We start from the raw sequence: 70933 nt of genomic DNA on the forward strand, positions 1-70933 counted from the left end.
GTGCTCCAAATCCGACGACACTTCGGGGTTTTGTCGAGGACAACATGGTGAACAAGAATCCCAAGGAAGCCCCATGAAAATCACAACTTGACTTCAAACCCGAACTCACAAAATGGTCAGAAATGGGTTCAAATAAGGGGGAAAGGTAGAACACGACGGGGCCTACGATAAACGTTAAGGCGGAAGACTTTTTACAAAGGCATGCAAGTGGAGAAGAAGAAAGAAAGGTGGCAGCCCAAGGGGCTGCCATGGCTGCCAGCCATGAAGGAGAAGAATGCTGAAAAGTTAACTTTTTAAATTAGGGCAACCTATTTATAGAAATCTCAAAAAGTGCTCCGAAAGGGCCCCGCCGGGTCCGGAAAAGTGAAATTTGAGTAGACGCACTCAAACAGCAAAACTCCGTGAACGAAAAAGAACTGAAATGAGAAAATATGAACAATGGAAGAAACGGCGTCGAAAACTAAATTCCGAGAAGAGAGATATGCCCCGAATAAGTTCGGCGGCAACCGGGACCAGAAACCCTAAAACTGGAGAAAAACGACCAGAAGAAAATTCTAAGAGTACACGACTCGACAAAAAGTGAAAATGAATCCCGTACGAGGATTCAGGCTCAAAATAAGGCATTTAGTAATAACTTTCATTAATTGCACAATGGCCCCTCCAAAAAGTGAAAACTGCACTAATGGCTCAGAATGAAAATATCTTCCAAAAATATTTTCTTAAAAACCCCTGAAATAAAATATCTTTAAAAGATATTTATGAAAAACACTCCAAGAAAAGAAGAAGATTCTGAAAAATTATACATCCATGCCCCTATGAACACCGGGAGCAACCAGAGTACTTTACTAGTACTTTACTGCAAAAGTAAAGATACGTATTTTGTGAAAACCACTTAGAATAAAGATACGTGAAGTCAAAAACCAACTCTGAATAGAAAAGTGAGGTTACGAGAACAAAGTGACAAACGAGGAAAAGACAAAATAGGGAAAAGGACGAAAAGTGAATAGTATTGAAAAACGAAAAATGTGGAAATGACTCGGTCCTTAAAGGAAGTTGTCAATCTAAACGAAAGAGTCTCGGAAACTATTTCCAAGCACTCGAGATGACACCTAATGACGAGAAACAGAACTTAGAAAAGAAAATTAAACGGAAAAAATTTATCCGTAAAATTTCAGAAAAATGAAATGAAGAAAATGACCGGGTCATTACAGTGTACCATCCAGATCTTGGAGGACATGCTTCGGGCCTGTGTACTTGACTTAGGTGGTAATTAGGAGGATCGCCTTCCACTTATTGAGTTTGCCTATAACAACAGTTATCAGATGAGTATTCAGATGACTCCATTTGAGGCGTTGTATGATAGACCTTGTAGATCTTCTATTTGTTGGATTAGGGTGGGTGAGACAGGCGCCTTAGGACCCGATATTGTACTCGAGACTACTGAGAAGATTAAGCTAATCATGCAGAGATTATTTACAGCTCAGAGCCGATAGAAGAATTATGCGGATAGGCGAAGACGGCCGCTATCCTTTGAGGTGGGAGACCACGTTTTTCTTCGGGTTTGTCCTCGGAATGGGTTGACAAGGTTCGGAAAGAGTGGTAAGTTTTCTCTACGATTCATTGGACCTTTTAAGATCTTGGACCGTGTAGGAGAGGTTGCCTACAGACTAGCATTGCCACCACAGATGGACATGGTCCATAATGTTTTTCATGTATCGATGATACGGAAGTACGAACCGGATTCATCTCACATTTTGAGTTGGGTTGAGGTTGACATTGATGAGGATGTTTCCTACGAAGAGTGTGATGACCTTGTAGGCAAGTGTGCCATGGGCGGGTGCAGGAGACACTGTCAGGCTACCACACTGGCGAGCTAAGGGTGCACAAGTCCCACATCTCCTGGGTAGTGCTTATATGTAAGTGCAACATCTCCAATTGGTACAAGGCCTTTTGGGGTGAAGCCTAAGAGCAAAACCGTGAGGGCTCAGGCCTAAAGCGGACAATATCATACCATGTGGTGGAGTGGGTCGTTACAAATGGTATCAGAGCCTGACCCAACCGGAAGTGTGCCGACGGGGACGTCGAGCCTCCAAGGGGGGTAGATTGTGATGACCTTGTGGGTGGGTGTGCCGTGGGCGGGTGTAAGAGACACTGTCAGGCTACCACACTGGCGAGCTATGGGTGCACAAGTCCCACATCGCCTGGGTAGAGGAAAGGTGAAGTGCTTATATGTAAGTGCAACATCTCCAATTGGTACAAGGCCTTTTGGGGTGAAGCCCAAGAGCAAAATCGTGCGGGCTCAGGCCCAAAGCGGACAATATCATACCATGTGGTGGAGCGGGTCGTTACAAAAAGGGACCAGTTTAGATCCTTGACACACAATAGAAGGTGTTGTGGAAAAAGACGATATCATTGGTAAAGGTTTTTTTGGAGGCATCACGGAGTTGAGGAGGCTACTTAGGAGCTCGAACAGGAGGTTCACTCCAAGTATCCAGAGTTATTTTCTCCCTCATGTATGGCTTGATTTACAGGACGAAATCTTTTAAAGTTGGAAAAAATGTAATATTTTTTATTTTGATATATATATATATATATATATATATATATATATATATATATTGTGGAGAGAAAAATTAAAGAAAAGTCAAAATTTGGAAATTTTGTGGTAGAGGGACCCATCACCACTATCTTTTGGATCTTTGACCAAGAGGCCATCATCTCTTGGCCTCTCATTCTCTCTATCTCCCGGCCCTTTCTCTGTTCTTTCTCTTTTCTTTTTCTTTTCTTTGCTAAATTTCAAAATTTGATTATTTCCTCATCTCTTGGAGTTTTTGGGAGCCGTTTGCGGCAAAACGAAAAGCACGACGAGATCTACGTCTGAGTACAGACAATTTCAGCTTTTGGCCTCCCCTATGATTTCGAATTTGAGACCTATTTTGAGGGTTTTTCTACAAATTTGAGGTAGGGGTGTTTTAATGCATGAATTCGTGTATTTTTGTGAGTTTTCTAGCTTAAAGTGATGCCTAGTATGTTTAATTAGTGCTAATTTTTGCAAAGAGTTGTTTTAAATGATAAACATGGAATGTATGTGACTACTTGTTAATCGTTTTAAGGTGATTTAGCATGCTTATATACTTATATGAAATTGAATCCATATTTTACATGCTAGTTATGCAAAGTTAATATTAAATGAGAGTTCCATCATGTAGTTTATAAATTTGCCTTTGTAAAGTATGTGTGAAGGTTATATGGTTGGGTTGATAAATTGAAGTACAAACATTTATGCATTCATTGGGAAAGAGAAAGGGGAAAAATATTTTTAGAACAAACGAAATTGTTTTGGGGAAAATATTTTCTAAAAGTGTTGCGAAAACCGGACTCCTAGGAGGCGCCTAGTGGTCCGTGATGTTGGTGTAGTCTAGAAGGGAATGTAGTTGAGTTAACTAGGCCGGATGCGACGCCTTGGAGGTGCCTTGTGATCATGGATAGTTAACTAACCTTCTTTTCGTGACACCTCGGAGGTGCATTGGGTCGAATTACACTAACGGTTTGGTTGTTGAAATAGAATTGTTTCGGAAACGGGGAGCGACATTTGTATAACATTGCATTTCATGACATTGTAGGAAATTTGTGATTGGTTGACATTTGCTACACACTTGTTGTTGTGGTTGAGAATATGTATTCCCCATGGTATGCTTCCATTTCTTTTTGCCCATTCTTTGCGTGAAATTCATGGGGATATAAGAAGTGTGTCTTAGACGCTTCCTACTGAGCTTATGCTCACCCCATTATTTTTTAACATTTTTTAGGATACGGAAAAATGTGGCAGACGACGATTCACCACAAATTTAGATGAGATTGACGATCTATTTTATTTTGCTATCTTTTGTATTAGAACTCTAATATTTTGTAAATATAATCTTAACTATTTTGTAAAACTTTAGTCTCATTAGTATAATGTTGTAAGCTATGGACTTTTAAATTTTAGCTACATTTTATGGACTGTAACTTGATGTAACTTAGGTGTGTTCCTTGTTTGGATGAGACGGAGGAACGAGATTTTTTTTATATGTATGTAAACATTTTGGGAATGTGATATAATATTTGTGTTGTGCATTAGGACATGAAAGATTAGTTTTAAGGCCTAGTGAGGCCATTGCATTTTTATGTATTTCAACAGGTTGTAGAGGGACTTTTTCTGCGAAGGTCATGCTGAAATTATATATATTTTATTATTATTATTTTGGTATCTTTTTGGGTCGTTACACTTAAACCGTTGTAGGATTACAAAGATTTTTGACTTATTATTATTATTATTATTTGACAAAAAGGGAATAATATAATCAAACCATTATTACAATGTATTAAATTCCGAGTTTGAGGATAAAATTATTCACGTGGAGACTCTAAGGGATGAGCATGGAAAATAAGGAGAGTAAATTACACTCACCTTTCATCTAGTTACAATTCACTTATTATTTTAGATAGTTATAATTATCTCCTTTTTAAAGCATCAACCCTTTTTGGGGGAGAAGGGTGGATTGTTAGTATGACGATTTGGAAGATATAATTCGGGGACATGTATGATTAGGTTCCATTTGTATAGTTGGTGGAATTTGGCATATCTTAACCAAACCCTTTGCATCGGCTCGACGCACACTTACCTGGTTGGGAGAGGCCAAATACCAAATCCGCTTCTATATAACCCCACGAAGTAGAAGAAGCCCTTGCGAAGGTCAAAGAAAGAACTTGTTCCTCCTCCATAAGGAATTCTTCCAATAATTCGAGCCTAATCTTTCCAAAGAAACATGTACAATACTTTTGTGTTTATGAGCTAAAGTTCGTCCACTAGCGAAACCCAATTTCCGCGAGCAAGGGAGCCCAATCACGTTACAATGGGTTCGTGGTAATTGGGCGGGCCCACAATGACTCGTAGGCTGACTTGATGAATAGCGCGAGTTTGAGCCCGATCGCGGTAATTTTTTTTTTTCTTTGCAAAAACAACGTCGTTTTAGGCCGAACGGGTCTTCTTTTTTTTAAAAAAAAAAAAAAAAAAAATTAGGCTACAACGGTCAGGAAGGCACAGTTTGGCAGCATGATTTTTTGGGGAAAAAAAAAAAAAAAAAAACCCAAAAATGGGTTATTTTGAGCTCATTTTTTTTTAAAAAAAATAAAATAAAATTCATTAAAAAAATATTTTGTAGGCACTGTTTGTTCAATTTTTTTTTATTTGGGCCAAAAATTAATTAAAAAATCTATTCTTTTCCCTTAAAATTTGATTTTTTTTTCTTTTTTTTTTGCTTTAATTTTTAAAAATCTGCCACAAATAGTACATTTGGCCGGTAAGGCACTGTTTGGCTGACACAAAAAGTGCCTTAACAGCTATAATTTTTATAAAAAAAATTCAATTTTTAATAACTTTTTTTTAAAAAAAATCCATTTATATTATATAAATACCCCAATTCCTATCATTCACCTCACATTTAACCCAATCTCTATTCTCTACCATTCAAGTTACTTCATCTTCTATATTCTCAAACTTGGCTATTATTTTCAAACTCAATCCAATTTCATGGATCCTCGATCAAGTAACTCCCAACCTTCCACACAACAACCGATTATCTAAAATCCGAATTGGTCTACTGCCGAAAATGAAGTTTTATGTTGGGCGTGGATGTCCATTACCTCTGATGCAATTACGGGGCAAATAAAAGTAAGAAAAAGTTATTGGAGCGAATCCTCAAAAGTTATGTACAACTTATTGGTATTTCATCTTCGTGAAATACAGGAGCTTTTATGTATCATTAGTCCACCACCCAAAAACAAATCAACAAAAATTCTAGGTGCATGATTAATATCGAAATGAATCCCCCCAGTTACTTCAGTATTGATGATATGGTAAGTTATTTATTGTTTTAAATATAACTCGTAAATATTTTAAACATTCGGCTTTTATTATTAATTTTTTCATGCGGATGACAGAAATTAGAGAAGTGTTTTGTAGTCAAACAGGCGGTGAATTTGAGTTAAAAAGTTGCTGGCATATCGTGAAGCATAACATCAATCCTAACTTTTAATTTATATAATGGATGATGTATTGTTTAAATTTATAATATTAATCCTATTTTTTTTAATCCATATAATTGATAATATATTGTTTAAAGTTATAACATCAATCATATATTTTTTAATTCATATAATGGATATTATATTGTTTAAAGTTATAATATCAATCATAACGTACATTTTAAAATTCATATAATAGATAATGTATTGTTTAAACTTATAATATCAATCCTAACTTTTTAATAATTTGCAAAGATATTATTTGATTGAAAAATATTGTTGTTAGGAATATAGTCGTTAGTAAAAAGTTTTTATTTTTATTTTTAATTTAATTATTTTTTTTAGATCGAAAATTCGGAGAGTCTGATGGAGTGCCTTTTTCTTAAGAGCCAAAGTTGCTGGCGTGGCTCTTAAAAAGTTGGAAGAAAATTGGATAGAAGAGAAAAGAAGAAGGGATAAATGAGATATCCTAGGAAGTGATTGTGTACTTCTCTTTTTATTTGGTTAGAATGAAGAAAAAATAATGAAATAATACCTTATTTTGTCTGTTAGGAGAGAAAAGAAGAGTGTGTTAATTATAAGAGAAATTTTATAATTTAAATTTTTTAATAATAACTTTGCCTTTCTTCCTTCCCGTATTATGTTCATATTTGGAGAGATAAATATTTGTGAAGGAAGAATGATGACTCATCCATCATTTTTTTTTTCTTATGCCCTTACTTCATTTCCACCAAACGATTGATTTCACTCTTCCCATCTTTCGTCCACCTTTTTTCCTTCTTTCTTACCAAACCTAGCATTAGTAAAACTAAATCAGTTTGTTACACTTGTAACCAAAGGAGAAAAAATTATAATTATTAAAAAAATACAGGATAAGTAAGTGAAATAAAACCAAAGTAGAGGAGGAGTAAGTGTAATTTACCCAAATAAGTGTTGATATGCAAAAATGAAAGGGCTACGATGCAAAATTAACAAACCACAGGGAAAAGAGATTGGAATCAAGATCAAACCTTTCCGCAGTCGCAATTCTGTTCCCTGTTATACCGTCTCTCTCTCCAAAAATTCTCTATCTAGGGTTTCTTCAAATATAGCATATATGTACATATAAATCATACTTTCACATATATACATATATATATTCGAGGGTTTCAATCTTGCAGTTGGTCGATCGAAAAGGAATGGATCTAGAGGTTGTGGGCCGCCACGCCCTCCTCTTCGACGATGACTCGACGGCGGCGTTTGTGAACTCCGGTGATGCCCTCGTCGAATGGAATTCTCTCGTCATCGATCGCTACGACGTGCGCCACCTCCTCTCCGGGCCTCCGCCGCCACGGAGGCGGCGCAATCTCCATCAGACACACTCAACTTCGTCTCCTACTTCCGTCACTTCTCTTGAATCGGAGCTGGATCGTGAACGATACCTTGATCTACCAGCACCGTCCGACGAACAAGGTAAATCATCAGCCTCTATAAGATTTTTGTGTGCTTTAGGAGGAGTAGCTTGGGTTTACTTTTTGAAATAAAAATATGAAGTATTTATGATTTGGTAATTAGTTGAAAGTTTCAATTTTAGTGGCGATTAAGAATGTAACTGGAAGGTCTGGTATTATATTAAAATAGAGGGATGCAAGGATCTTAGAGTCCATCTGGCTGTGATTATGAATAATGTTTTGGTGAATTCCCGTTCTTGTAAGCTTGGGTCTAGAATGCCTTATTCAGCCGTGCATTATTTTCTCACATGTTGCTAGGCTTCACCTAAAGATTTGGGCCTCAAGCTTATGTGAGCTCAAGGTTTGTAATTAAAACACTTTGTTTATTGCTATCTGTTCTTATTAAAAGGAGGGTTTTTTCTGGCAAATTTCTGTGATTTTAAGACACATAATGATCAAGTCATATATGTTCTATCTAGCTCTCTGGCAGAAACGGTTAGATGACATGATGATGTTATTCATTGGCATTTAATGGGGCTTCGTTAACTTTTTAGAAACATTAACAGTTAATATGCATTGGCAACTACAAAAAAATATAAGATACTTTGGCAGCTGAATTCCATATGAAATGGTGTGTCAGTGTGAAAATGGTATTTTGAGGTAAGAGTTGTCTTTGGAGGAAAATTTTCCATTTTGAAGTCTCCTTTTAAATAATGGGAGCTCAGGTTTTAGTTTGCGTCAATTATAAGGATATCTAGTTTCCGAAAATTGCATCTCCAAGAGACTAGTAAGATTATTCAACTTTATTCTTACATATTCCTATTATTTTCTTATTGTCTTCTATGGTAGTTCTTTTAAGGGTAAAGTGCAAAAAAAAAACCTTGAAGTATGCCTCATTTGCACATAACCCCTGAACTACAATAAACCCCCTTGAACTATTGAATTGTTGCAAATTGCCCAGTCCGGTCAGATGCCGTTGCCAGAAGTGTAGAAAGACAATTTTACCCTTAAATCAAAACTACACTGTTTTGAGAATTAATTACTCTAAGTAGATGATATCAGCTTAGCAATATAATTAATCAATCATAGAGTGACAACACACAACCTTATCATAGTTGTACAAGTCAAATAACTCCATATCATCACCACAGTAAACCCATTCAGAAAGCCAAACAACTCCATCTCTATCACCATCGCCATCGCCTCTGCCACTGAGAACCCATTCGTTGGACGATCGAAACCAACTCCTTCACCTTCCTCCCCTCAGCACACCCCGATGAATTGTCATAAGATTAGACTACCTCGCTCACCATCAATCTTTGCAGCAAAAAGACACTAGTGACAGAGCACTTCCTTTTCAAACCAGATAAAAAAAAAAAAAAAAAAAAAATTCGCCACTCTTCAACATGAATAAATTTTAGTATCCTCCATGTCTAAACACAGTCCACTTGGTGATGATTTCATCGCTATTGGTGTTGTAGGTGTACTGACCCAGATTGATCGGTGTTGGTGTTGTAAAAGAACTCTCTTTGGTTAATAGCAGAGACAAAAAATAAATAAATAAATAAAAATAATAGCAGAAGAAACAACATTTTTCTCTCTCTAAAAGAAGTTTACACAGAGCCTCTCACAATCTCCGCCTAGATCGCCGTCGTCCCTATGAGGCAATTGATGGTGGCGAAGCTGAGTCGCTGCGTGTTCTTGAAGGGTATGTGGTGGGAGTTTATGTTTAATCTTGGGCCGTTCAATGTGAAAGAGCATGTGCTTATCACTATATTTGCAAACTCTGGTGCGGGAACTGTTTATGCCATTCACGTGGTTATGCTCTCTCCGACTTCCAAGTTTGGTCAATCACCACCACTGCACTTCCACCACCGAAATGGAATCACCCAATGGAACCACAATCTTGGAAACTCAAGTAATTAATCACAAACCACACCAACCATCCATACATTATAAACCCAACTGAACCCCACAACCCCACTGCCGCCAACACCATCATCGCCACCAACCCACCACCGAATTAAACCACCCAATCGAACCACGATCTTGGAAACTCAGATAATTCATACTCAACCACATAACCGAGTCCAACATCCATACATAATGAACCCAATTGAACCCCCCACCACCCCCCAACTTCTGCCACCTCAACGTCAGCCTGGTCCACATGCCACCACCTCAACATCCACGGAGAGGTATGAAGTTGATTTGTTAAAGACATGTTCAACCCATTTCAATTTGGATTTTAAAAAAAATTGGGTTAGGGTTCGATCATGTGTTTGAGATGATCTGAGAAAGAGACATTGTTTGGTGGTAAGGGTTAAGATATGTTCACAAGAGGGGCATTATAATATTTTTATATTCATAAGGACATTATGGTCAATTAATTTTATATTGTCTATCATGTGACAATCACGTGTTCATTTACCGGTAATATATGAATGGAAGATGGCTGGACTGGGCAATTTGCAACTAAAGTGGTTAGTTTAGGGGGTTTTCTGCCACTTTAGTAGTTCAAGGAGGTTTCTTGCTAATTGAGGCATAGTTGAAGGGGTTTTTTTTGCACTTTACCCTTCTTTTAATTGTTATGCACCTAATCTTAAATTTATACAATCATGGGTAAATTCGTCATTTCAAATCTTTGTTCCAATATACAGAATTTGATGAGGGTGCGAAACCGGTTGATGGTGGTGGTTATCATAGTGTTGCCTTTTCGTATGGAAACACTGGGAATTCAACTGATCAAAAGAATGCTGATGCTGGGTTAGGAGATTCTGGTTTCCATCCACCTTTCGCTGTGCCTGATAGCTTACTCCAAAGCCTGGTAAGTACATGATGTCCAATTCCTTACCTTGTGCATAATAATTTCCATTGCATATTGTTTTTTGTTTGCTAACCGTGATTATCTGTCGTGGCCAAATGAAAATGTGTGAAGTGTATATATTATTCTAAGCCTTATAATGTCTAAGTTTTCAGATGCTCGCAGCAGTGATGGAGTTCCTGTTACCTTAGGTTGCCATTCACAGGCACCTTGTTTCGATTTTGATGTCATGTCCTGGGGGCAGTGCAGGTGGGATAGGATAATAAGATTTTCATTATTTTAACAGGAATATTCATCATAACTACTTGAGAGTTCGATGACATATCTTCATAAAGTTCAGTTTCTTGATCATTATGGTAATCCAAATATATTTGATATTTATTGGGTTTAACTCGGATTTAGTATTATTCTTATATTTATATGTTTGGTTTTTGGCTATTTGGAAATTTCACTTTTTTGAGAAAGAGGCCTTTTTTCTTGTCTGTTTTTCAGCCTCCAACAGAGAAGCTACATCAGATAATTGCAAGGACTGCTACGTTTGTCAGCAAACATGGTGGGCAGTCGGAAATTGTTCTGAGGGTTAAACAGGGAGACAACCCGACGTTTGGGTTCTTGATGCCTGACCATCACCTTCATGCGTACTTTAGGTTTCTTGTTGATAACCAAGAACTCTTGCAGTCTGACATTGATGGAAAACTGCAAAATGAGAAAGCCGATACTGAGCACAATCAGACAGATGATGCTGGAGGTGGAGCGTTGTCCTTGCTTGGTTCTGTGTATGGATATGGGGAAGATGAGGATGGCGGTGAGGAAGGCCAGAAATCTAAAGAAAACATATCCGGGGAAACCTTTGATGCTGTTAGTGTAGCAGTTTCTCATGGTTCAGATGAAACAAACTTTTCAGCGAATGCAGCTGGAAAAGATGAGTCAGCTTCCAAGCTTCAACTTCATTCTAAAGAAAAGCTTTTTGCATTGACAAAGAATTCCTTTATCAGTGCACCTAAGGCTGGAACTACATGTACCACGAAAAAAGGTGACATTCTTGGTTCGCTTTGTGCTGCTATAGATAAGTCGCAAGCTTCTGCCATACCGACCATTCCTAAGGTTGAACAATTGGTTTTGGAGCCTTCAGCGGATTTAAAAAGATTGATTGATAAGATAGTTGAATTCATTCTGAAAAATGGGAAGCGGTTTGAGGCGGTACTTATGGAACAGGACAGTGAACATGGAAGATTTCCATTCCTTCTGCCTTCTAATAAGTATCATCCGTACTATCTAAAAGTTCTCCAGAAAGCCCAAGAGGTGATTTTCTCTATAATCTTGTATTACTTTTTGGTAATTATTGGTCACTATCTTCTTGATGTTCTTGTTGTCAAGAAATGGGATGTTAACCTCAACGGTTTGGCATATGCTTTAAAGAAGGAAGACCATTGTGTGATAGTGTTTTAGTATAAATGCTTATAGAAGTCATGGTATTCTTCTACTAAGCATAAATTCTGGCTCTCAAGCTGCACTATGCTATATCGATTGATTATGTACTTTTAATTGCTTTGTAGATTGTAAGTTGTGTCATTGTGTTGGATGTTGACACGGGAATTTATTTTTATTCATAACAATATTTACAACCTGTTTGGACATTTTGTTGCCATATCACTAAATCCAAAAGCTTAGATTCACGCTCTTAAGTTTCCAATGCTCGATTTTTACCTAATTTAAGAGTTCTTATGTTAGTCTCATCATATCATGTCCTGATAGTCAACTGGTTCATGGATATTTTTTTCCTTCCCCTGTTACTTTATTTTGTGTATATGTTAGCATCAACCATATTGCATTAGTGATTTTTGGTCTAATGAAGATTCCTGGTGGCATTTTTAATGTTACACATCTCTAAAGCACAGTCACAACCCCAGGATGTGCCTTCCCCGTATCAAACATGTGTCCAACACAAACACGCGTGTTCAAGGGCCAGATAGCGGATAGCGTCCAACGACTCCAACGCTCCTTGTTCTGGAGTTTGGTTTAAATTTTTTTTGGCTGGACACGGTGGGGACAAAGCTTGGACACGTAAAGGATACATCTATGACACATTTGGGACGCAATAGTGTATTTTTCGGAATTATCTTTTTAAAAGAGGAGCAAAAATAACGTAATTTCATGACTAGAAAGAAATTACAATCATATGAAAAGCCAATTTTTATTAATCTACAGACATCGAAAAATGGGACTAAATTACAAATATATGAAATTTTGCTACTTGTCCCTTTCCTTTATCTTTTTATTTCCTATTTTTTCGTAACATTATATGAGTGCACTATTCTTTTATAAATAATAAATGTACTAACCTTTTTAAAAGGTTTTTCAAAATATTTTGCATTATTTTGGAAGTTCCTCACGCATTTCTTTTCAAGTTTTACGTTATTTTGCGTCAACTGATTTTTTCCCCCCTAGTTTATGTAGTCAAATTTAACTGTATACTGGTGTTATTCACAGCTTTATTTATTGTAATATTTTACTCTATCCTATTTAACAATACATATAACACATATTTTACGTATTAGATTTGGTGAGCTGCATAATTTTTCTTATTCCTTATCTGTTGTTGATATCTTTCTCTACTTTGTTTACAGTCAAAATTAACTAGCTTATTTTCCAAGAATGATGACTTGGTAGCGCATGGGCCAGACAGGAAAACTTCTCAATCCGAGGAAAGTGATTCTTTACCTTCAGGATCTGGTTTTGATGTGCCATATGATTCTGACAGGAAAGAGAAGTTTAAGATGGTAATTGGGAAGCCAAAGAAGGATGGACAGGATCCACCTTCCAAAGCTACTCAGCAACAATTTGGAGTTCAAATAGATGCAGCTTCAGCTGCAGCTATTCTTCAGGCTGCAACAAAAGGCATTAGGTATCCAAATTTGGGAATTCTTTCAAGCACATATGGTGAGGGTGGGCGGGTCTCAAGCTCTGGCAGTCAACTTTTACCTCGACCCGAGTGCGTTGTCGAAAAATCTGATCAGAATGGTGACCACAGTTTTTCTGCACCTGTTACTCGTGATATTGCAAAGACTGCTTCTCTTGAAGCTGTTTGTGAGGCCGACTCCTCTGAAGCAAACCTGAATAGAGAGCAGAAGCTGAAGGCTGAGAGGTTGAAACGGGCAAAGATGTTTGCAGCCATGTGGAAAACTGGAGCAGAACCATTAAAAACTTTACCACTGCGGGGCATTTCAGTAGAACCACAAGAATCAGGAGTTTCTGGTTCTGGTGCTGAGGTTGTTAACCTCGAGATCAAAGAAAGAGAAGGCAGCTCGGTTCCCTTAGATGTTGATGCTGAAGACAAAATTGAGAAGCCTGAAAGGAAATATTCTGATGACGAGTACAATGAACGGAGATTAAAGAGGAAGTACAGAATGAGATCTCAGAGAGATGATGATGATGATGATGTTGAAGATGAGGATGAAGAGGGAAATGATGAAAAGCGCTCAGTGAAGAAGCATCGGTCTCATCATTCTTCTCATAAAGATTACAAAAAAGAAGTATTTGAGAAGGAAATTGATCACAAGCACTCCAGGAAAAAGCACCGTTCTCATCATTCCTCGTGTGAAGATGAAGAGGAAAGGGATCACAAGCAGTCAAGGAAAAAACACCGGTCTGATCGTTATTCGTGTGAAGAAGAAGAAGAAATGGATCTAGACTATTCTAGGAAGAAGCAACCGTCTTATCGATCTTCACATGAAGAAGCTGACAGAGAAGAGGAAGAAGAAATAGATGGTAAACACTCAAGGAAGAAGCACAGGTCTCACCGTTCTTCACACCACAGTAGAGACAGGCACAAGCACAGAAGACGACATTCTTCTTCAAAGGAAATAGAATCTCGACAGCGGCACAAGCATGATAGCTCTTCTGATGATGAGCAGCGCCAGAAACGTAGTGGATCTAATAAGCACAAAAACAAATCTCTTTCAGACAAAGAAGAGTTGGAGGAAGGGGAGATCAGTTCCAAAATTTCAGACAATGGTGCTATTAGAGAAGGATCTTTGGACTCGTCGAATTCATGTCGTACTGTGAGGGTGCCATCTCAGCCCTCTGAAGCTACTGAGGTTTCTGATGATCTCAGGGCTAAAATTCGAGCAATGTTGATGGCGACCTTGTAAGAAGTACCATATTTTTAGTCTCTTGTATTGTAATAATTATTTGAACTCTGGCAAATTAATTTGTTCGGGTGTTGAGATTTATTCCTTTCAAATCCCTTGTAGGCTCCTTTTGGTTCGTCCCATATAGGGAAAGGAAAAGGAAAAGATAAAAGGAAATGGCAAGGGGAAATAATCATTCTTAGTTTGAATGGCATAAATTATCTGCACTTTTTTTTTTTTTTTTTTTTTTCTTCAATAAATGTTATTTTGCACAATGTTACCACCTTATACTCGAACACAATTTAACAGAAACAAGAGCGTTAAACGCTATTAAATATATTTAGATAATTCAAATGCAATAGCTATTAAAACCTACAGGAAACATGACTGTACAAGCATCTATCAATGACCATTCCATTCAAAGCTTTAAAAGATATAGCTGCGGAGAACAAAATATCCCTATGCACATATTTTTCACTAGTCATGAAAACTGCAAACAACAAAACCTTGAATGTCAATACCTTCTTTAGCAAACAACAAAACTTAGAAAACTGCCAACGCCTCTTGTCAGTGGGCAAATAATGCAGCAATAACTATACTAAAAACCAGACAATAATATTGTCCTCAAGCTCAGGACGGATCTAGAAATTTATATGAGGGGTAACAAATTTACATAGAAGGGTTTTTTCATAATTTCAGTCAAGGGCGGATTTAGGATTTCTCGTTGGGATGGGCTAATATTAAACATAAATTTAATAACAAAATTTAATAAGGAAAATAATAATAATAATATAATATAGATAAATATTTAAATTCAAAGATTACAAAATATCTATCTAAATTGTGTTTGCTGATTCTTTAAAGACTCGATTTGTCAATAATAGACTCCAAGTCAATTTTCCGAACAAGCTCCCCGTTCAAGATTGATGGTCATGCAGTCAGCAAGAAATTCATCTTCAATCCTGCTACGCATCGCTGTTTTAACACATTTCATGCTTGGGTGGGAGGCTGAGGTAGGCTAATACTATATATATATATATTGGGATGGGCTAATATTAGTATAGTAAAAATTCTTTTCTTTTTTTTTTTTGGGGGTGGTCTACAGCCTACCTTTGCCCACCCCTCTGTCCGCCTTTGATTTCAGTGGGGGCAATTTCAAAACTTTATGGGTATAAATGTAAAAAAGTATAAATTTAAGGATATAAAATGCAATAATATAAAATTTCAATGGGGGCGGATGCCCCCATCGAGGCCTTCACAAATCCGTGCCTGTTCAAGCTCATCAATATTCATCAGAAATATTTATGAAAAAAAAATTGTTCATTAGAAATTAAGAATAGCTGTCATATTGTGAGCAAAAAATCCGCGAATCCGTGAATCCAATCCGATTCATACGGATTAGATCAGATTGTCAGTCTCACGGATCAGTGGCGCATTCAAAAAAATTGAATCCGTAGTCCCACGGATCGGTGGCGGATTAGGCTGTCAAAAATCCGATCCAGTCCGTGAATTCGATCCGTAGCCAATCCATTATATATATATATATAATATTAATATTATAGTAATATCTTTACTCTTTGGTAACTAGCATATATATATGAACTCCTAACATACTGTTCTTTCTCGGTTTTTTAGTTTTAGGAAAATGATAAGGGGGCCGAAGGGTAACCCTTAAAAAACGATCGAATCTAACGTGGCTTGGCACGTCAGATTCTCTAAAATTTCTCTAAAACTACTTACGCATGAAAAGTAAAAAAGCCATCACGTGCTTAGCTCACCCCTAAAATAAATTGAAAAAAAAAAAAAATTTTGTTTGAGAAGGTAATGTAGCGATAAACACTGTGAAGATGATAGAAAGAAGGTGGGTATATACAAATAGAAATATATATACACACAAAATTATATATATGTTAGTAATAGATTATAAATATTTAAAGATTTTTTTCTACAAATTTCTCAATAGATTTAGGTATTACTCAATGATCTAATTTTAAGAATTACATAATCATCTTATATTCGAATCACGCACAAAAATTCGGGAGTATTTACAACATCACTATTTGATTCGGGATTGGCTCTTTCTCTCTATCTAGGGTTTTGAATAAGTTTTCTTCTCCAGCAGCAATTCAATTGGTACAGTGGTTTAATTTGATATATTTTGTCAGTGTAAATTCTAAAATATATCAATTATGAAAAAAAATATTCTAAAAGATACTACATAACAAAATAAAGATAAGTCGATTCCTTAAAAAAAAAAAAAAAAAAAGGGATAAGTTTTCTCTAATTCTGCAGACTACGGAGCTTTTCGGTATTCCTTTTACACGATCACCTTCCCACCCACCCTTTTTTTTTTTACCTACACGTGATGGACTCTTTTGCTCTCTTACACAAAAAAAAGTGAGAATTTGACGTGGCGTCAGATTCAGTGATTAATTCGGAGGATACCTTTCGGTTCCTCTATCACTACTCTTACTTTTATAATATTTATTACTCAATCAATAGCAGTGGAACACATACTTTTCATTTAATCAAAACCTAAACCTAGCCAAAGATGAAAGAACTCAAAGTACTAAAGAAGAGCATAGAGAAAAGCAGTTGCCTCACCTATTATGCATTTAAATTTATCTATGTTCTGTTATACTGCTTTGTAAATGGATATGAAATTGGTGCAAATAGACTATTTTGAAAAATTCAGTCCACGGATTGAATCCGATTCGATCCGTTATTTCATGAATCCGATCTGATTTGATCCGTTGGCTAACGGATTGGTGGCGGATTCAAAATCTCCCAATCCGTTGCGAGCGAATCGGATTAGAATTAATGCCTAATCCGATCAGATCCGATCCGTGGCCACCCCTAACCATACATAACATTGTTACATGAAATTCTTACAATCAAAATAAATAAATGAAAATTGTAATGATAAGAATGTGAAAAGAGGACACTTCTACACTTTGAAAGGCAAGAATATTAAATGAATTAGTGATTCGTTAATTTTAGTGACAGGTTAATTTAAGAAAGAATAACTCAATCTGAGAAAAAGTGTAGCAATACGATATATGGCAATTTCAACATTCAGGAGCAATGTATTTCAGGTATGAAGTTTTTGGTTAATTTAATCAGCAACAACGTAAAAGATCTAGGAACCAACCACCACACATGCGTGTACATAACTTTGTCAAAGAGTTAATCAAGCTTTTAACTCTAATATAGTACTACGTTTGCAATGCAAAAGACTACAGTGATCAATTTTATATGAGCAACATATTTCCTCTTTGTTCCACCTTAAGCGTATTTAAGTTTTTAATTCACGGATTACCAAAACAATCATCTTTCGCATTACAAGAAATATGAACAAGCAATCTTTTAATCCGGACAAACCAAGAATATTAAAATTCTAAATATTAGTTTATGAATTAACAATGGTAGCTTTGTAGTTTTTAAGATTATATTTTCAGAAAATTCAATAAAACATCTTTAATTTTTTCAGCAAATTTATAGAATATAGATAGTACATACGCTGAAAAAAAATAAAAATAATAACAAAAACAAAACAGTCATTTATAGCAGCAAATCCAAGGACCAACTAAGGGACTGTTAACACCAAAAAGAGAGTTGGAGCCAAAAAAAAAATTCACAAGAGGATATAAAAAAGTCCAGCCGCACACAGGCTTTTTAACATTCAGCAAGTTCATCAATGTGACTGCAAACATTAATTACGCCAGGAACTCTCAATTTTAACTATTATATAATCCTTCCAATTAGTTAAATTGTTTTTATTATCTAGGCTGTAATTGGTCAGGACCGTGATTACTAAAAATCTATTACTAGTTACTACTATTACAAATGCAGATAAGTGATTTTTCTATTGTTTGGACAGTTAAATGAAATTACAGTTATTCTATTTCCTATTATCCGGTAAATTAATCTGGACAAGCTCCGACAACCGAATTATCATCAAATTAAAAAGATAAAAAAAACATGAATACAACTTAATTCCTTTTACTCTGAGGTATATATGAGACAATGCTTTCCTCTCTTCCTTTACCTTTTTCTTTTTATTTTTTTCCCTAACATGCGCGCACCACATTCATGCACTTAGCTAGGTAGTAACTGAAAGAGATAACAAGGGTTAGTTTCAAGTATCTGACCACAGTTTTTTGAAAAGTGTGTGCGATTGTGTGTGTGTGTGTGTATGGTTGCCTCATGAATCATGATCTCTTGAATCTCCCCTGTATATGGATGAAAGCTAACAAAGATATACATTAAAAAAACCAGTGGGCGGGCTAGAGGGACCCAAAGAACTAATCCAACTATATTCCTTACCCAAACGATGCAAAAAGGCCATGAAAGGTGTTTGGCGGTGAAGAAAAAAAAAAAGCAGCTTTAAATTCATTGGCTTTGCTTGCAGGTGACGTATGTTCAGAGCTCGCTCCATGAAGCCTCATCACCCCCACCTCTTCTCTCTCCAACTTTAACACCAATAAACTTTTTGTGTGGAGATAGGATTAGGATATATATGCATATATATATAGTTGTGTTCTCTTTCTTTACAGATAACCCACCTGTGAGTAGGAATTAGTATCTCTTTTTCTTTGTAGTGTCATGTTGCTACTCGTTAACTTTGCTTTCATCCCTCCCACTCTATGTTGTCAAATTAATTTAAATTATAGTATATATTTAGTGTAATGGTATAATATTTTATATCATTAATTAATTAAATGAAATGACCAAGGTATTACTGTTAGTATGTTACATTAAAAACTGATTAAAATAAAATTTTATTAGCTTTATACTTGATATTGGTTTTGTATTTGCACTAAGGGTACAACAACTTGAATACAGTCCCATTTTTACGAGTTTGGACAATCATTTTATTAATTAGGGTTGGGTCTGAGTTAAAAAAATTTAACCAGAACTTCATTAAGGAAGGTCAAAGTAATAAATATTGAATGATTTATTTATATGTGATTTTTTCAAACTTCAAGGGAGGTCAATGTAATTTATCATTGTTTAAATCTTAATATATTGTATGTTAACATTTTGGAGAATTAATTTCTTAAAAATTTGTTTGTAATTTTTTTTTCAAAAATTTGCATTAATTTATAAAATATAAAGTTTGTGTTTGGTAGTAATTTAATCTGAAACTAAATTAATATCACGTTAAAATTTCAATTAGGAGATTAACCATGTAGTCAAGTTCAAAAAAAACTCATATTGTATGCACATGCCTAAAGTTTAAATTTGCACAAATAGGTTTCTCTTGAGTCTTGACCCATTTAAGATAGAGTTTGTCTAAATTGTCCTTATATACACATTTTCTAAATTATTAAAAAATATATTTTTTATGAAATAACGAAAATGATCACAAAGTGAAATGACCTCATTTAACACAGGGTGTGATATTCACTCTAAACATACTATATACATTCATACACTTTATCCTAAGAACTATTGTTATTTTGAATTCGAACACTCATTTTTTGCTATGTAAAGAATTATATATATATATATATATATATATTTATCTCTATTTGATTTGTAAAAGAAATAGGTATATTAAAACTTTCTAAATTATGAGTAGTATTAAGTTCTAGAAAATATATAACTCTCAACTCACAAAGAGATAATACATTGTTAGGAAAAATATATAGAGACAAATTTTTTATTATTATTTTTGGAAATGTGGAAGAAAAATCCTTTAAAATGGGCACATAATACTCTTATAGTATGAGATTAGTAGCATACACACTCCGTTGGGTATTTTCAGAAGAGTAAAAAGACAAAACAGACATTATAACATTACTTTATGTTAGATTTTTATTTTATGAAATAAAAGGGTATATATTAAAGATATCATCCGCACTTGACCCATTAACCATGCGTATAAATAATTCAAATTAATTCAACTTTTTAATCTGAAATCTTAATTTGAGTTACAAAAGTGAGTTTAAATAAAAAAATGAGTTGGAATTGAATTAAATAATTAAGGCTGAAAGTAGAATTAAGAATGAGTTAGAATTAAACTCTTCATACGAAGGAATGGACCTGAGTTTTACCCCCAAACCACCCAATCTAAATTTGCACATATATCGTGAATCCTAAGAATAGTTTATGGAAACTTAAATCATTAGGAATCACAAAAGAAAAACAGGAAGTAATTACCTTTTGTTTTCTTACCAAACGATGCCAAACTTATGGAATTAAAAAGTGTCACAATCATATATTCTAATGTCACATGGCTTTCAAAATACTCTGTACCTCCAAAACTCCAACTCACGAACCCCCAGTAACTAATTCAACAAGTTAAAACCTTTGAAATAGTGTTTTCTTGCAATAACAAAAAACGCGCCGCAATACAACGACCGTGAGAACCCGCAAATATCACAATGACGATTGACGGCACGTGCTCACGTGTCCTCATGTGAACGGCTTTATTCACATCCAAGAAACCGCCGCCCAGAGTCGGCCAAAGCTGTCAACCCTTCCCTTCCTTTGCCACGTGGTTCACTCACAACTCAAGCAATCCCCCCTCTCTACCCATATTTTAGAGAGAGAAACCCCCATAGTTAAAGTTAGAGAGAGAAACAACTAGCTTAGCTTAGAGGGCCGTCATTGGACAGCAACAATAGCAAGAAAGATTCTTTGCATAAAGACACCCAATAGAGCCATAACACCCACCCAAAAGCATATGACACACTATTTGCACAACATAGACGGACTTGGACCATATAAATATACACCCAGCACAAACCAACTCTTACCAAAAAAAAAACAAACCCAAAAAAAAAAAAAACTTCTCCTCTTCTCCTCTCCTCTGTGCCATCTCTCCAATGGAGTGGACCAGAGGATCCGTCATCGGCCGCGGCGCCTCGGCCACCGTCTCTCTAGCTACCACCGTCTCCGGTGATCTATTCGCGGTCAAGTCCACTAACCTTTCTTGTTCGAGCTCCTTGCAATTGGAAAATCATTTTCTTTCTCAACTAAACTCTCCTTACATAGTTAAGTACATGGGCTTCGACATTACATGCGAAAGCAACCAGCCCATGTACAATCTTTTCATGGAGTACGCACCCGGCGGCACACTTTTCGATGCAATCAAGAGGCATGGAGGCTCTCTGGATGAACCCATGATCCGATTTTATACAAGTCATGTAGTGCAAGGTTTGGATTACCTTCATTTGAATGGATTGGTTCATTGTGACATCAAGGGTCAAAATATTTTGATTGGCAAAGATGGTGCCAAGATTGGTGATTTGGGTTGTGCTAGGTTCGTGGAAGATGGGGGTGTTGCTAAGGGGATGTTTGCCGGTACACCGGTGTTTATGGCGCCCGAGGTTGCTCGCGGCGAAGAACAGGGGTTCCCAGCTGATGTATGGGCTCTCGGGTGCACAATTATTGAGATGGCTACAGGGTCTAACCCCTGGCCGGAGGTGAATGATCCGGTGTCGGCACTTTATCGAATTGGGTTTTCCGGCGACGTGCCGGAGTTTCCGAGGTGGTTGTCAGAGGATGCAAAGGATTTCTTGAGCAAGTGTTTGAAGATAGATTCGAAAGAAAGGTGGACTGCTAAACAACTTCTTCAACACCCATTTCTACACGATTTGGAAATGAGTTCTGAGAAATTAAGAGAATTTAATAAGAATTCTCCGATTGATGTACTTGATCAATGCTTCTGGGATTCTCTGGAGCTGTTGGAAGACTCGGAACCTCACCGGAATCTTACCCACATGGGTTCCTCTTCCAATCTTCCTGCGGAGAGAATCAGGCGTCTGATTGGTGGTACTTCTTCATTAGGTTCAAATCTACCCAATTGGAGTTGGGACGAAGATTGGATTACAGTCAGAAGCAATCAGATTGAGGAAAACATCAAATTTTCCGAGGAGAATCGCAATATGAATACAGATGATAGAGAGTTAATGAATACAGAATTGTTCATGTCTTCAATTGTACTCGTAGAAGAGGTTGATTATTCAATAGTTGTTGAGGATTTGTTACTAGAATGCTACATTTTCAGGATTAGTACTATTGATGGTCTTAGTGATAGGATAGATTTTGTGATGTCCTGTGAAAGTACTAAAACATGTTTTTGTGTAATGTCTTCTAAATTTAGGAAATTAATGAAATTTTATTGTTCATTTCATGCTATCGCTAAAATATGTTTTTGTGTGATGAATTCTAAATTTAGGAAATTAATGAAAATTTATTGTTTAACTCATTCTCTCTCTTTCTCTCCGAGGCTGTGTCTCTGTGTGCTCTGTTCTGTTCTGTTCTGTTACAGAGGGGCATGACTTTGGACAGAGTCAAGTCTATCTAACAAGTAAAACTATCCTAATTTTTGTGTTCATACTTTTGTGTGTGAACACAAGGGACTTTAGATGTGGAATTGGTAAAGTCAATCCTTTTGGGCTCTCTTCATTGATTAACTTGTTGGTTGATAGATTGAAATAGGGTCAACAAACTCCGGTCTTTCTTTTTTCTTAAAGAAACAGTTTGTTTTGGCCACGTACTATTTAAGGTTGACATTGTAGTATCTCTCTCTAGACAACCACTAGTTAGGTCACTTCCAATTGCCCAATTTGAGATGAGGGAGTACACCTATTTGGAATGTGGGCAGGTTCTTTAGATCCTACCAACCAAAACAGCTAATTTTGAGGAAATATGTACACTAAAGACGTGTTTAGAAATATCAAATTGATGTCTTGAAACTAGAATCAAAAAATTTAAGTTCAAATTTTTAACTCAATTTTCCCTAATTTTAATTTTAAAACATAAGATGATTCAATTATATATCTTGGTGATAAAAAAAATGATAAACTTGTTATCTCTAGTGACCATGGTGATAGAGTCACCATACTTTGTAGAAGTATAATCAGATTCACATTCTTAAGAACCAAGTTTAGTGGTTTAAAAGGTTAGTGCACCCTCATTTTAGCACCATCTTGTGGGAATCCCATGTATTTTCCAGTCATAAGTTCAAAAATTGTATGATGCATGGTAGATTTCAATCTCTTATTTGACCAAATATTTTCTTTCACACTTAGTGGGCAAATAGGTTATTATTCTCTTTTTTAATCTCCTCTTCTTATGTCATGTATGATGCTGGGATGATGTATGTCTTATGTTGGTCGTGCACGATGATGGTGTAATGATGTCTGGTTGAGATGAGTGGGAAAACCCTGTAAAAAAAAATTTGGCCAACTCATATGTCCATGTGAAAATTTGAATTCTCACCTTTTGTGAAACAAAAATTCTACTTGATTTAATTAACATTTATAAAAAATTCTGTTTTCAGATAATTACAAAAGAAAAAAATAATTTTTTGTTATCTGAATTTAAGAAATGTTTTCAGAGTATTTTCATTGTTCTTCTCATTTTATATACTTAAGGAAATATCAAATATTTTTAAATGTAAATAATCTCTTAAATCTTCTATTATATATAATATATATATTTTATTGCCATACTAGTTTGATTTTTGTATCTTTTATTATTAAATTGGCCTCTTCAAGTGAAAAATCCTAGGTCTGCCCCTTGATCATGTAATTGTTGCTTCTATGTAAGGAGATCATTATTCATTGTTACACGATGGTAGCAATATAACATTGTAAGTCCTCAGAATGAGAAACACAGGATATTCCATTTCTGTTGAATATATAAATCAATGTATGCAAAATTCTCTTGTAATTCTTGAAGAGAGTGAAGGACGATATTTTCAAAAATTAGTAAATCATGAAGAAGGAAGCAAATTTTATCTAAATTGCAGAAGACTATGCAGTCAATTCATATATAGGCCTTTTGGATCACACAATCATAATAAACAAAACAAATCCATGAAAAACATGCAAGTTTATTTATTTATTTATTTTGCCTTAAATTAATTGACCTGCGAGGTAACGGTCCACCAGGGAAATTATGACCAGAAGGAGATTGTTTCTCTTCTAATCTGGAAGCTTATAATGACTTTGAACAAAGTCTATCCAACAAGTCAACCTCTCTTGTCTTTTTGTGTTGACTTTGTGTTTGTGTATGAACATTGGAGACTTTGGGTGTAGTGGAGAACTAGAAGGGTCAATATTTTTGGGCTGTCTCTCTATGTTCATTGTTTATGTTGTAGGTTGATGAATTGGAAGGGAGTCAACAAACCCTAGTCTTGTTTTTCACCTAAGCCGGTTAGATTTGGTGACAGTCCATTTGGGGTTGGCATTGGACAATTGGAGGTTGGTTTCTCAAGACAATCGACAGTTAGGTCACTTGGTTGTTACAATACCACTTACTTGGAATGTAGTAGGCATGTGTTGTTTAGCTATTACCAAATCTTAAAAACCAAACCAAACCAGCTAGGTCAATTATTGAGTGAAAATGACAAGCTTGTTCTTATCATCATTCAAATTAATACTTTTACTACAAGAAGTGACAAATATCTTGAATGAAAAAGTACTTAATGTGAACAAGTAACTAAGGTGATATTAAACTTTGAATATAAGGAAATAATAAATGACATAGCTCTATAATTCGAGATAGACATCACGAAATAAATTTTGTGACGTTTTTTCAACTGCGACTGGATGGATGGTCCCAATTGAATTTCAAACTTCTCATTTTAGGCACCATCATGTGCAAATCCGATGTATATTTAGGTGAAAAGTTCAGAAATCTATCATGCATAGTAGATTTCATTGGCAATCTTAAGTGAGGGTACAATCATTCTATTTAGAGATCATTAATCAAATCAATTAATGTAACACTCCATTGTGATTTTTGGAGACCAAGGCTATGTTTGGTATAATGGAAAAGAAAGAAAGGATACGATTAATTATGAAATAAAAACAAAGAAAGCAAAGGAGAGGATCTACTTAATTACTTATCTTGTTTGGTTGATTGATTAATAAAGGAAAAAAAGAAAAGAAAAGAAAATTATAGTAATCTTGTTGGGGGAAAGAAAAAAAAGGAAAAGAAAATATTGTAATGAATTTACTACCATACCATTTTTCATAGATTTTGTTTTTTTTATAAAAATAAGGGAAAATTTAGTATTAATAAAATTTCATTAAAAACAAAACTAACATTTCCTTTCCTTCCATTTTCTCCCATTTTTGGAAGGCTAACAAAACCAACACATCCTATATAATTTGTTTCCTTCCAAATCCCTCTGTTTTCTTTATTTTCTTTTAAAAATTCATACCAAACACAATAGAGTAAGTATTATGTATATACATAGAAATATACAAGTGACATATGATTTATTTAATCATCCATGTTCCGATCCCTTCATGTGTTGTTGATTTCACCCTTTGACAGCTTTGGGTTTTGCTTCCTTCATCTCCCTCTTGGATTCTGATTCGGGTTGCTTGTTCTTAGTCTTCACTGCAGGAATTTCTTTCTCAAAAGCATCCATTCCTCTGTTTTTCATGTCCTCCAAACTCTTTCTTAGCACATGTAGCTCTTTGATATAATAGTGTAGTCTATCTATCATCCCCGCAAGAAATAGGGAAAATCCTGCATCAAATTTTAATTCATAATCTATAAATCTTCATCCGGTCTTTTAAAAATAAATAAAGAATAATAATAATGTACAAAAGCAAAGTGGGAAAGTTATGTGATATAGCTGGTTCATGTCCTCCGTAAAAGCAGGATCAAACTAATACATAATGAAATTAGTGCAGCATCAGATGCGTTTTCTTCAATTGTTACTTCCTTTAAACAACTAAGTTCAATGCATTGGAACCAAAACCAACAATATTCAAACCATTTGGCACTTGGACAAAAAATAAAAAAAATAAATCACACACACACACGCATTGAAATAGAAGCAAAAATGAATTTGCCATGGATGTAAATAGAACTTTTTACCCATAAGCGACGCTTCGAGAAGATGATTTGCTTGAAGAATCTGATCGGTTGGATTAATTGGAGCACCATCCATAGTACGTTTCTGGATTTTGAGTAAACTATATAAGCTGGAGGCTAAAACCACAATCAAAGTACCGGCTACGGTCTGTGCCATTACAGGACCCCTCCCCTGCTTCACCCTATCCAAACCCATGATCAAAACATTCCTGAGAGGGGTTCTAAATAAAAGGGTCAGAATGAGAACCATTTCAGAGAATACGAGTGTAAACAGAAGTTGTATCATCTTTCTCGACTTGACCCCAAACACTATATCTTTTTGAGTCTAGGACAGGATGGTGCTAATAATCAAAGAGCATTGATATGGAAATGTATGGCAATAGAAAAGAAGAGAGGAAAGAATGGTAGAGCAATTACGAAAGGCAACTACTTTCTTTCACTTTTGTATCTCCATCCAAACTTCCAACACCTATTCTAAAACTTCTACTTTGGTTAAGGAATGACTCCCTTCACTGCCCTTCTAGATACCATCTTTTTTTTCTTTTCTTTTTTTTCTTTTTTTCATGGAGCTTTATCATTTTAGAATGTATTTTAAACGATAGTACGTTCTAGATAGCAATATTCTTAATTATTATCACACTATCTTCTTTTATCTTGAACTTATTTTTTTAATACAATTTAATTCAATTCTTACTCTTTTTTTGTAACATATATTTGCTTTCGCTTTTAATTTGAAGATGATCTGGTTGCAAAGGCAACAGATGCAGAACAGCCCATCCTCTCTCACTTCTAAGTTTTGTCGCTCTGTTGGGCTACTATGACCCACTATCTAGGGAGGAAAAGGTTGGACCTCGGCCCAATTCCCTTTTGCTCGTTTCATACGTAGTAAGATACTGTAAAGGTTAAGAGACAATCCCTCTAGTTGAGCCCACTTTTTAGCATGATGTGGTTCATGTTTTCTACTCCAATGTTGGCGCGTGGTTCCACTCCCCTGGAAAACGCGTGATGGTATATTTATCCCTTGCTACCTATATGTTAAAACATTATCCAAATTCTGTACCTATGGCATTACCAATCATAATAAAATTGCAGGAAAGGAAATAATTCCGAACTGGGCTTCAACTATGTGGTGCCTTCTTTCTCAATCTTCAATTCTTCCCTTGGTTTTGCAGCTCAAACACGGACAACCATTAGAGACACCTACACTATTTTGGCCCACCAGCTATGAACCCACTACGCCTCTGCATAGGCAAAACATTCCAACCGCAATTCATGTGAGTACCGAGGCCATCAACACTTCAATTGTTCTTGGTGTCACTGCACCAGCAGAATCCGGCGGTAACATAACTGTCTTACTTCAAACAAGGTTGGTTGGTTCTCTTCACTTCCAATTCAATTATATTTCTACGATTCTAACATGCTTTATTAGAAAGAATGATACAATAATATCAATATCAATGCTACAATAATATCAATGTTTCAATAATATCAATATTCGACCTGGTTAACAGTGCAGTTTTTCTCTTTGTGTACTGGATTGCCAACTTTGTGGTGCCGGATATCATCTCCAAGGATCTTCAGTTCGACAAGACCAGCGAAGACCAGAGAGCTAATGTTGATAATCTTACAGAGGATAAGAAATGAAGCGTCCGGGTATGGAGGCTCCAAACAGCACCAAGAGGCAGCAACACGAGTCCTTGGCAATTCAGAATCTTCTTCCGCTCTGTATACGCTTTGTTGTTGTCGTTGTCACTCAAAACTACATTGAAATTTTAGAACCCTAATCGGGATGTCACCACCTTAATGAAAGGTATTCCTGTGACATGCAATTTCACTGGAATCAATTCAACAATTAGAATGCAATTCATGGAGATCAAAAAAGGCCTTTCCATTTCTTCATTCTTTTGCAATCAAACGAGATACAATTCCAAACTAGGCAGTTCCTTTAGCTGGTTATTCAAAATAATCTACAATTGCCTGTGAGATCAATTAAATTTTGGGACAACTGTCCAATCATATTCATCCGGACAGCTGGGTTTTTCTTTTGGGTATGCAACGTCGGGTTTGGGAGGCTTCTTTGAAAAAATAGATGAGAATGATGGGCGTATCGAGTTTTCTTCTGAGTTGTTTTGGTTTCTTGATACTGGTTTTCCTGAGTGCCTATTCTTGCCTCCAAAGAAGAGGCTAAGCCTCCTAAAACGACGTTTTGGTTCACCTGCAGGAGTGCTTTCTTCTGGCTGTTTTAATATCTTTAGAACTTCATCTGGGTTCAGAAACATCGTCTCCACTGTTTCATACACCTACATCACAAGTTCAATTTAAGAATTTCAGAGGGTCATTAGAAGTACTGATTTACCATCACATCCTTGTTTACCTACATACAGTTAGGACACAGCTTCTTTATATAGGTATATAGATAAAGATTTTTAATTCAAACACATATTCAATACTTCTTAATACTCTAGCCGTGTAACGAATACCTCTGTATGTCTAGACACGTCAAATAGGTCTTGAAATTAAATGTACCAATTCTAGAAATAATATCATAGTATAATTGCGTTGGGGTGGCGGGGAGGAGGGGGGAATAGTTTCCCAGTACTTGGAATTTACTTTTAAAAGAAGAATTGAGATATAATAAGAAAATTTTATGTCTAATTTAGTCCAAAGTTTATATGCACACAAATTTTTTTTTTGATAAGTTTATATGCACATAAAATAACTCAGGACTTATTTGTATTCTAATTTTTTAAAAATTGTCATTTGCTTGTGTGTATTGTGTTCATATATCAATGCTTGTGCTTCATAGGTGAGTAGCAACATTTTTCATGATCAGATATCCAAACCAGCACATGCCAAATTAACCCAACTAAACAAGTTACAATATACAATCAGTTGAATAACCTACCTGGCATATATCATCGACTCTCTCTGTCCACATGCTGCCTTGACAAATTGTGACAACATAGTCTTTGCACTCACAGAACAGCTTTGACAAACTACTATCTGTGGGAAGTGAGGCCTCGGCTAATACAAATCCGGAACACAGCTGAAAATTGTAGAAGACAAGACATCATTAGCTTAAAGTTATAACTTGAAAAATATAGGTACCACTAGTTAATCCATATATTCACCAACTTAAAAATAATAACAATCATAATAAATAACAAAGATTATTTGTATTCCTTGTGAAACCCTGCCTATGTCATCACTCGAAATTTCTTGGCCCAATATTGGCCAACCCCCGAGCTACAAGGCCCAATGCGAGCCATGATTCATAATTGGAAGGAAAAAAAGAAAAAAAGCATGCACTGTGATAACAAGCACTGGCATGTTCCAGTTCCAAGTAATGGACATGAACTGAGAAAGCAGTGAAAGGTTGATGTATGGGGGTTAACTGAAGATATGGCTGTAAATAGAGTAGAATGGCAAAACAAATTTATGCATCCGGTCCCAAATAATCGTGACAATTTTTTTTTTTGAATTGAGCGCCACAAAAATTATGTTACGCAAATAGCATGACGCTAACCATTAAAGACTTCTGATGAATGCTGATGTAAATTTTACTGAGGTATCAAATATTTCATCTATTAAATGCCACCTGGCTGCCTAAACATAATGCTTGATTATTGTATGCAATACTAGTTAATAAATGCAGTCAGTACAGAGAAGAAACATTAATATACAAGTACTTGCAGGAAAATAAATGTTCGTTAATGAGCAGCATAAAATAAATTGCAGTAGAAGAAAGTGATCATTTTTCCATTTTTCTTTTTTCTTTTTTTTATATTAATTATTTTATTTTTTGTTTTGTTTTGTTGATAAGTAAAAGAGAGCACTTGTGACATGAAGATCCACTGGAGAACTTACAAGAGAGAGAAAAAGTTGTTCCAGAAGCTCAGAAGGTGGGATATCCTCTAAGACATTTAAAATACCTTCCCTATGGATTCAAAGCACCATGCAGATCTTGTCAGACAACTATTAAATTAAAAATTTCAAAGATAATGATATTAATTGAATTCTTCCTACTCACACAGCCAAATCCTCATCAAAGAGGGGTGCTTGCTTAACAGCTGGAACTGGTTTCGCTGTTTCCCACAGTTCGCGCCACAGATTACCTAGACATCAATGAGTAATCACTACCTAAGTCTACATAAGTTTTAGGGCATATAAAAGACAGTGCATCCAACATAATATTGAACTACTATTACAAGATAAGACATATATTCAGATCTCCCATTTGCTTGCTCACTTTTGAGGACATACTATAGAAATGAACTTTAATACTTATGCTCATACAAGTCATATAGGGTAAAAAGACAGAATTTCCACCTTTTAGACAAACAGGTGTCCCCATAGAGAAGGAAAAGAAAGACCAGCAACCATCTTATGTTACACAGATTATGAAATGCTGGACAAAACCTTAGGTCATACTACATGAAATACTAAGTATAAATTTAGAAGCAATACTCTGTGCATAATTGAAAATTTAAGGAGAATATTGTTTTTAAAAAAAATAAAAATAAAAATAAAAAATAAAAATAAAAATAAAAAAACAACTAGAAGAATCACTCTTATCGAAATTCATTATCAGTAGAGGAAAGATAATAAAAGAAGTTCAGTTGGCATAAGGCCTCTGCCCTCTGGGCATGACCTGGAGGTATTTTATTCAACTCCTGGGGACTTCAAGCCTCCACCATGAGCTTACCCAAAACACGTGGTTTAGGGGTGATTGAAGTTGTCCAAAGGGAATAGTCCCCCTCCCAAAGGGGGTGGGGACATGCTCCACTATAAATAAATAAATAAAAGGACAAATTTTCTTTTTTTAAAAAAAAAAAAAAAACCAACAAGTATTAGCCGACTGTTTTAATCCTATCATATATTAAAACTACCAAACAATTAAACATTCACTCTTAAAGCCATAAAAATAATCTTCACCTAGCACAATAATTCAAGCCAGAAGCAAACACTGTCATGTAAGTACCCCAAATCATCCACAATCTATCAGAAAAGTCAGTAATACATCAATTCAGGATAAAATTATGGTACATTCTCTAAGTAGAACCGTGATTGAAAAGATTACTTTTTAACTTATTCTAATAAAAATCATTAATTTTATTAATCCTGCTGAAGGACAAGAAAAATGTCAAAAAGAATGTGGATGGAGGCTATAACAGAACATAATTTACTTGGATTTGATTGATCCATATTCCAGCTAGAAAAGACAGATCCATGTAGCCGAATGAAGTAGGGGGACTATGGGAGTAAGGTTGTTAGATTGAGTTGAGTTGACTTTAAAATTTAAATACGTAGAGTTCACATGTTATTGTCATTATTTTAACAATCTACCAAAGTTGGGACGCTGCTTGGCAAAAATAAAAATAACCAGCTCCCCATGACCACTGGGTTAACCTAGGTGCCCAGATACCTAATCTGATAAATCTGCCCTCGCAAAAAATTAACACCACCATTGCTTGATGGAATAAACCCAAAAGTAAATAAAGAATATACACAATTTCGACAAAAATAAAAGTAACAGAGGACAAGACATGACAATAAAATTAAAACGAATGCACACTTGGTTATATCCATTGGTTATCCTCCTTCCAAACATTGGAATGCAGAAAAGGTGAACAATGAACAAAAATTTACTATGTATGATGAAATGAGAGTATTTACCTTTTTTCTGCATTCGACTACTTAGTTGACCTCTTGTAGACATTAAATCACTGCTATCAACAGTGTCTTCAGCTTCATTCGTCATCTCGGTTTCCATCCAATCAGGGGGGGAGTGCCATCTTACAAAATCTTCTAATATACAACCTGGGTTTGCGGCCTACATGATAACAGAAAATCACATTCAGTGTCGATATTCTGACATTCTAACCACAAAAGGCAGATATGCCTCTTTGGGATCCATGAAAGAGCAAACTTATTCACTATGAAACTTCACCTTGAAAGCCTGCATGTCTGAGAGAAGTTGAGAACATCCAGCACCGACACTGGACATACAAAAACAAAGAAGTTTTTAGGAGGGACTTAAGAGAATAGGCGAAAGTTCAATCAGTAGAAGTAACGAAGACCACATATTAAAAAAAGGTGCATATCACTGCCCTTTATTGAATTGTTGGCATCATATCAAGGAAAAAAAAATGCTAAATGAGAAAGAAAAAGTTCCTTGTGAAGCCATATTTGTTTTCTAAATGTTTTAATTCTAAAATGACGAGGGAGTGTAAATCCTAGGCAAATTAAATTCAAAAAATATATATATGCACACACTCACGACTCTAACAATAAAATAAGTTCGAAATTAGTAGTGCTAATAAGTAACAAAGTGAAAAGAATTCGAGGTTTCTCAAAGATAAATATAGAAAGGAAAACAAAAAAAGAAATGAGGGAAACACAAATTGTATTGTTATTCATTCTAAGGAGACCAAAAAAGAAAAAAATTACATCAACTTTCTCATCTGTACAAAGGGTGCTCTGTTATAACTTCCTAGGTTTGAAATAAACATTACAGTATATGGTATATCAGATCATTTTGCTGGAGTTCTTCCTCAGGAACTTGACCACCCTGGGCAATCCAAGATGGAAAGCTACTTTAGTGGCACCAGTACACAGTCATCTCTTGGGGCCATTCACATGTTTTGAATGCTTAGCCGAGTCTTAAATGTGGCTTTTATATATAATTTAATGTTTCTTTGTTGATCAATCAATTAAGTTTAAATTAAAGGTCTTTATGCCATCATACTTACAGTTTAAGTGACACAAAACCACAAGGGGCAGACTGGTCACTCTGGTTATTTTCTTTTTGTTGGACAAAATGGATGGATGGATGGATGGATGGAGAGAGACAGAGAGAGATCTTATAAGAGGATTGTTCCAGCTTGTATCGGACACCTGTTGGAGAATTGTTAATAACATTTCAGCAAGTAGCATATAAGAGGATTGTTCTAGTTCGTAAATTGCAGCATTTGAGGAATTGTTAGTAATGTTCCAGCCTGATACAGCAGCCTTTTCCTTTTCCTTTCTCTTGGAATTCAGATGTGGGCGCCTAAGCTAATACTTTGGTTTCATCTTGCTCTCAGATTATCCTTCTTATTAAGTGAATTGCATTAGATCGAATTATTAAAGCTTCATTCTCTCAACAAAAAATTCCATAAAAAAAACCATTATAAAGTTACTATAGTCTCTCAATAATATGTTTAAACACACATTAGTAAATCCACTTAAATGTCAACATTTTCAATGATAAACTGACAACTAACCTAAAGGTCCTGACTTGCCAACCATAATCCATTAGAACATCAACAGGTTAATCAACACCACGTCTAAGTAAATAACCTGCTCAAATCAAACTTGTATTATACAGTTTAAGTTTCACTTAACATTGAATGTGATTTTCAAGCTCATCAAAACTGTATGATTGATTCTATAGGTCTAAATCCCCAATGGCACATAATGCTCCCACACGGTGTTTCTGACTAAGGGCAGTTCTACATTCTTGAAAGATGTTCCAACTCTCAAGCATTAACTGAAAAGTGACTTTTTAGTGAAGGAATAAAATTATTGGATAATTAATTAAATCTCCTTCACAATTCAAGAAGTATATAACTGGTTACATACAATGTCAACCAAGCACTGGATTAAAGATATTTCTTCCTTTTTCTGTTTGAGCCTTTGGGTGTGTGTACTTTCAATGTCAACACGTTTCATTTTCAGAAGGGCTATCTATATCACTTAAAAGCACCCATAGAAGGGTTCCAGATTAACTCGCTGTAACTGTATAGTTAAATGGTTAAATATAAAAATTCTCGGGGGAAAGAATATAAAAGAGATTGAAAAGGGAACGGATAAAAGGCATTTTGTGAATATACTCAGGACACTAACCTCCCTGTTCGTAGCACAAATTCCTCTGTTTCTTTGATAAGATCTTCGGTAAGCAAAGGCCCTTCCTACATATGCATATATACACATAGATCTGAACAACAATAGGAAGTTGAAAGGTAAAAAAAAAAAAAAAGGTAACTATTAAAAGTTTGATGCATGACCAAACCTGCGTAACAGGAGTATATACAGGTTCACCAGTTTCAAGCATTGTTAAATTGTCAAACAGTTTATCAGCTCCCAACCGGAGAACAAGTTCCCCAGTACTAATACTAGCATAGAGAATAGTGCTTGCAGGAACCATGCCGTCAGAAACAGCAGATTCTTCAACATTTGAATTAGCTTGACTAATTACAGAATCCAGCGATTCAGTGGCAATTAAGCGGCGCCTTTTTCTGGAGACACAACAGTTGATAACCTGCAATTGCTGATACAAGAGACAGGAATTTAAGTCTGGAATTTCATCTGGAGGGATGCCAGGAACATATTGTTCTTCAGACCAAAGTCTTCTCAGCTGCACATCAAAGGATTCAAAGAGCACTCTATCAGCAGAAGATCAACGATAGAAGTCATGTCGATGCATCGGATCTCAATGCAATGAAGTTATAGACATCAGAATAACAACATAATTAAAATTATAAGAACTAAACAACTACTTCTTTGGATAAAATGTACTCATGAAGATATAGTGAAGTGGTCGAGAAACACTTCTTCAAAAGGAACCCAAGATACCAGTGTGTTCCGAAGTCATGAAACTAGAGTTCAAAAATTTGTAAAAGATCCTGAATGTCATTTATGGACAAAAATGGAAGTTGTCGGTCATAACAGCAGAAATAAAACTACCATGTGAAATTGTGAGGCCAATTTACCAGTTAAATCTTTCAGTAAGCACATATTAGTCATTGGCATTCCATAAGTTGACACTTCCCAATCTACCTAATCAGCAAAATGATGAAAAGGACAACTACAGGGACATTGTTTTCTTAGCTGAGTACAGATGAATTTCCATATATATGAAAATACCACTGAGTATCGAATCCTAAGTTCATTAGGAATGATTGTGGAAAAACTTTGAAAGAAAAAAAAATTGATAAGCATGTATGACATGACCACATCGGTTGAATACGTAGTCTAGATGAAGAAAAAAGTTAACATCAGCAAGGCATGCTTTGGCAATCAGTCCCTTAGCTGTTAAAAGTGAGTCCCTTTAGGAGAATAATTCTGAAAGATTTGCGGAAAAATAAAGCAGCCGTTCAAAAAAGAATAGCACTGCAAAATTTTGGCAAAACTTCACTCGGGTGGTGCAGTCAAGAAGAAAATTTAGTGCATGGTTGCAGAGTTCAACAGAAATATTGAAGATTTTACCATCGTCAGGGGACGTATCAACCCTAAGGAATATAAAAAGTAAACTTCAATTCCCTCTATATTTCTGGAGTTCCATAAAAGTCAACTCCCCTCTGTGTTTATGGAATTATGATGACCCTTAATAACATCGATGTCCACCAATCAATACTTTCAACCAATGATAGCTATAGTGACGGAGTCTATCTAGAGCGTTGGAAAAGGTGATGCAATTTTTTTAATTTTTTTTTGGAAGTTTAAGCAACTGACATGTTATGGGGTTACTTGGTGCCAAGTCTCGAACCCATGCGCTCCAAGAGCCAACAGGAGGCATCTTACCAGCTAGGCTAGAAGACTTTGGCGAAAAGGTGATGCATGATAAACAACTTCCAGAAGTAGTCTCAAGGATCAGGACTGAGCTTGATCTAGCATTATGTTACAAGCAGAGGATTCATGATATTTAAATGATGAGTAAATCTCAGTAACAATAATCATGTATTTGATGAATTGTTGAAAAAGAGGCATTAAATGTAACACAGACGAAGATTTCCTTTGTTGTCGATTGTATATATGGGCTTTGATAATTTGAGTTTCATTTGATACACTTACTTCAGCAACAACCCTGAACCAAAAGAACGCCACATTTTTCAGGGTTCTGAAGGTTCCAATGGCTTCAGAGAGCTTGACAACAAAGCTTCCAGGAGGAGCGCCATGAATATCTTTAGCTGAGGACGTCATATTTGTAAGTGTTTCTGGACCAGAGTCGATTTTCCTTTCTGGAAAATGTCCTTCTGTGAATATCTTGCACATATTACAACGGAAGTGAAAAACCATCAAGAGGTAATGCAAAAAAAATAATAAAAAATTCACTCTTAAGAAAATATAATTTTATCAAGTCCCAAAAGTATGCATGTAAACCTGCTTCAAGTAGCGAATTGATCATCGACAGGACTTTCTCATCAGCACCAAACTCAGATGTAACTTTTTCTTCCTTTTCACGGAGCACTAATGACTTCACCGCAGAAAAGCTCAAGCCAGCTCTCTCCATGACAGGTGAAGAATCTCTGGATGATGCCAGAAGATCTTTCATTGACTTGAACTTTTTTCCAGCCCTAGAGAAGGGTTCCCAGAAGAAAAAAAATGTAAAAATGCAGAGTGCTGAAGAAATCTTTTTTACCCAGCATAAATTTGTTAAAGAACACAATTTATAGGAAATAATAGTTTCCTCTCCTCTAAGGGATGAGAAGAATGAAGTTGTAAAAGTAATATATCATATTATGAAGTGCTAATAAAGGGAGGGCAAAAATAAATAAAATAATATACATTATCATGTCATAAGATAAGCATTTGAAAGTCTATCATGGTATAAATTTCGAATACTGATCTTCTTTTATGAAAGGAATGCAACCAATCAGAAGATTTTACAATCAGAAAATTTAAATCACATAAGCAGTTATTTGCTAAAATGCCAACAAAGAAAAAACTTACTCAACATCTATAGCTAATTGCTTTATGACAGTTGTTGGAGGAATGATACCCACGTTCCTAGTATTCACATCTTCTGCTGAGGAACCCATTTCTGAACCCTGAAACATACCAATCCCATTCACTCAAATAATAGATAAAGTGCTTTAAGTAAATCCATCATTTTCAGCACCAAAAAAAGTCAAGGTGTTTTTTCATCAATTAAATATAACCACTCTTCAAACTGTTGAAGTATAAGAACTACAAATACATCCAATGTCAGTCCATCTCCGTAGTTAAAAGCCCATTAAGGGTTGTTGTGAGTTACATTTTTCAATCATGTTAACCATACAAGCTTTAAAAACAAGCACAGAGTGTGGTTTGGTTTTGTGTATACTGTATATGCAGACAGATTGTGCCCCTGTTAACACCTTTAGTGGATTGATTATATCTAAATATCTGTGTGCGCATGTGTGTGTGTGTGATGTCATGTGTTTCTCTTACAAAACCTTGCAAGGCAATTCCCACAGGTTAAGAATAAAATCTTTTGGTGTTTTAATTTTATGATTTTTCCAGGACCTCAATCCCAAACTTCTGTGGAGCCTGGCATTCAATCCTAATGGACTAGTGATGTATAATCCGAGGTAAATGTTCATTAAACTGTACTATAATGTTTCTAAATCTTCCACATTCTAACAATACCTGATTTACACTTTTAGCAAGTTTGTATATTGCAAAACAGTGATATTGATATTCCTATTTATTTAGTGCTTCACATGGTCTCCAAAGAAATCTATAACATCTTTCCAGCTATTTGGCATGGTCTAACAGAAAGTGCATGATGTGAAAGTTTGGTCTAACAGCTATTTGCCCGGTGGGTCAACGATGAAGGCTATTTACTTGTTGAGGAGACTAATGGAAAGATATAAGGAGAAGAAGAAAGATCTCCATATGGTTTTCATTGATTTGGAGGGAGCCTCTGATAGGGTTCCTAGAGACCTAATATGTATGATTTTAGAAAAGAAAGGAGCCACAAAGAGATACATTGACACAATAAAGGACATGCGTGGTGGTTGTGTGACTATAGTTAGAACAGCTCTAGGTCTAGAGGAAACAAGGGAATTGCCAATTACTGTAGGCTATAATTAAGTCCATATCTTTTTGCCTTGGTTATGAATGAACTGACGAGACACATCCAAGATGAGATTCATTGACGTATGTTATTTGCCGATGATATTGTTTTCATTGATGAGATTAAAGGAGTTAAAGCCAAATTGGAGATTTGGGGAGAAGCTTTAGAACTAAAAGGGTTTAAGATAAGTCGAAATAAAACAGAATATATGGAGTTTAACTTTAGTAAATCTAGAAAGATAAATGAGGATGTAGTGAGGATTGAGAATCAAGAAGTACAAATGAGTGACCATTTTCGTTATTTAGGTTCACTTATTCATAATGAGGAAGAAATTGAAGATGACGTTAATTATAGAATCAAGGCATGATAGGTTAAATGGAGGAGTGCATCTAGTGTATTGTGTGATAGGTGTATCCCCATACGATTGAAAGGGAAGCTCTATCAAACAGCTATTAGACTAGCCATACTTTATAGTACCGAATGTTGGGCAGCTAAGAAACAACATTTGTATAAAGTAAGTGTGGCAGAAATGCGAATGTTGAGATGGATGTGTTGTAAAACTAGAAAGGATAGAATTAGAAATGATCATATTCGGGAGATGGTTGGAGTAGCACCAATTGGTGATAAAATGAGAGAAAATTGGTTGAGATGGTTTGGACATGAGCAAAGAAGACCTTTAAGTCCATCGGGTAAGAAAAGTGACATAGGTCACATTGAGGGTAATTCTAGGGGAAGAGGAAAACCAAAGTTAACGTGGGTAAAGTTAGTAAAGAGAGATATGATAGCATGTGGATTAACTGGGGCTATGGCCTTTAATGGAGCAGAATAGAAACATAGGATTCATGTAGCTGCCCCCGAGTAATTGGGAAAAGGCTTGATTTTTGTTGTTGTAGATTCCAGTTATAGTATCAATACTTTTTTTTGGTAAGTAGTTATAGTATCAATACTTAGAATTATAAGTGTATAAACACCTATGCATTTATATGATAGTAACAGAAAACTAAGACATCCAAGGATGAACACACACACACACACATATATAAATAAATAACCAAAAAAAAAAAAAATAACTTACCTTTGATTCAGAAACATCTCTCACCCTCATCATGTACAAATTTTCATCAAAAATTGTGAAGGCCATGGTTGCATTTTCAGCTTTCTCAATGTCTTCAATTCCTTTTTTCCCTATTCTTATGTTTTTCAACCTCTCCTGCCAATCCTGTTTTGTCTTTATTGGTGCTGGTTTCCGCCTCAGATACTTTACTTCATGGTAACTCTGTGCCATTACAATTTTTTACGTTATTTCATATATATTTATTTATATGAATATATATACATATTAAAATCACTACAAAGTAATCCGCTTCTAATGAAAAAAACAAGGAAAACTAGTGAAAGGCATAAGCACATATTTCTGAATAATATTAATTGTGAGTGATCAATACCTTCCAATAATAAAAATTTGACAAACAATTAAGGATAATAAGATAGATATTGAAAATTTTCTACTATCCTCTGCTTGGTGCTGAAAACATTTAATTAATACTTTCATACATATATCCTTATGTACTCATATAGATGAATATGTGATTGTGCTTGTGAAAGCTGAGTGAAATACAACTACTTGTTTCAGTTGAAACAATATTTTTCACTTTTTGTAAACCATCGAAACACTACATATAAGTATCAAATTTCACTTTTCTTTGCTATTTTTCAGTTCTTTCAGCAGTTAAAAACAGATTATCATTCTGAATCCAAACAAATAACAAATGCAAATTCTCTTTGAATTTCCTCAGCTTTCTCAGCATCCAAACAGAGATTTGCCGCCTCCGAGAAACAATCAACGCATGAAAATTGATGAAAATTGAACCGCTACATTCTACATTCTTAACAGGTCAAATTTCAAACACAAATAGATTGAAAGCAGATTAAATTCTACTGAAATCAACAAAATTCTTTAAATTTAATTACAAAAAAATTAACAAATTCACCTTTGACTCGGCGTCGTTGCTTGGAGACTCTGGTCTTGAGGTCGTATTCGGCGAGAATTCATCAGAATCTTCTCAGATTGAACCGATTTGAACGTTCGTTTGACAATTGATAGTTCAAAAAATATCAGAAGAGACCAAGAATTTGAAAGTGCAAATATTGTAAAAAGAAAAAGAAAAATTAAAAAATCTGTGATCGTGATTAAAATGAAAAATATATATATAGTGTACCTCGATTGGTTGTTAAATCAGATTTTTTAATGTCCGTGAAGACTCTCTCCGCTTTAGCTGCCGCTGAATGGAAGGCCGTCCTCGCTCTCGATACAATGGACGACCCCTCCATTTCCTGCGCCAGAGTGCGTAGGTTAAGCCAGAGAAAATCGCGAATTCAGAGGCGAAAATGAGGACATGTTTGCAGGCGAGAGAGAGAGAGAGAGAGCAGACGAGCAAATACTCAATAAGACTCGAAAGTGTGACAGATATATTTATATATATGGTAGTATTTTACATTAATAAAATCCAATAATTAATTTGATCTATTTACTACTTCTTGGGCTCGAGCACTAGTACCATTCTCGAGCATCAGTGGATGATGGTGGATGGTACTCATTACCCATATAAAATTGTCTTTTTTTAGTCAAAAACTTCTATTTCAAATACAATTATGTTTTAATAAAAATATATATATTGGATTTCAAAGTTGTTAAATTGGTGTACCTATAATAATTAATGTTTAGCTGAAATCAAATTCAAATTGAGTTTTGATATAAGTTAAGATTCTATCCAATTTTTCTGTTGACATACATTTGAAATTTATATTGTGAATATCCACTCATATTCATTTCTTTATCCATATTCTAGTGTATTCTGGTGGAAAGGATGAGAAGAAATTTTATTGTATTGTAAACATAGGGATAAGTAGTAGACCTATCATGTTAAAAATCAGAAAAATATTAAATTAAAGATTAAAATTTTTGGTCAACTAATGTCGCCATTGGTGTATTGCCTACTTAGTTGTCATTATCTTATAAATAATTAATGTTGTCCGTGTACGTAACATATGGTAGCCACTAGCCAATTATTAAATACATTTATTTGAGCATATTAATAAAATGTTAAATAAATTATTTCTGACAATTTGAAAACTTGTAAGTGACACATAACTATCATACTTATCATTTATGAATGCAAACATTCACAACTATTCTTTTAGGACTCCATCACTCAAACTTAAAGAAAATTGGTGGACTAGTTTACTTTGCATATGAATTTTAAATTAGTGTAATCAAAATAGTGTTACAATTTTCTGAGCTTTTGTTTGTAATATCTAAATATAGAAGTTCTAGGAACCACTTTAAAATTTAGGGTGGAATTTGCCGGTAATGGATGTTTGTTCTTTTACTCAAAAAGAGCGCCAATTATAATGCTTAATTTTTATAAAAACAGTTATTTTGCTTAATTAAAAAAAATTACAAAGTGTAACTAAAATTACTAGGAAGTTTGCATATATTAGCATGTTGAGAAGTTCTCAGGGTCTGTATGTGTGGACAAATCTTAATTAAATTAAGTAGACTTGTTTTGATGAAAATTATAAGTACCAAAAAGAAAATACAAAGTAGACAGTATCTACACAATAAGAAACAGATTATGACCAATAATACTTACCTAATTTACGAAATTGGAAAAACTTTCAATTGCATTGAAGTCATTAAATAGGTTTTTTTTTTTTTTTTTTTCATTTACATTTTTTTTTCACATGATAAAATAAATTTATATTATCTTTGGGAGTACGAATAGGTAAATTTATGTTATATTTGGGAGTACTGAATAGGTGACTTGGATTTGAGATTGAAAGAAATTTAGTTTAAAATTTATACTTTTTCCAATCTCAAATCCACGGCACAAATTTGAAACCGTCAAACATAGTATTAATAAATATTTGAATTTGAAGTTTATCAATCCCACCAACAAAGCCCTGAAGCATAACACTGTAGTTTAGCTTTTCATTAGTTATGCTTCATTGTTCCAAAAAAAAAAATCAATGAAGTTAAATCTGAATTGGGCATTTATCTCTTGTATTTATTCTCTTTAGGAAGACAATTAACACATCTGCATTGCATCATTTGCATGTTTATATTAACTCAAGTCTAGACAGCAACTAGGTGCTTCAAATTCATAGATAATACATGGTGGTCTTGTCAATCCACAGAAATTAGATCCACGAAAATTCTAGCAGCTGCCTCTGTGGGATGATATAGATCCCAAAAAAGATGATCACTTCTGTTTGAGCAATACGAGGATGTGGGTATACATGGAAGCTCAGCATTTAAGAACCCCATTCCACAGCAAGCAGATTGAACCTCTTTAAATCCTGAAATCAAATCCAAATTATAAATTTCAAGTTTCAATCAAATTCCCAAAAAAAAAATTTAAAAGTAAGTTCTTTGTGGTAGTGTGGTAGTATAGGTACCATAAGTTGCTGGTTTTTGAATAAAATTAAGAAATGCAGTGTATGCATCAAAATAGGAGTAGCTGATGTCCTTAAGCTCTGATTTCAGTCCTTCCAACATTGGCTTTAGGCCTTCATTGTACTTAAGAGACCACTGATTTGCTTCTTCATTGCATTCCCCAACCCCCGTCTTGTTCTGATACCTCTGTGTTGGACAGCATCCGATCATTCCAATCCCGGTCACCACAAATTTACGTGCACCAAGATCGTGCATCCTCTGCAGGCGAGAAGAAAAAAATTTTGTTTTTATCAAACACAAATCAACCAATAGAATAGTAGTAATACAAAAATGCCAATATTACCCACTTATGGTGTAGAATAATTGTGGAGGGGGTGTTAAGGAAAGTGTATACCTTCAACATTTCTTTGAGGGTGAGAATTATTTGATCAACAGGTGGAGTGCTTGTATTGGGAAGGTTAGATTTTGAACTGAAGTGGCCCAATAAGTCATTGCTTCCAATAACAATGGCAAACAGAGAATTTGATAGATGTTGCAGTGCACCAGCAGATCCTAGCTGTTGCACGACGCCTTTGTACACAACTGAATAGTAGTCTACTTGCTCTGTCAAAGAGATCGACTCTTGCTGCAAACAAATACACACATTTGATTAGTATAAACAACATTAACAATATACAATTTGCGAGGATAGCCCAGTCTTGAGAGTTTTAGACTGAACTTTTTTTTTTTTTTTTTTTTTTTTTTTTTTTTGGAGTATGGTCCCACAATACACATACCAGCTATTTGAAAGCCGGAGAACTTACTTTCAGAATTCCTGTTTTAGATATGATAATATTAATTATTTAATGACATTTGTTTCGTAAGTGATTAATGAATTTTTTTTTTTTTTTTTTCTCTTACAAAGACTACCTGTGTGGCACTCAAGATTCGAGCACCCCCGGACGCGAAGCTAACACCGGTGACGAATGCCTTGCTATCGTTCGATAGAGATAAATATGGTGGTGGTGAAGTTGGTAAGCCCACTTTCTCAGCTGCCAAACAAATCCGTGTGGAAAAAACGATTAAGTTAACAATAATACAATCCACATCTAGATAGTCATACATGATTTGAATTTTCCAAAAATGAAAAAATTCTATATAATCCGTCATAGACATAATTTAAAAGAGTAATAAGTAAATAACTTGAACAACACTAATTATATACAGTTTTTAGTTTTGCTATCACAACTCACAAGAAGCAGAAACATGAAAACGAATAACCGTTTTATTAATTTTTATTGTTGTCACAGTATTGAAAACATAAAATAATAACAGCATTTATTATTACATATTTGTTAAAAGATGTACACAATATTTTTAAAATATTTTATTTTTTTAATTTTTCATTACTACTAGAAATCTGAAAATGTAGAGAATTTATGCAATTTAATTATTTTACAAATATTTACATGATAATAATATACAATTTAAAATAACAAATTGTAATAATACTCAATAAATAATTATAAAATAAGATATACTAAGACAAAAATGTTCTAACCAATTATGTATATAAATATATGTATAGGCATCATCTATACATTTATTATATATCATATAGTATATTATAATAAATAAAAATGCTAAATAATATATCTTATATGTAATAAAATGTATAATGTATTATAATATTATAATTTAGTATTCACATATAATATAATATAGATATGGTATGTAATAATATAAAAGATATAAAATATAATAAATGCTAAATATTTTTGTCTCAAAAAATATTTTACACTACTATATAATATATTATATATTAAAGTTATATATTTTAATTAAATAAGATATAATTTACCTTATTATATAATATATTATATATATATAAATTATTTTTTATTAATATTTAATATGTAGCATCAATATATAACATGAATAGCATAAATTTTATTTGAAAGTTTGTGTGGTAACAGTAGTGAAAATATTTTTACCAAAAACAGAGGATATACCTTTTTTTAATGTATTCTCATTTCTTCAAAAAAATGAAAAATATTTTCTATTATAAAAAAAAAAATTATTATTATTAAAACAAAAAACGTTTCTGGTTAGTAAACCCAACTTATAATATACTTTTTATAAATGTTATATATATATATTAATTATCAACCATTAGATTCATTTAGTTGCATAGTTATATTATATACCATCTTATATATTAACAATTCTCCACTCTATTAAAGCGATAAAGATGAGTGGATCTTATTTTAATATGAGCTAATTAGGAGTTGTAGATATGATTTTAATATGAGCCAATTAGGATATGAATTAAAATATTCAATCTAACGATGCAAATGTAATAACTAAACCGATATAAATTTTGTTGATCTGATTCGAATTTGATCTGTTGACAATTTGGGTCAGAGCAATTTGATTGTCAACTGTAGTGCACATACAATAAATTTTCCATATGATGATAAATATTCTAATTTTCCTGAGATGTCTATAGTCACATTATAGATCTTTTATTACATCAAATGTACTTAAAAATAAGTTACACATGGATAGGATGGATGATGAGGACAAGAAAATAGTAAAAAAGATTAGATAAACAAGACAGTGTGATTAGATAAATTTTTATTTTGTAATGTATCACATGTAATTAGTCGGGATCATTTAAATTTTTTTTTTTTTTACCTGTGTGGATATATATGTATTGATACAAAGAAATAGTTAATTGATAAAGTGAAGAAAGTGAAAGTGTTTAATTATTGAGAGAATGAAGAAATTAACCTAGAAAATCAGCCGTATTTTTGCCGTTACTAAATCTTCCGGTAGGCTTTCCGCCGGGATAATCGATGCCGTTATGGGGGAAATTGGCTTTATCAAAAGAATTCTTGAGGTAATTGTTATTGCCAACATCTACCAGTGAGTCACCAAATACGTACATTGCAGCAACCTTCTCTGCTTCACACCAACTACTCATCAAACCCAACATCAACAACAAATACAAACTCACTGCTCCTGAAACTTTACACGCCATTTTAATTACCACTTTAACAATTCCTTCTCTCTCTCTAATGAATTTGGAATATGGAGGGGAAGTTGGGTTTTAAAGGGTTTGGAGGAGCAAACAGTCCTCTTTAGTCTTTTTCGATGCCATACATTTCTTCTGTTTCATATTAGTTGTACATGTGGGGAGTCGGGACATATAATTAATGCATTGTTTCCTTTTAATATTATGCGAATGTCATTTTTAATTTAAATATGTATTATATTTTCAAACTTAGAATATTTTTGAAAATTTAAAAGGAAATTATGAAAAAATAATATTTTTTTTTGTTTTAATTTTTTTAAGGAATAATTAATTTGAGACATCCTAATAGAAAAAGATCAACTGCTTGTTGCTCTGGTATTAATTGTCTATGAATTCTATTCCCCATACAGAGAGATTAAATGTAACACGATGTTTCCAACTAATTGTGAAATATTACAAAAATCCGTCTCATTTGCTCGGTTTCTTTCAATTAAATGGGGTTAATATAATGCATTTAATGACCAAACGAAAAGAGGTTGATTTTCATAATGTGTAAGTTTAATTGATTGATTGTACAAAACTATGAAAAACGAGGAGTAATAAACTACTTTATGATGTTACCGTCGAATTGAATATTATACCATTGTTTTTACTTTTGTGTTTTTGTTCAAAACTTGCTTCGTATTCAAAATCAACGTCCAAAAATTTCAAAGTTTGTGCAACTAAAATTACTTCGTCATAGCTACGAAGAAAGAGCTATCAATGAGCTCCCAGAAACTTGACCGAGTTGGTAAGGTCACAACCTGAACTGCCTTAGGTTTCAGGTTCGAACCCATCTATCGCCATTATAACTCTTAACTGAAATTGTTGCTGAGGTGTGAAGACCGTCGACAGCATTCCCGGTTTGTAGCCTGGGGTGGGTCCCAAAGGAGCCCTGCCCAGGTGAGTTCCGGTGCCAACAAAAAAAAAAAAAAAAAGCTATCAATGGATTCATACTTTTGCAGTACAAAAATAAATAATAACAATAAAATAAAAAATTCACAGCTTTCAATATTGGAGATTAGATTAAGAATGTGGCACCTATTTAGTTTAGTCCCAAAGGTGATAGGAGGAATTATTAAATAGTTGTAAATCACTAATACTTTGATGTAATTCAATCAAGATTAATGTCACACACCTTTTTTTTTTTTTTTTTTGGTCCCTTTAAAGAATGGAACTCTCATCATTTACTTTAAAAGGTAGAGGATATATCGAACTAAGTAAGTATGCAGCACTACCTAACAGTTTGAGTTTTTTAATAATGGGAAAACATCTAACCGTTACTGTTAATATCAAAGTCAAACTTAATCCTTAATTCGGTATTACGCAAAGCGACCGTCTGGCGTTATGTGGATGGCCAACTATTAAATACATTTGTTTGAGCATATAATATTTCTTGCTTATGGTAATTTGGTAACTTCATGAAAATTAATCCAACTTCTTTCCTTTTTTTACAAGTCATGAATTCACACATTCACAATTTATACCTCATGTACTCAACCTTGATGTAAAGTGTATGTCTAATTTAATCCGATGATACTTTACCTAATTTAAGAAAACATTCAAGTCATTAAAGTAATTTTTTAAGTCGATGATACTTTCCTAATTTAAGAAAGCATTCAAGTCACTAAAGTAATTTTTTTTGGTTTCATTTATAGCTTTTGGTCCGCATGCTATTTTAAAAAAATAAAATAAAAAATAATAATAAAATAAAATAAAAAGTAAATTAAAATCTAATTGATATATAAAGTTATAAAGCGTTGTCTTAAACAATAACCAAAAGTTATAAAGTTTAGATCTAATGTAAGCCAATGATATGTACCTAATTTAAAAAATCTAAAAAAAATTCCTCAATCGCATTCAAGTCATTAGAAATATAATTTTTGGTTCATTTACAGTTTTTGGTCCACATAATGTATTTTTTTTAAAATAAAATATAAAATGTAAACTAAAATCTAATTAATATATGAATTATAAAAGTACTGTCTCGTATAGCAAACCAAAAGTTGTAATTGATTCACACACAAACATCAACGGTGTGTGTTTCAATCATAGCCCTTAATTATTATAAAGCACCCATGTTGTACAATACTGAATCCCGCCCGACCCTTGTGAGTTGCAATTTGGAGGGTAAAACTGCAAAGCTTCTTAAAATCTTAGATATTGTGACAAATTTTAATACAAGGAAGACAAATGTTAGAGAATGGAACTCTCATCATCTACTTTGAAAAGATAGAGGATATGTGTGACAAGTGGACTTGTCCCATATCGGATTGGATGGGTATACAATATTACCTAATAGTTTGAGTTTTTTAATAAATCGGAAAACATCTAACCGTTACAGTTAGTATCAAAATCAGATTTAATCCTTGATTCGGTATTATGCAAAGCGGCCCTTCTGGCATTATTTGTATGGCCAACTATTAAATACATTTGTTTGAGCATATAATATTTCTTGCTTATGGTAATTTGGTAACTTTATGAAAATTAATCCAACTTTTTTCCTTTTAAAAAAGAAAAAAAAAAACACTTGTAATCTAGTTATACTTCTTAGCCTTCCAAAATAAGAGGCATTGTTGATTCAAGTCCAACAAATAAAAAACAAAAAAAAAAATTGTTTAACAAGTTATGAATTCACACATTCACAATTTATTCCTCATGGACTCAACCTTGACGTAAAGTGTATGTCTAATTTAATCGGATGATACTTTACCTAATTTAAGAAAACATTCAAGTCATTAAAGTAATTTTTTAAGTCGATGATACTTACCTAATTTAAGAAAGCATTCAAGTCACTAAAGTAATTTTTTTTGGTTTCATTTATAGCTTTTGGTCCACATTCTATTTTTTTTTTTAAATAAAAAATATTAATAAAATAAAATCTAATTGATATATAAAGTTATAAAGCGTTGTCTCAAACAACAACCAAAAGTTGTAAAGTTTAGATCTAATGTAAGCCGATGATACGTACCTAATTTAAAAAATCTGAAAAAAATTCCTCAATTGTATTCAAGTCATTAGAAATATAATTTTTGGTTCATTTACAGTTTTTGGTCCACATAAAATCTTTTTTTAAAAATAAAATATAAAATGTAAACTAAAATCTAATTAATATATGAATTATAAAAGTACTGTCTCGTATAGCAAACCAAAAGTTGTAATTGATTCACACCCAAACATCAACAGTGAGTGTTTCAGTCATAGCCCTTAATTATTATAAAGCACCCATGTTGTACAATACTGAATCCCGCCCGACCCTCGTGAGTTGCAATTTGGAGGGTAAAACTGCAAAGCTTCTTAGATATTGTTACAAATTTTAATACAGGGAAGACAATTAATAATTATGCATTGCTTGTTTGTATTACTTGGTCTACACGGCAATTAGCTGCTTCAAATTCATAGGAAATACTTGTTCTTTTGAACCCTCGAAAATTAAATCCACTAAAAATCTAGCAGCTGCCTCTGTGGGATGATATAGATCCCAAAAAAGATGATCATTTCTGTTGGAGCAATAGGAGGCAATTGGTACACATGGAACCTGAGCTTTTAAGTCCCCCAATCCACAGCAAGCAGATTTAACCTCTTTGAATCCTGAAATGAAATTCAAATTAGTATAAATTTCAAAGTTTCAATCAAATTCCCAAAAAAGATGAAAGTGAGTGCATTGTGATGGTATGGTACCATAAGTTGCTGGTTTTTGAATAAAATTAAGAAAGGCAGTGTATGCATCAAAATAGGAGTAGCTAATGTCCTTGAGCTCCAACTTCAGTCCTTGCAACATTGACTTTAGGCCTTCATTGTACTTAAGAGACCAATGGTTTGCTTCTTCATTGCATTCTCCATTCCCAGTCTTGTTCTGGTTCCTCTGTGCTGGACAGCATCCGATCATTCCGATCCCGGCAACTACATATTTACGTGCACCGAGGTTGTGCATCCTCTGCCCTCGAGAAAAAAATAATAATAATTAATCAGACACAAATCAAGCAACAAAAATGTTAATTGAGCCGATATGTTTTAGTGGGATCCACCTCATTCAATGGTGTAGAATAATTCGCAAGACATTTAAATGATTTTGAAATGTTTGTTGTGGGAGGTGAAAGTGTTTTTTTACCTTCAACAGTAGTTTGAGGGTGAGAATCATATGATCAACATATTGTTGTGGGGTGTTTTTCTTGGGAAGTTCAGAGCCAGATTTGAAGTAGCCCAGTAAGTCATTGCTTCCGATCACAATGGCAAACACAGATTTTGACAGATGTTGCTGTGCACCGGCAGATCCTAGCTGTTGCACTACCCCTTGGTACACAACTGAATAGTAGTCTACTTGTTGTGTCAAAGGGATTGATTGTCGCTGTCAAGCAAAGACAAATTCATAAACAACTATCAATACTATATATTATATAAATGGAAGCTACACAACCACTAGCGGGGATAGCTCAGTTGGGAGAGCGTCAGACTGAAGATCTGAAGGTCACGTGTTCGATCCACGTTCACCGCATTCCTTTTGTTACTTTTTAATTTTGGGCTTGGGCCAGAGTAAAACAAACAAAAGTAGTGTCCCACTAAAAACAGTTTGGGCCCAGTAGGCCACAGTCTAAAACACAACCATGACTCGGGTTTTTTGGACTTGAGTTTTTAGCCCACCAATATATTGCCCCTCTAATATTAATATAAAGCTAGAGAAACAAAGACGACAAATATTATTAATTAATGACTAATTTGCCATTTTCTCTTACATAGACTGCATCTGTGCCATCAAAGATTCCTGCACCCCCAGAGGCAAAGCTAACACCGGTGAGGAATGCCTTGCTGTTGTTCGATTTTCGTAGAGATAGATATGGTGGTGAAGTCACTAACCCCACTTTCTCAGCTGCCAAACAATCCATGGAAATAAATAAATAACTAAACAATAATAGTCATATTGCTTGAATTTCCGAATAAATAAAATAGAAAAATCTAGATGGCCATAGACACATATAAGCACAGTAATATTGAAGTAAAAATGAATCAAGCTGGATATTAATAATGAACTATTAGAGCTCTTTTATGTTCGTTCATTAAAACAAAAGAGTAGAGTCTAAAATCATTTATTGATATAATTGACAGACTTGTTTTATCCAATTATAAGACGAATCTGATACGATAATTAATAATTGAGATAAATATTTATAAAATAATTTCTATTCTTTTTGAAAGTCTCACTGCAAATATCCAATAATTCTTAGCATTACTTTTTACTAAATATCCAACTGGATTGATTCAAAACTCTACCGGTGCAGCTCAAAGTCATCCACGTGCAACACAACACATCCACATATGCCCATTTAGATTATAAATTATAAAATATCAATCAATTACCTACACAAAAAGGCTTTCACACCAGTTTGACTGTTGAAACTGTGGTAAAAACACAGTAAAATTAATTTTCCGGGTGGTGTTGGTGATTTAAGTTATGTATTAATTGATAATATACACACTAATTTTGGTGAGATGTGTATAATTACGTACCATCACATGATCACTATTACACCAAACTTACGTAAAAGTTATAGATTGATAACGACAAGAAAATAGTAGCATGTGAGTGCGTATCTAAAGTTACTTGATAAAGTGATAAAAGTGAAGTTGTTTAATTATTAATCATTGAGATCCAGATTGATGAAACTAATTTACCTAGAAAATCTGCCGGATTTTTGCCGTTACTGAATCGTCCGGTTGGTTTTTTGCCGGGAAAGTCAACGCCGTTATGTGGGAAATTGGCTTTAGCAAGGGACAGCTTGAGATGATTGTTGTTGCCAACATCCACCAGCGAGTCACCAAATATGTACATAGCAGGAACGTCCTTCTGAGCTTCAGACCAACCACTCATCAAACCCAACATCAAGACAGAGAAAAACAAAGTAGTCACTCCTCCTGAAACATTGCAGGCCATTTTACTTATAGCAGTTTAGAACTCTCTCTCTCTATATGTGTGTGTGTGTGTGTGTGTGTGTGTGTGTGTAATATGAGTTTGGAATATGGACTGCCGGAGGGGTTGGGTTTTAAAGGGGTTGGAAAAGCTAAAGTTTTGTATGGTGCAGAGTGTGAATGGGTGGACGTTTGGAGGAGCAAACAGTCCACTTCTCAAGTCTTTTCACGTTATATCTATCTTTATATATATAGTGGAAGGTGTTGTCACATATATAGAACTCTATTTTGACTTTTTTCTAATTTATTTTTATTCTTGTTTTTGCTATTAGTAATTGTCAATAGAGAGATTAATAAACCTCGCACGCTGTTTTATAATTCAAACGAGTCATGAAATATTACAAAAATTCATCTGACTTGCTCTGCTTGTTTCAATTAATTTAGAATGGGGTTAGTGCATTGAATCACTAAATTAGGAGGTAGATTTTCGTAATGCTTAAGTTAATTGATGCATTGTACAAAACTATGAAAACGAGGAGTAATAAATTAATTTATGATGTCACCATCGCATTGAATATGTCCATATTCTGAGATATTGCACCGACATGTTTGTTCAAACTTGTTTGATATTTAAAATCACCACCTAAGAATTTTAAAGTGCATCTTTTTATTTTTTTTATTTTTTGACCCCAGAAACATAATAGAGTTTTTGAGACCTTGCTTTTAAATTGTATGTAAAATAAAAATAATAATAATAAGTGTACCTGTTTTTTTTAAAAAAAAACTTTTCTGATTTTGATCAAATATGTGTAACTAAAATTACAATCATTTCGAGAAAAAGTTATCACTTGATTCGCACTATTCTTATTAGAGATTACAAATGTGCCCCCTCTTTTGTTCATTAATTAACTAGGGGGAGTCTTAATAGACTTAGTTAGTTGGATAAATTATTAAATAGTTGTAGTAAATCATTGGTGATTTAGTTTAATTTAAAATTTTTAATTAAAAAATAAAAAGTAAAAGGTAGACATTAAGGAATTGGAGTGGAGACTATGTGTTGTATTACTGCATTAAACAAATTTCATTAATTACATATGTGTGAGTTGAAATCCGTTGATTCAACACAATATAAGAAGAGCTTGTTGGTAAATGGTGATGAAAGGAGAATTTTAAAGTGATCCCAGCTTTGATAACGAGTTCATGGGGTTTAGATTTTTACTTGAAATGTTGTGGTCAGCATGGTATCCTGGAAAAAGGCACAGCCAAACATTCAACCCACATCCTATTGTTTTTCCAAATTTTTACCCGGAAAATTTGCATTAACTTTCTTTTTTATGTGTACATTTTTTATTGTGACAATTTAAGAGAACCTTTTCTAGCAAAATTAAACTGTTTGATAGCAATTATATCTTAATTTTAAATTACTTTCTAGTTGGAAAAGTTGTTACTTCACTCACATTCAAAGGTGGGACAAGGGAGAATAAAATACTTTTGATTGCAGTTCCTACAAGCCATATCTCATTTGAATTCTTATATATCCTCCATATTAATTTAAACATTTATAAGATTATTCTCAAGTCTTAATCATATCCATTTCACGTAGTCTCATGAAATGGAATATAACCACTGGTCTCACACTACATTTTTAATGCAAAAGTCTTGAATTTATTACAGGACAAATTAATATTATACCTAACTCAGATATTATTTAGTGACCTAATTGATAAAATATCCAGCTCCCTAAACCGGTGTGTCTGTATTCACATTTTCCTCTCCTTGATTTGTCCCTAAAAGAATAATAATAATAATAAATAAATAAAAATCAATCTGGAAAACCCACCGGTTGATCTAGTGGGAATCCAGTGCACCGCAGGTAGAACACTTGTTGGTCAGCAGGCCCCGGCTATGAAATGAGGTTGGGTGCCAAACCACAAAATGTGTGGGTTTGACCCATTGTGCGAAAGCAGCATAACTTGGGTCAATTTAACAATCGCCTGTGTTTTGGCTGAGTTAGTAGTCCTATCTATTTACCAGCCCATTTTTTGGATAGTTCATAGAAAAATTCAGCGATATAAAGCATAGACGACAGTCCAAGAATCAAATCTTCAATCATTATCAACAATTAAATCAATTTATGTAATAGGCCTCATAGAGTAACAGCTGGTGCAAAGTTTAAAACCTATACAGTCTACACACCAAATCACACGTCGTGTCACATAATAAACTCCAAAACCACTGTTGAGAGGATTCACTTGGGCTTGAACAAGTTGTCGGCCATGTACCAGCTGGACATGTCATATACATATATATATATATATATATATATATATATGTATGTATATATGTCTGCATCTGCTAGCTTGTGACCAATTGGTCCACATGAGATTTACCCTTGTCTGGAGTCTGGACCTGGACCAAAAACAAAACTCCATATAAAGCGAACTGTCGAAGACCATTCATACACAACATGGTTTACATCCAAATCCTATCACTTGGGAGTTGAGAGAGAGATTGGATTATGCGGTATCGAATTCACCCGTGTACTGCAGAAATTCTGCTCTTGTTTATACATATGTTAGGTATGGTAAATGTTAACCACAATAATTTGATTCAACTATGCTAGAGCACAACCCAAAATGATGCAAATGAGATTTGAGGTTTTTTTTATTTTTTTTTAATTTATGTTTAATTATTTTCTTTTCTTTTCTTTTTTCGGTGGGTTGGTTTAATTCTTATTTTACAAAAGAAGTGGTTTATACATTTCCTTGATGAGCTTATCCTTTAAACTAATGCTACGGAGGATTTTCCCTAATGCTACTCACGACAACCACTCAAAAACGGGTTAACTTATTAATTACTTAAAATAATATTTCTGTTGGATTTATGATTATTGCTCTCTCTTTAGAAAACACAACTTAAATGTTGATATGATTTCCTAATAAATATATATATATATTTGTTGATATGAATAATAGAGCCTGAGATTGGATTAGTATTGGGTGCACTTTTTGCACGTTACGCTACTCAATAATAATGTCTCATTTAAAAAAAAGTTAGCTCATCTAATTATAAAATAATTGATAATGAAATAATATATTATATTTAATTGAGTAGATAAATCAATGACATAACATACACGGTGCATTTAATATCTATTCCAAAGATTCACACCATGAGAGACAAAGAGAGAGCAAGGAGATGAGAGCTCTGAGAGAATGTGTGTCTAGTTAGGTATCATGTCACTTTTGGGTAAGATAGAAATGAGGTGTCATGTCACTTTTGGGTAAGAGATAAATATTGAACAAGAGTTGATATTGCTAAAAGGCAGGCGACTTGAGCTTTAGACGAGTTAGAGCATGTCCAATGGACACAATTTTGGCAATTTTGGACCAAATTTGAAGAATGGCTTGCTCCAATAAGGTAGCCAAAAATTGGGCCCCACCCATTGGATAGCGAAATGGGTCGCGGTATTCCGCGACCCTGTTGGCGATTTGCGGGCCTATCATGCGGGTCTGCATCAATTTTTTTTTTTTTTTTTTAATTCTGGCCCAAACAATGTTTTAGCCCAGAACACTGTTTGGTTAGACATGTTTGGCTTAAAAAAAAAAAAACAGTTTTTTTGCCTGATTTTGGTCCCATTTTTTTTTTTTTTTTTTTCTCAAAATAATTGAACCAAAGAGCAGTTAAGGCACTGTTTGGCTAACCCAAACAGTGCCTTAAAGGTTTTGTTGAGCAACAAAAGTTTTAAAAAAAAATTGATAAAAGTGTTTTTAAAAAAAAAAAAAAAATTTACTTTTTAAAATATTACTACTGACATATAGCTATTTAAGGCACTGTTTGGCGACCCAAACAGTGCCTTAACGGCTATATTGGCACAAAAACCTATTTTTTGAAAAAAAAAATTTAAAATAATTATATACATATTTATTTATTTTTTAAAAAAAACTATTGAAATACATCCGATAGCTAAAAATATTAGAAATAGGGAAAAGTTAAAAAATAAATTTTATTTTAAATTTTAAAAATATTAAAGTATTAATATTTTTGGAGAGCAAAAATGCACCATTGGAGTACATCCGATAGCTAAAATTTAGAGATTTTAAAACGCTGACGTGGCTATGAAAAAATGCTGATGTGGCAAATTCAGAGAGCCTGAATTCGGAGAGTCCATTAGAGATGCCCTTAGGCGGTCGCCTAAGAGCAGGTCCAATAGCAAGCATTCCGGCGATTTTGGGCCAATTTTGAAAATTTTTCTGCTCCAATGGGATAGCCAAAAATTGGGCCCCACTTGTTGGATAACGGAATGGGTAGCAGAATACCGCGACCCTGTTAGCGATTCGCGGGCCTGCCATGCAGGCCCGCATCTATTTTCTTTTAATTTTTTTATTCTGGCCCAAATAGTTTTTTTAGCCCAAAACACTGTAGTTAAAGGCATGTTTGCCTGAAAAAAAAAAAAAAAAAAAAAAAAAAAAAAAGAGTGAAAAAATCAGTTTTTTGGATGATTTTGGTCTCTTTTTTTTTTTTTTTTTTCCCTCAAAATAATTGAACCAAAGAGCCGTTAAGGCACTGTTTAGCTGAAACAAACAGTGCCTTTAAGGCTTTTTTGGGCAAAAAAAGTTAAAAAAAAAAAAAATAGATAAAAATGTTTTTTAAAAAAAAAAATTGTTTTTTAAAATATTCCTACTGAAATATAGCCGTTTTAGGCACTATTTGGCTGACCCAAACAATGCCTTAATGGCTATATTGGCACAAAACCTATTTTTTGAATTTTTTTTTTTAAAAAAAAAATCATTATATATATATATATATATATATATATATATTTATTTATTTATTTATTTATTTATTTATTTATGTACAAAAAAAAAAAAAAAAACTTTTCATTTCTCCTCTATAAATACATCAACCCCTATTATTATTCACATCATATCTAACCCATCTTCTCTAGTTTTCAACTTACAATTACAACCACTAAGTCATTTTCTCAATCTTTTAGTAATATTTTTTACTCAAGTTTAATTCCATGGATCCTCCACCACCATATTACAACTACAATTCCTAATTCAACCAATCAAATGATAATTTTGCTCCCTTCTTATTTGTTGAAGAAGAATCTCAATTTGTTGGAGATGAATCTCAATTTCCGTCTCATCAACCTTCTCAAGTTTCCAACATTCCTACTGAAGTGCCACAATCCAGTAACTCCCAACCTCCCAGAAAGCAAAAGGCTATTCGGCCTCCTAATTGGTCTACGATTGAAGATGAGGCTTTATGTTATGCGTGGATAGCCATTAGCACTGATGCGGTCATCGGTTCAGACCAACAAAAAGCAGCGTTATGGATCCGAATTCAAGAAAGTTTTGAGCAACACGTTAGTGGTGCTGGTACACCTAAAAGAAATCATATCGTGTGATACCCCCGAATTTTCGGATGCGGGTGGGCCAGGCCCACGCCCGATAACCCGAGGATATCAAATCAATTAGCAATAATCGAACACAGAATACAAATAAGAAAAATAAGAATAAATAAATTGCTGAAAAGAAACTAGAATAATAATCCAAAATAGATCAGAATAAAATTTAATTAACAAAGAATGATTCTGATACATCCTACTTCTCCATTCCTATTACAACTCGGGAATCCATCTAGTGGATCCCTAAAATATCTCATTGAACTCAAAAGATTGGAAATGAATCCCAAGTCTAAAATATGAAATAAAACCCTGGTCATCGGTGGAGTGAATAACTGTATCTGCTCAGCACGATCCAGCTCTAAGTCTGGAACTAACGAACACCTGTAAAAATAAGAGTGGGTCAGGCCCACATGCAAATTCTTCTCTAACTACAATCCAAATAGTGACTCAATACGCAGATACACCCTAGATATCTTAACAATAGTTATCTAGTCCATACATATAGATATATCCACACTAAGGGACATTCCCTGGACTACAGTAGGGGTCTCAACCTGAATAGAAGGCAACATACGAAAACGCACCCAAAGGTGGGCATGAGTACTTAGACCTAATAGGGTACACTTCAACCTACTATAACCAGCTACGCATCCATTGCATATACGCACCCTAACCAACGAGTCTGAGACTCAAGCTCATCTCGTGGTACCATAAACATATATTTAAAATCTATTCATATCCATCCATAGGAAATCCAATAAGTCGTTCAGTTTATTCAGCTGCACAGACTTAAAAATAAGGAGAATTATGTTTTTATAATTCGAACCCTTAATCCAAAATAGGTAGGACTGAGTTATTTTGAATCAGTCTGTCCCTAGTATGCCACCGTCCCATACCGGTGCATACAATTCACAAAATCCATATAATTCATTAAAAAGATAAAACTATTCACCAATTAAAATCCATAAGGTATGAATTAACGTTTTGAGCTAAACCATACCTAATATGTCACCGTCCCATACCGGTGCATACAATCCTCCATATCCATGTAAATTACAACATATAAATAATCAGCAAGTAATTTACAGTCCATAACCAAATATCCAAATAACTGCAGAATAGTATATGTGATACTACAATATGTACCGTTCAAACCAACAATCCAATTAATTGTAGAACAATATATAAGAGTCCACAATTAACATCCAAACCATGTAAATTACAACATATAATTAACAGTTTAGCAATTTACAATCCAAAACCCTCCTAAATAATTGCAGAAGAGTATTTAGTATTTCAACAATTTAAATCCAAAAGTTAAACCATAAAGTTGCAGGAAACAATTAATGATTCGGCAACTACCATCCAGAGCATACATAGATCAAATCTAATATATCAACGACTCTATCAAGTATTAAAATAAATTCTATAATCATATTATAGTCCAATAAATCACTACATTAATTTAAGCAATTTAATTCCTTCCATCCGGTAATAGCGTACTAAGTTGTATACTTGTATTCTGTCTTATCTTTTAGCACAGAGGCATGCCCTATGCCCCAAGTCCAATTTATTAATTTAAAAGACTTTACTGTGCTTTTAATCTTCATTTAGAATCATTATATAGCACCCTAAGTTGTCAAATTAAAACCAGACAACAAATCTCCTTCCAGCCGTTAACCGTACGCACAATTGTTAAATTAGCGCACTGTTAATTTCATTCACTTAGAGGTCAACCTTACTCAATTTAAGGACTTAATAACTCTCAAAGCCAACCCTCTAATCCCTCTGTAAAACCCCAGACTCAACAGAAACGTTCCCATGCTCCAACAGTATCCAAACAGTTCGTAGAAAAAAATTCAGAAAACTACTATTTGAAAGAACCTGCTTTAAATTCCAAGAGCAGGCTCTTTTTGAGTCTGAAGCCTGCTCTATAGAATTTAGAGCCGGCTCAATGAGTATGGGAGCCGGCTCCCACATCCATGGAGCCGGCTCTCACCTCCTTTGAGAGCCTCTGTCTCTGTTCTGCTCCGTTCTGACTTTCTGCTTCTTCTCCGGCATGTCTCTGCCCTTCAGTTGGTTTCAAAAACTGATCCTAAGGGTCTTATTAATATCCACTAGCATCCCAAAGGTTTGATTTTAACCATTTAAATCAATTACATAGATCAAATTTGCTACCGAACTAGACATGCTTTAGGGACAATACTGAAACTATTTTGCAACCACAGCTCCATTCCAACCCCTCTGTTCCTCAATAATACTGAACCTAAAGTCTTCTATCACCCCATTAACATCCCCATGGTTCTTTTATAGAAGATGGAAGCAAGTACAGTAACAAACATTACAACAGAACTTAATATGTTTTTAAGAACAAAACTGGGAGTAACCATACATGAACTGTAAACAGATTTGAATTTACGGCAAACAGATTATTCATATAACATATATTAAACATATAACTTCCAGTTATTGATTGATTAAACCCTATAGATTATCTAGGTGCACAGAACACGAGCCAAAGAGAAGGAGAAAGAGAAGAACTTGCCTGTGATTTCAGTTATGAAATCCCGGCGTTGTCTCTAAGTTTCCGGCAACTACTAACTTCCTTCAAGCCTCCTATGGGTGTGATCTAATCCACCACAACCCTCCATTGACCCTCTCTGTTCTTGTCCTTGGTAGCTCTTACAATTGCCTCTGTTCTCTCAATTCTCTCTTTGTTACGTTCTATTTTTACTGTGCCGTGAATAGGGTTCTTCCAAAACCCTTAGTGAAACTCATACACGTATATATATAGGCCTTTAGAAAACCCTAATTAAACTATATATATATATATAGGCTTTTAGAAAACCCTAATTAAACTAGAGCTAAGGCAGAACCCAAATTAAACTAGAGTCGGCCCATAAACTTAAGTCACATACACGTTAAATACTTGTATGACGGCTCCAAGAAACCCTAACTGAAAACTATTAATTCAACTTCTACTTAAGCACTTATTAAAGACAATTAAATAATTAACCAAATAAGGCATTTAAAATACAATTTAAAATAAAACAAACAATACAATAACTCAGATAACTAAACAAATCATAATTCAAATAAAGAAAATAATTAACCAAATAAGAAAATACAAATACACAATTAACAATTTACAAATAATTAAATAAAACAAACAAAATTCAACAATTACAAAATCAATAGACAAAAATGCACATAGAATGAAATTTAAATCCCAATTTTATCCTTTTTAATTTTAGGGGTATTACATATCGCCTGCTTGAATCGTTGGTTCATCATGCAACAAATGATTACCAAATTTTCTAGATGCATGGCCCAGATCGAAAGGAATTACCCCAGTGGGCAAGATAATGAGTACAAGCTAAGTTATTTATTATATTAAATTTAATTGGTAGATATTTTAAAGATTTGTCTTCTAATAATTATTGATTTTTATTTTTTTAGATGATAGCAACGAAAGAGTTGTTTGTTCGTCAAAATAACACCAAATTTAAGTTTGACAGTTGTTGGAACATTTTGAAGAACAATAATAAGTAGCATTTACATTGTCAAAAGAATTGACATCAAAAAAAAAAAAAAAACAGCCGAAGAAGAGGAGTGGAATCCACATTGATGATAGTGAGTCTATTGGTCACTTAAACTCATCTACTCCATTAAGTAATGCAGCAACAACACCAAATTCGATTGAAGGATCGGCTCACATAGGCGAAAGTGATCTGACAAATGTTGAAGAATATCAGCGACCAGAAGGACGAAAAACAGCGAAGCAGAGGTGAAATAAGGATAAAAGACAATCTGAAAGTCAGAATGATTTCATTAGCAAATTTGATCATGCAACAGCCCTTTATCAAAGACAATCTGAAACTCTTGAGGCCGCTCAATAGCACAAGAGACACGCAAAGCAGATAAAGAAAAAACCAGACAACTCGAGTTTCAAAGCAAACTAAGAGAGATTGAAAACAAACAAAAAGCTAAAGAGATGTTAATCATGTAAAAAGATCCAAAATCGATGCCAACATAAGCCGAGAAAGCATGGCTAATTGAACGCCAAAATGAAATATTAGCATCTATACACGCACGTGGCAACTCAAGCTTTCCATAGGATTATCTCAAGCATTCCATATGATTGTTCTGTTTTTTTTAGTTGTTTTATGTTTTTAATTCAAGTCGTATTGTATTATTTTTTATTTTTATTGTATTGTTTAAATTTGTGTCGTATCGTATTGTTTTTAATAATAAATATTCTATTATTTAAATTTTTTTATGATATAGCCGTTTGGAAAAAGTTAAAAAATAAAATTTATTAAAAATTTAAAAAATATTAAAATATTAATATTTTTGGAGAGCGAAAATGCACCATTGGAGTACATCCGATAGCTAAAATTTGGAGATTTTAAAACGCTGACGTGGCTATAGGAAATGCTAACGTGACTATGGGAAAATACTGATGTGACAAATTCGGAGAGTCCATTGGAGATGCCCTAAGGCCATCTGCACCAGCTTCTCCGGATTTTGGCTCTCTAAAAGTGCCACATCAGTTTTTCCAAAAGTCACGTCAATAATTCTAAGAGCCACGTCAGCAACTTTCGCTATCCAAAAACATGCACTCCATCAGCCTCTCCGAATTTTCGCTTTCCCAAAAAAAAAAAAATTTTAAATTAAAATTATTATTATTTTTTTAACTTTTCCTAAACGGCTATATTTCTAACGGGTATATTCGTAACGGCTACATTTTTCATCTTATATAATGAATACATATTTCCTCATTTGAAAATCATCACTACATTCATCTCTCTCCATTGTAGCAAAATATCACTATCCATCTTTTTCAATTTTGAAATTCCAATGGCTTCGTCATCACAAGTTTTTCCTTTGGCAGACTCTAATTATTCATCTTCCTCGTCATCTTCTTCGGAAGATGACCCTATTGGCAGTTGATTCAACAGGATCAAAACGAATTCTATGAGATTATGAATTCAGTGAGGCCGATATAGTTGAGCAGGTATTTCAAGTCCGTAAAAAGAAGCAGCACATTCATCGTGACCGAGAGGGAAGCCACTATCAGCTAATGAAAGACTAGTTCGACGAAAATTGCACATATCTACCGGAGTACTTTCATAGGCGATTTAGGATTCGACGAGAACTTTTTCTTCGTATCCTTAATGATATCAAAGCTTATGATAACTACTTTTGTCCAAAAAAAAAAATGCGACTAGTCGCCTGGGGTTGTCTTCTATATAGAAGATGACAACTGTTGTTTGTATACTTGAATATGGTTGTGCAGCCGATCACTATGATGAGTATATTAAAATCGGCGAGAGCCTGCTATTAAATGCTTAAAAGCATTTTGTAATGCTATTGTTGTTGTGTATGCAGATGAATATATGTGCCCACCCAACGAAACCGACATAGCACGGTTGCTTGAAGAAGAGGAGCAGAGAGGATTTTCGGGTATGCTTGATTCTATCGACTGTATGCCCTAGGAGTGGAAGAATTACCCAGTGGAGTGGCACGGCACACATAGGGGACGCTCTGGTAAGAATACTCTCATATTGGAAGCAGTTGTCTCACAAGATTTTGTGGATCTAGCATGCATTCTTTGGAATACTGGGTTTACACAATGATATAAATGTGTTAGATTATTCCCCAATATTCAACGGTATCGTCAATAGCCAATTAACCTCTGGTTAATTATGTAGTGAATGAACATCACTATAGAATGGGGTATTACCTGTCTGATGGTATATACCCTAAGTAGGCAACTTTGATGCAAACCATCCCGCACCCAACCACTGGAAAAGAAAAATTGTTTGCTCAGCGACAAGAGGCATGCGGGAAAGATGTGGAACCGGCTTTTGGGGTATTGCTGATCAAGTTTACAATAACAGAAGGACCAGTGTGTTACTGGGAGAAAAATGACTTGCGTCTTATAATGAAAACGTGCGTTATCCTTCATAATATGATCATTGAAGATGAGCGCCACGCAAATGTTGAAAGATCTGTCACTGGAGGATGCAATCCCGATTCCCACTTTAAATCGATGCCCATCGGTTTTAGCGGCACACATATTCTCTCGCCAACTTCAGATTCGCAACATAGAGAATTTGTGGAACTGCTATGGTAATGAAGATGTTTAATTTTTGTTGCATTTTGTTTACTTTTAAGATATTATGACATTTCGTGTACTAGAATTTTTATTATGTAATGGTTTTTTAAGATTAGAAATAATGAATTGGAATAAGAAAATAAGGATTACAAAATCCTATAGGAATAAGTAGATGAATTTATAATTTTAATTATTTTTTTTTATAAAAAGTTTTAATTTATATATATATATAAAAATTATAGCCGTTAAGGCACTATTTGTGTCAACCAAACAGTGCCTTAACGACCAAATGTATTGTTTGTGGTACACATTTAAAATTTAAAGCAAAAAAATAAAAAACAAATTTAAAAAAAAAAGCTTTTTTAATTTATTTTTTGCCCAAACAAATTTTTTTTTTTTTTTTTTTTTTTTTTGACAAACAGTGCCTAAACAATATATATTTTATTTATTGAATTTTTTTTTATTTTTTTTTACAACAAAGAGCTCAAACTAACCTATTTTTTGGTTTTTTTTTTTTTTAAAAAATTTTGCCAAACAGTGCCTCAACTGTTTAGCCACTTTTCTAGGAGCGTTAAAATAAAACAAAAAAGGCAACTGAAGACGTCGTTAGTTTTCAACAAAATATATATATATATATATATATTCAACGATTGCGGGCCGGCTCGCTATATTCAGCGAGCCAACCCGCGAGGCAAAATGGGCCCCACAATTTTTAGCTAGGTTGTTGTTCAGTCAAAGGGCCTAACACTCGCAGAATTTGGGCTTCCACGAGCCCACTGCACATGCTCTAAGGCCCCGTTAATAAAAAAGTCTCTTAATTTTTTATTTCTTTATATATTATAACTTTCTTAAAATAATTATGTTAATTATTAAACATTGTCAAGTAGAGGGATTTGACAGTAACCTAAAAGATTTCTATTGTTTATCACCTTCTTTCTTTTTTTAGGTGCCCCAAAATTTTTTTCCTTATATATTATAAGTTACCTAAAAATTTTATTTTCTTCTATTATTAAACCTCAGTCAATAGAGAAATTTAATTTTAGGCCAAAAATATTTCTATATTTATATTATTTTTTTTCTCCCTCTCTCATATTTTTCTATATTTTTTTTTTGAAACTTTTTATATTTTTTTAAGACACCTATTAACTTTTATTTTCTCTTTTTTTCTTATTCCTCACATAATTTTTCCCCTACCATTATAATTTTTTATTTATTTTTCATCTTCTCTACTCCTGTAATTTACAACCCCACTCTCTTACACGACTTTGAATGAACTTTTATTCTATTAAAGAATTTTTGGGAGTATTGTACCAAATTCTTCGAAATCAGTTTCTATTGTTCTATAACTTCAATTAGTTTATAGTTTTATTAAATTTTGTTATCATAAAATTATTTATTTTGTTTGTGAGTTGTCATCATTTTAATTTACATTGTTGAATATATCTTCTAGAAAGTATATAGTCAATTAGCTAACGATAGAACTAGAGATTGAAATTTTTTTTAGTAATACCCTAAAAATTCACAAAATAAATAATGAGCATATTACTAGCATAAACATATAGGTAGACTCTATTAAAAGACCATTTTATTTTTTTTCGCCTAAAACCTCAAATTATATTGAGCCGCCCCAGATAAAAAGCTAAGGTTAGTTTCATCATTTACAATAGTTGATATTTTACATTAAAAATTAATGTTTTATTGAAGGGCAAATAAGACATTTCACATTATTTTAGGCGGTGTTTGGATCTCACATTTGACAAGGGGGTGTCATTGTTAAAAAATGAGCTAATCTGATAGGATCGTCAATAAGGGAAACTTCATGGTTATCTCTATAATTTACCCAAAAAAAACTATTGCTTATGTTACTTTGTTGCATTTATTTTGGATGAATTAATCAAGTTTGTTTAAGAGGTGGCCGGGTATTATAGGGGTCTTGCCCCATATTGAATCTGGATGAGAAAGTGATTGGATTTGCATGAGTAAGGTGTTAGCACCAACTAATAGCTTAAACTTTTAGGTTAGGCCGCGAAGCACTCAACTCATTTCAGTTGGTATTAGAGTCGACCCAGTCCTTGATCTGTTGTCATGTCAAGTAGACCTGTCAAAGGGTCGGATTCGGATCAGCCAGATCCGGTCCGAATCCGATAAACATTTAATTGATCCGATCCGATCCAATAATTCGACGAATTTTTTGCAAGTAAATCCATATCCGATTTGTTAACAAACAAATATCAGATTCGATGATCCGATCTGAAGAAAGTGTAATTTTTTTTTATATACTCCCTCCGTCCCAAAATAAATGTCGCCTTTAGTATTTGTGACTCACATTGTTGTGAGTCACAAATACCAAAGGTGACACTTAATTCGGGACGAAGGGAGTATAAGAAAAGAAAAGAAATTAATGTCAAAAGATAATAAAAACAATGATTAGAAAAAAGGGGAAAAAATCATTTACCCTTTGTTAATGAATAAATATTATAGCATTATTAATATGTATATTAGGAGATTTATTAGTATCGAATAAGAACACCACACTATTGTTCATATAACATTATGATTACTTCTTCTTCTTCTTTTTTCTTTTTTTTTTTCTTTTTGTTACATCTAATATAAATCTTATAGGAGTATTGTACATATATAATATAAAATATTATTTTATATATATATATATATAATCGGATCGAATTATTATCGGATCAGATCAGCATAAATTCATATCCAATTTGTTAAGGAATGAGATTAACGAATTTAAATCATAATCGGTTTATCGGATTTTTTTTTTAATCCATATCCGAATATGAATTCGATTCATTAACCGGTCTAATGTCAAGCGCCCAGACTCGGGAGGTGCCAGGTCCAGGGCGAATAAATAGGGTGACCCGACCACAACAAGAACATTGATGAGTTGGATGTTAGTATCTTCTAATAACTTAATATATTGGGTTGGACCGAAAAGCACTCTGGCCCGCACGCTTATACCACATCAAGGATCAAGCTGCTGGTGCGATCATACTGTGAATTAAGCAAGTATACCCCAATACTCGTGAATATGTAAGATCTGATCTTTGAAGCACCCTCATTGTTCAACATTTTCTAACCTTCAAGAAAAGCCCATGGGTTGTTTGCAAAATTCAAAGTGAATAAATTTTGTGGGCCACAAAATTTCTTGTTCCAATTCTTCACATTATGCAAAATTTCTTGTCAAAATTCTTCACATTATGAAATCGCAGCAATTCAAGAAACGACCAGCCCATGGATTATTTAGAAAAAATCTCAAAAGCGTATGGACTTTTGTGTATTGAAAATTCCAAGTCGAAAGCCGCCTCCTATGTCAACAAAATTCTTCACCACACACTCCCACCTTCCCATTCACAAAATTTCTTCTCACAATTCTTCACATTACGAATCGTAGCACCAATTCAAGTAGACGACAGCAACACACCATTTATTCATAAAAAATAAGGAGAGATTGATCTCTTACCATCTCTAAACTAACACTGAATCCAAAAAGAATTTCCTTATGGAAATTATGTGGAAACGATGGTAAGTGTCGTCAGAAATACAAAAACTATATACGCTTAAATATACAACTCTCCCCATGTTCCTCCTTGGTGCAATCCTTCGCAATCAAAAGTAGGGGCCGGAAGAAGCATATACATATATTCAGGATACTTTCAACCAAAATATGAATTTATCACCGCAAAGCATTAACGAAAGCCATTAATGAATCAACATCCCTTCTCTCGGAGGGGTACTTGATGGGCCTGGAAGAGTGTTTTGGGAAGAAAAGTATTGTGGGGAAGCTCCCCAGCTGCAGCTCTCTCTGTGCAAATTCCTTCTGATCGCCATCAGCCCTGAACTTCCCCACCTTTACCCCTGTACCTGCTAGCTTCTCGGCCAACTCAACATACGATCCCTCCATTGCCTGCTTAAAATATAGGGGAAAAAACTAAAAATAGTTAGAAACCATTGACCTCGATGCCTTCTGTGTGCATCAAATTACACATATTTTGAAGAGGGAAAAAATTTACCTGGCAGAAGCGGCACCAGGGTGCATAAAGCACAACGAGCCAAGGTTCACTTCGGTCCTCTAATCTAGCCAAATTGTCTATACCATTTCTACTCAAGGCAATCAAATTCTGGCTGTTAAAGATGTCAGTGACAGTGGCAGACCCATTTGTGTCAGCAGAACCATTTCCATTGCCATTGAGTTGTGCCGCTTCATCTTGTTTGATATTTCCTTTGTGAAGGCCACATTCCTTAGCCGTGGCATCTTCCCACCACCACCTTCCTTCCCTTTCATGCTGCCCAGGAAGGACTGGTCTGGTACATGGCTCACACCCGATAGAGATGTATCCTTGAGAATGCAAGGAGTTGACTGGCACATTCATGGCTCGTAGGAAGTTCCATATATCTTGGCCTTCCACATTAGCCACTGGATTCCACTTGACCAAGCTGCCAACTCCACCCTCCATGCCTTCAAAGACGGGATCCACCTGCACAACAGGAATGGCTGCCCTTGTGCCTGGCGACTGATCTTTTCTTTGCCCAGTGATCCATGCCCGGAGGCCTTTAAGGGCCCTCCTTAGGGGCCTGACCTTCCTAACTCTGCAGCACTCTTGGTGCCCATCTTCATAAAAAGAGAAGAGTCCCTTACTCCTTACGAGTGCTTGAACCTCAACGGCATCAGGGAACATGTACTCGATGTGAATGCCATAATGCTTTTCGACTTTGTCAAAGAACTGGTATGTCTCTGGATTTAACCTCCCAGTATCCAGGCTGAACACCCTAAAGGGCCTACCAGTAAGTCGTGCATATTCAATCAGGGCCACATCCTCAGCTCCACTGCACAAATTAAAATCAACAAAAAATCAATTATGATAATTTCATCATTCTAGTGCACCAACTAAAAGGATTTTGTAACTAGTAAGTGGGAGTAATATTGATGAGCCATCTTCATTATAATTACGTTCATGTCATACTAATGAACCTACACTAGCTAGCCAGGGAAAGCTCGATGGTCCAAACATGGGAAATTACTAGGTTCAAGACCAGGTAAATAGAACAATTGGCCTAGGACTTCAGTTGTGGGATGACTGACTACCATGAGAAAACTAGTTCACAAAATTTAATAATGGGAATGAGAAAATTTCAATCCAAAATTTGGTGAAATTAAACAGAACAAAATGGAAAATGATTCATACAACCATTACTCTAACAGCCAGCCAGGTTGTGACACCAAATGAATAGGTGCAAGGCGCAGATGAATAATATATATTAGTAGAGGAAATTATGAATGCAGAAGAAATTTTTTGCCCCCCACTTGTGGATTAAAAGCAAGACAAAACTCAAAATAGTTGTTCTTAAATGCATTGTGTGTAGCATATGAAACCATAGAATGGATCATATGATAATTTCAACAAAAAATCAATTATGATAATTTCATCATTCTAGTGCACCAACTAAAAGGATTTTGTAACTAGTAAGTGGGAGTAATATTGATGAGCCATCTTCATTATAATTACGTTCATGTCATACTAATGAACCTACACTAGCTAGCCAGGGAAAGCTCGATGGTCCAAACATGGGAAATTACTAGGTTCAAGACCAGGTAAATAGAACAATTGGCCTAGGACTTCAGTTGTGGGATGACTGACTACTATGAGAAAACTAGTTCACAAAATTTAATAATGGGAATGAGAAAATTTCAATCCAAAATTTGGTGAAATTAAACAGAACAAAATGGAAAATGATTCATACAACCATTACTCTAACAGCCAGCCAGGTTGTGACACCAAATGAATAGGTGCAAGGCGCAGATGAATAATATATATTAGTAGAGGAAATTATGAATGCAGAAGAAATTTTTTGCCCCCCACTTGTGGATTAAAAGCAAGACAAAACTCAAAATAGTTGTTCTTAAATGCATTGTGTGTAGCATATGAAACCATAGAATGGATCACAAAAAGAAATTTTTTTTTTTTTTTTTTTTTTTTTTTTTTTCATAGTTGGTACTCTCGCGCACACAAACGTCTCTACTGAGACTTGAACCTCTAACCTTCCTTTGGGAAGTAAGAGGCGGTTACCGATATGCCACTGGCCCATTGGTAAAGAATTGTTAGCCAATTAAGGCAAGTTCCAAGGACATCACTGGTGTTTAAAGAAAAAAATCTAAGCTTTTAAAAGTAGGCATAAAACAGAAAATCACGATTAATAAATTCACTTCTGCAAATTCTGGCCCTATCTTGTTCTAAAGGGTGAATACCTCCGATAAAAACCCGTATCTTTACAAGTACGCCGAGAAGTACATGAATATGCAGTGTGTAAAATGTCATCACTTTATTTACAGGTGCATTCACATATCACAGCCCTTGGGATCACCTAAAATTTTGTGTGCACATGACCTAGAATATAAATGCTGTTTGTCTCCCAACTTCACCACCATTTATAGATCACTCATTACTTTAATGCTTTTAATGAAAAGAAGAAAATGCTACAAAGTTCTCTTTAGTGTTCAATCAGTCCATTTTAAAAATAAAAAATTAAAAAAAAAAATCAGCAACTTACAGTTAGCAGACAATACTTCAAATATAAAAAAGAACGTGAAAGTAAAAGATTCCATCTAGCTTAGCTGGAAATGTCATTGATGGTAAAATTAGTACAAAATCGGTTGAGCCCTTTTGGGAGGGGTTTTTAAAGTTAAAGCAATTCACTCACGAACCCTGCCTCCATGAGGCTCGATCTCTTGACCTTCCTTTGGGAAGTAGGCGTCTTGTATCTCAAGGGCACTGACCCATTGATAAAACATAATGTGAATCTTGAATCTAAATTACTAAACCTATATTTATAACTATACTTGTTAAACAGTAAGTGAATTTAAATCCTTCAAACATAATGTTGAACTTGAATTTAAATTAAGAACCTATATTTATAACTTGTTAAATAATTGAATCTAAATCAATAACCTATATTTCTAGATCCTTCAATTCAAATGGAGCCTAAAAGTATACACAAATATAGAGAGAAGAACATAATATACCTGAAAGCAATGGCAATGTCATTCCCAAATTTTTCTAGGGCTTTGTCCATAATTTCGAGTGGGGAAGCATTTTCTAACTCCTTAGCCAGTTTCTCATAATCTTCCGTTTCCTTTTCTATTTTCTCACCGACCTCTGCAAATAACTCAATAAACAAATAAACAAATCAGTGACTACAAAACTTTTACACTCTAAAAAAATTCAAAAAATCTAAGAATAACAGGAAGCATACCAGGAGGAGCAACCAGGGTTGAAGCTAAGGGCACAAATGAATCACTTCTCTTCGATTCCGCACAAACCGGTTTCACTAGGCATCGTCGCTGGTGGCAATTGGCGGCCGGAGACTGAACCACCGGTTGATTCACCGGTCGGAATGAGCCAATCCATGGAGCTGAACACAGAAACAACAGAATCAGATCGAAATTCATCAATTATGACAAAAAAAAAAAATGTGGCATAAACAGCAAAAAATATATGTGTGTGTGTGTGAATATTGAAAAGAGGAGAGAGAAAGAAATAGAACCTTTGAGGTCGTTTGATGAGATTGAATGCGAGGGAATGGAACTGTGAAAGACAGAAGAAGAGGAAGAAGTGAATGCCATTAGAAAAGGGTGTATGAGAATTGTGTGTTGTGATTGTGCAGAGTTTGAGGGTGAGGTTATGAAGCTGTGTGGTCGCTAGATCTCTGTGGTATATATAGAAGAACACTCTTCCACAGAAAACGAAGACAGATTTATAATTGGCCAAGAGAGGACGGAATTCATGGTTCATTGAACCTGGACGCTATTCCGTCCGCGTCCTAATCCTATTCAGATTCCACGTGCCC

The 70933-nt window shown here is 34.4% G+C and overlaps 8 protein-coding genes and 1 non-coding gene across 11 annotated transcripts; 4 read left to right on the plus strand and 5 right to left on the minus strand.

Moving 5' to 3' along the window:
- The first annotated feature begins 7038 nt into the window (after nt 1–7038).
- On the plus strand, nt 7039–14668 carry LOC132308408 (uncharacterized). Of its 3 annotated transcripts, XM_059806480.1 has the most exons (4): nt 7039–7518; nt 10157–10323; nt 10813–11622; nt 12948–14668. In XM_059806480.1, the coding sequence occupies exons 1-4, from the start codon at nt 7245–7247 to the stop codon at nt 14469–14471; spliced, it is 2775 nt and encodes a 924-aa protein (XP_059662463.1). In that variant the 5' UTR covers nt 7039–7244; the 3' UTR covers nt 14472–14668. The 3 variants fall into 3 exon arrangements, with proteins under 3 accessions (XP_059662463.1, XP_059662464.1, XP_059662465.1); XM_059806481.1 differs by lacking the exon at nt 7039–7518 and having other exon boundaries at nt 10183–10323; nt 10476–11622; XM_059806482.1 differs by lacking the exon at nt 7039–7518 and having other exon boundaries at nt 10185–10676.
- Nucleotides 14669–21014: 6346 nt separating this feature from the next.
- LOC132309931 (mitogen-activated protein kinase kinase kinase 18) lies at nt 21015–22767 on the plus strand. Its single transcript, XM_059808183.1, has 2 exons — nt 21015–22618; nt 22732–22767. The coding sequence occupies exons 1-2, from the start codon at nt 21284–21286 to the stop codon at nt 22765–22767; spliced, it is 1371 nt and encodes a 456-aa protein (XP_059664166.1). The 5' UTR covers nt 21015–21283.
- Nucleotides 22768–25581: 2814 nt separating this feature from the next.
- On the minus strand, nt 25582–27221 carry LOC132308410 (uncharacterized). The gene is made up of 2 exons (XM_059806484.1): nt 26304–27221; nt 25582–25949 (listed from the first exon to the last, which is right to left on the minus strand). The coding sequence occupies exons 1-2, from the start codon at nt 26584–26586 to the stop codon at nt 25738–25740; spliced, it is 495 nt and encodes a 164-aa protein (XP_059662467.1). The 5' UTR covers nt 26587–27221; the 3' UTR covers nt 25582–25737.
- A 203-nt stretch (nt 27222–27424) lies between these two features.
- On the plus strand, nt 27425–28197 carry LOC132308412 (uncharacterized). Its single transcript, XM_059806486.1, has 2 exons — nt 27425–27666; nt 27812–28197. Exons 1-2 carry the CDS (start codon nt 27425–27427, stop codon nt 27942–27944), a joined length of 375 nt encoding a protein of 124 aa, XP_059662469.1. The 3' UTR covers nt 27945–28197.
- Nucleotides 28170–40565, minus strand: LOC132308409 (uncharacterized). The gene is made up of 14 exons (XM_059806483.1): nt 40341–40565; nt 40113–40180; nt 39197–39397; nt 37014–37111; nt 36444–36637; nt 36135–36316; nt 34354–34698; nt 34188–34252; nt 32251–32299; nt 31977–32133; nt 30331–30415; nt 30168–30237; nt 29206–29346; nt 28170–28600 (listed from the first exon to the last, which is right to left on the minus strand). The coding sequence occupies exons 1-14, from the start codon at nt 40450–40452 to the stop codon at nt 28286–28288; spliced, it is 2082 nt and encodes a 693-aa protein (XP_059662466.1). The 5' UTR covers nt 40453–40565; the 3' UTR covers nt 28170–28285.
- A 1742-nt stretch (nt 40566–42307) lies between these two features.
- LOC132309932 (GDSL esterase/lipase At5g55050-like) lies at nt 42308–45599 on the minus strand. Its single transcript, XM_059808184.1, has 5 exons — nt 45350–45599; nt 43478–43608; nt 42972–43202; nt 42580–42835; nt 42308–42480 (listed from the first exon to the last, which is right to left on the minus strand). Exons 1-5 carry the CDS (start codon nt 45597–45599, stop codon nt 42308–42310), a joined length of 1041 nt encoding a protein of 346 aa, XP_059664167.1.
- Nucleotides 45600–48903: 3304 nt separating this feature from the next.
- LOC132308413 (GDSL esterase/lipase At5g55050-like) lies at nt 48904–51765 on the minus strand. Its single transcript, XM_059806487.1, has 5 exons — nt 51303–51765; nt 50366–50499; nt 49744–49980; nt 49314–49569; nt 48904–49223 (listed from the first exon to the last, which is right to left on the minus strand). Exons 1-5 carry the CDS (start codon nt 51559–51561, stop codon nt 49003–49005), a joined length of 1107 nt encoding a protein of 368 aa, XP_059662470.1. The 5' UTR covers nt 51562–51765; the 3' UTR covers nt 48904–49002.
- Nucleotides 50055–50127, plus strand: TRNAF-GAA (transfer RNA phenylalanine (anticodon GAA)). Its single transcript has one exon. It is a non-coding gene; the product is annotated as a tRNA-Phe (tRNA).
- Nucleotides 51766–66494: 14729 nt separating the features above from the next.
- On the minus strand, nt 66495–70816 carry LOC132308414 (5'-adenylylsulfate reductase 3, chloroplastic-like). Its single transcript, XM_059806488.1, has 5 exons — nt 70631–70816; nt 70340–70498; nt 70110–70242; nt 67102–67915; nt 66495–66995 (listed from the first exon to the last, which is right to left on the minus strand). The coding sequence occupies exons 1-5, from the start codon at nt 70707–70709 to the stop codon at nt 66765–66767; spliced, it is 1416 nt and encodes a 471-aa protein (XP_059662471.1). The 5' UTR covers nt 70710–70816; the 3' UTR covers nt 66495–66764.
- Between the last annotated feature and the right edge of the window lie 117 nt (nt 70817–70933).

This window comes from Cornus florida, unplaced genomic scaffold (genome assembly GCF_030987335.1).
Source record: "Cornus florida cultivar Cherokee Brave unplaced genomic scaffold, ASM3098733v1 CherokeeBrave_3.0.0_Hap2_Chr05, whole genome shotgun sequence".
Lineage (NCBI taxonomy): Eukaryota > Viridiplantae > Streptophyta > Magnoliopsida > Cornales > Cornaceae > Cornus > Cornus florida.

Bases quoted from the DNA above. Each gene is read 5' to 3' on its own strand.
- LOC132308408 (XM_059806480.1), top strand. From the start codon at position 7,245: ATGGATCTAGAGGTTGTGGGCCGCCACGCCCTCCTCTTCGACGATGAC. The intron at 7,519-10,156 runs GTAAATCATCAG...TCCAATATACAG, and splicing joins AGCACCGTCCGACGAACAAG to AATTTGATGAGGGTGCGAAA. The intron at 10,324-10,812 runs GTAAGTACATGA...TCTGTTTTTCAG, and splicing joins ATAGCTTACTCCAAAGCCTG to CCTCCAACAGAGAAGCTACA.
- LOC132309931 (XM_059808183.1), top strand. From the start codon at position 21,284: ATGGAGTGGACCAGAGGATCCGTCATCGGCCGCGGCGCCTCGGCCACC. The intron at 22,619-22,731 runs GTGATGAATTCT...GTTCTGTTACAG, and splicing joins TCGCTAAAATATGTTTTTGT to AGGGGCATGACTTTGGACAG.
- LOC132308410 (XM_059806484.1), bottom strand. From the start codon at position 26,586: ATGATACAACTTCTGTTTACACTCGTATTCTCTGAAATGGTTCTCATT. The intron at 25,950-26,303 runs GTAAAAAGTTCT...AATTTGATGCAG, and splicing joins TCTCGAAGCGTCGCTTATGG to GATTTTCCCTATTTCTTGCG.
- LOC132308412 (XM_059806486.1), top strand. From the start codon at position 27,425: ATGTGGTGCCTTCTTTCTCAATCTTCAATTCTTCCCTTGGTTTTGCAG. The intron at 27,667-27,811 runs GTTGGTTGGTTC...CCTGGTTAACAG, and splicing joins ACTGTCTTACTTCAAACAAG to TGCAGTTTTTCTCTTTGTGT.
- LOC132308409 (XM_059806483.1), bottom strand. From the start codon at position 40,452: ATGGAGGGGTCGTCCATTGTATCGAGAGCGAGGACGGCCTTCCATTCA. The intron at 36,638-37,013 runs GTAAGTTTTTTC...ACCCTTCTCTAG, and splicing joins CAATTAGCTATAGATGTTGA to GGCTGGAAAAAAGTTCAAGT. The intron at 30,416-31,976 runs GTAAATACTCTC...ATTGATGTCTAG, and splicing joins TAGTCGAATGCAGAAAAAAG to GTAATCTGTGGCGCGAACTG.
- LOC132309932 (XM_059808184.1), bottom strand. From the start codon at position 45,599: ATGGCGTGTAAAGTTTCAGGAGCAGTGAGTTTGTATTTGTTGTTGATG. The intron at 42,836-42,971 runs GTATACACTTTC...TCTCGCCTGCAG, and splicing joins CCCTCAAAGAAATGTTGAAG to AGGATGCACGATCTTGGTGC. The intron at 42,481-42,579 runs GTACCTATACTA...ATTTGATTTCAG, and splicing joins TCAAAAACCAGCAACTTATG to GATTTAAAGAGGTTCAATCT.
- LOC132308413 (XM_059806487.1), bottom strand. From the start codon at position 51,561: ATGGCCTGCAATGTTTCAGGAGGAGTGACTACTTTGTTTTTCTCTGTC. The intron at 50,500-51,302 runs GTAAATTAGTTT...ATTGTTTGGCAG, and splicing joins AAATCCGGCAGATTTTCTAG to CTGAGAAAGTGGGGTTAGTG. The intron at 49,224-49,313 runs GTACCATACCAT...ATTTCATTTCAG, and splicing joins TCAAAAACCAGCAACTTATG to GATTCAAAGAGGTTAAATCT.
- LOC132308414 (XM_059806488.1), bottom strand. From the start codon at position 70,709: ATGGCATTCACTTCTTCCTCTTCTTCTGTCTTTCACAGTTCCATTCCC. The intron at 70,499-70,630 runs GTTCTATTTCTT...TTCTGTGTTCAG, and splicing joins CTCATCAAACGACCTCAAAG to CTCCATGGATTGGCTCATTC. The intron at 67,916-70,109 runs GTATATTATGTT...TAATTTGTGCAG, and splicing joins GACATTGCCATTGCTTTCAG to TGGAGCTGAGGATGTGGCCC.